Source organism: Oncorhynchus mykiss, chromosome 7, assembly GCF_013265735.2.
Source record: "Oncorhynchus mykiss isolate Arlee chromosome 7, USDA_OmykA_1.1, whole genome shotgun sequence".
In the NCBI taxonomy this organism is placed as follows: domain Eukaryota; kingdom Metazoa; phylum Chordata; class Actinopteri; order Salmoniformes; family Salmonidae; genus Oncorhynchus; species Oncorhynchus mykiss.
The window spans coordinates 48,127,259-48,184,783 of NC_048571.1; the positions used below are offsets into that span (position 1 = coordinate 48,127,259).

Consider the following 57,525-nt stretch of genomic DNA (forward strand, 5'->3'; position numbering starts at 1 on the left):
GACTCTCCTTCCCCACACCCACATTATCAAGCAAATTATGTTTACAGGGGTGGAATACCAAAATAAATGTGTAAAGTGATTATATCAAATGTAACTAGTTGTGTAAGACATGTTGTAACGGTTTTCTGTATGAGAAGGAGAGTCGGACCAAAATGCAGCGTGTCGATTGCGATCCATGTTTTAATAAACAAACGTAAAACACAAATCAATACAAACACTACAAAATAAAGAACGTAACAAAAACCTAAACAGCCCTATCTGGTGAAAACACATAGACAGGAACAATCACCCACAAACACACAGTGAAACCCAGGCTACCTAAATATGGTTCCCAATCAGAGACAATGACGAACACCTGCCTCTGATTGAGAACCATATCAGGCCGAACATAGAACTGGACAAACTAGACATGTAACATAGAATGCCCACTCAGATCACACCCTGACCAACCAAAACATAGAAATATACAAAGTAAACAATGGTCAGGGTGTGACACATGTTATAGATAAAACCAAAAATACCGTATTGAAATGTGTGCATATGCTTTTCTCCTTTGAGAAACCAACAGCTGATTCAAAGGGGGTGTGGCAGATTTTAAAACACTTCTGAGCTAGCTGCTGGTAGGAACCTCTTGTGTATCCTTTACATAAGTAGGTCAATTGTGGAGGGAAGTATACTCATCCATCCGCCTACTAATGAATTGATACTTTCCTCAACCACTCGGCCACTTATCGGTTTCCGGGACACGGAGGAGAGGAGGACGGAGGGGTCAAGGAGAGGACATAATTTTTCCCAACTGAGAATCTCCCAAGGTAGGGCTGCATCTTTGTAGTTTAAAGTGACGTCTTCGACTAGTCTCTTTTCCTCAAAGAGTAAGCAGTCCATCATAGATATGTGTGTCTGACAGTGTTTGAACCTGGTCTGGGTCACATACAGTTGAAGTTGGAAGTTTATATACACTTAGGTTGGAGTCATTAAAACTAGTTTTTCAACCACTCCACACATTTCTTGTTAACAAACTGTAGTTTGGGCAAGTCGGTTAGGACATCTACTTTGTGCATGACACAAGTACATTTTACAACAATTGTTTACAGACAGATTATTTCACTTATAATTCACTGTGTCACAATTCCAGTGGGTCAGAAGTTTACATACACTAAGTTGACTGTGCCTTTAAACAGCTTGGAAAATTCCAGAAAATGATGTCATGACTTTAGAAGCTTCTGATAGGCTAATTGACATAATTTGAGTCAATTGGAGGTGTACCTGTGGATGTATTTCAAGGCCTACCTTCAAACTCAGTGCCTCTTTGCTTGACATCATGGGACAATTTAAAAAAATCAGACAATCAAATAATTGTAGACCATAAGTCTGGTTCATCCTTGGGAGCAATTTCCAAATGCCTGAAGGTACCACATTCATATGTACAAACAATAGTACGCAAGTATAAACACCATGGGATCACGCAGCCGTCATACCACTCAGGAATGGGACGCGTTCTGTCTCCCAGAGATGAACGTACTTTTGTTTGACAAGTGCAAATCAATCCCAGAACAACAGCAAAGGACCTTGTGAAGATGCTGGAGGAAACAGGTACAAAAGTATCTATATCCACAGTAAAATGAGTCCTATATTGATATAACTCGCGGCTACAGAAAGCCCAAGGACAACCCCAAGTGTTTTTTTGGGGGGGGGGCACATGGAGCTGGCGGCTGAGCAGAGGGAAGAGCCAGAGACTGTCAGGGAGGCAATGGCGAAGTTGGGAGAGAGTGAGATGAGAGGGATGTTGTGCAAGTGTGTTCTGCTCAACATCCGACCAGAGGATCCGGTTAGCAGTCTGGTGCAACCAAGTGCACCTCTCCAGTCTGGTACGTCATGTGTCTCCTCCTCGCACTCTCCCTGAAGTGTGTGTTCCCAGTCAGGTATGTCCTGTGCCTGCACCCTGCACTCGCCCTGAAGTGCGTGTCACCAGTCAGGTACGTCCTGTGCCTGCTCTCCACACTCTCCCTGAAGTGCGTGTCCCCAGTCTGGTACGTCCTGTGCCTGCTCCTCGCACTCTCCCTGAAGTGTGTGTCTCCAGTCAGGTACGTCCTGTGCCTGCTCATCGCACTCTCCCTCAAGTGCGCCTTCCCAGTCCGGTACGTCCTGTGACTGCTCCTCGCACTCTCCCTCAAGTGCGCCTTCCCAGTCAGGTACGTCCTGTGCCTGCTCCTCACACTCTCCCTGAAGTGTGTGGTCCCAGTCAGGTACGTCCTGTGCCTGCTCCTCACACTCTCCCTGAAGTGTGTGGTCCCAGTCAGGTACGTCCTGTGCTGGCCCCAGCTCCAAGGCCAGAGTCTTCTTCTGCGTTGGTGCCCAGTCCAGGCACAGCGTCCAGTCCTGCTCCATGGCGGGAGCCTTCCCCTGCGTCAATGCCCAGTCCAGATCTGGTGTCCAGTTCCGCTCCATGGCAGGAGCCTTCCTTGATACCAAGGTCCAGTCCAGGCACAGTGTTCGGCCCGGGTCCATGGCTGGATCCACGGGATGAGCGGGTTCTTCGATCTGCACCAGAGCTGCCACCAACACTAATCACCACCCCTACCCTCCCCATTTGTTTCAGGTTTTGCGGCCGGAGTCCGCACCTTTGGGGGTGGGGGGGTACTGTCACGCCCTAACCATAGAGAGCCTTTGTTTTTCTATGGTATAGTAGGTCAGGGCGTGACTAGGGGGTTTTCTAGTTATTATATGTGGGGTTCTAGTTTAGTTTTCTATTTTTGTGTTTGGTATGATTCCCAATTAGAGGCAGCTGACTATTGTTGTCTCTAGTTGGGGATCATATTTAAGTAGAATTTTTCCACCTGTGTTTTATGGGATATTGTTTTGAGTTAGTGCACGTAGCACCTCTGTAGTCACGGTTTGTTGTTAGTTTATTGTTTTGCTAAGTTTCACATTCTAATAAATAATGTGGAACTCAACATCCGCTGCGCCTTGGTCCGATAATGCTTCCAACGAACGTGACAATAATGACCATCGTTATGTTTGGAGGAAAAAGGGGAAGGGTTGCAAGCTGAAGAAAACCATCCCAACCGTGAAGCATGGGGGTGGCAGCATCATATTGCATCAGGAGACGTGGAGGAGGCCATAGGAGGGCAACAACCCAGCAGCAGGACCGCTACCTCCGCCTTTGTGCAAGGAGGAGCAGGAGGAGCACTGCCAGAGCCATGCAAACTGACCTCCAGCAGGCCACAAATGTGCATGTGTCTGCTCAAACTGTCAGAAACAGACTCCATGAGGGTGGTATGAGGGCCCGACGTCCACAGGTGGGGGTTGTGCTTACAGCCCAACACCGTGCAGGACGTTTGGCATTTGCCAGAGAACACCAAGATTGGCAAATTCGCCACTGGTGCACTGTGCTCTTCACAGATGAAAGCAGGTTCACACTGAGCACGTGACAGACGTGACAGAGACTGGAGACGCCGTGGAGAACGTTCTGCTGCCTGCAACATCCTCCATCATGACCGGTTTGGCGGTGGGTCAGTTATGGTGTGGGGTGGCATTTCTTTGGGGGGCAGCACAGCATGCCCTCCATGTGCTCGCCAGAGGTAGCCTGACTGCCATTAGGTACCGAGATGAGATCCTCAGACCCCTTGTGAGACCATATGCTGATGCAGTTGGCCCTGGGTTCCTCCTAATGCAAGACAATGCTAGACCTCATGTGGCTGGAGTGTGTCAGCAGTTCCTGCAAGAGGAAGGCATTGATGCTATGGACTGGCCCGCCCGTTCCCCAGACCTGAATCCAATTGAGCACATCTGGGACATCATGTCTCGCTCCATCCACCACAGACTGTCCAGGAGTTGGCGGATGCTTTAGTCCAGGTCTGGGAGGAGATCCCTAAGGAGACCATCCGCCACCTCATCAGGAGCATGCCCAGGCGTTGTAGGGAGGTCATACAGGCACGTGGAGGCCACACACACTACTGAGCCTCATTTTGACTTGTTTTAAGGACATTACATCAAAGTTGGATCAGCCTGTAGTGTGGTTTTCCACTTTAATTTTGAGTGTGACTCCAAATCCAGACATCCATGGGTTGATAAATTTGATTTCCATTGATAATTTTTGTGTGATTTTGTTGTCAGCACATTCAACTATGTAAAGAAAAATGTATTTAATAAGAATATTTCATTCATTCAGATCTAGGATGTGTTATTTTAGTGTTCCCTTTATTTCTTTGAGCAGTGTATTTGGCTAAGGGATATGTAAACATCAGACTTCAACTGTACATGCCACAACGATTTAGTCACGTTCCCCTGCTCAGAGGCTGCATGCAATGGTTGTGTACCACATCACCGACTCTGCAGTCGGTAACCAGATTGCTATAACATATGTGGTAAACTGATACGCAAAATACTTATCCAGGCGTTGTGAGATCTGGCAGGCGTAAACAACGTCTGAACAGAGGAACGAGCCCTTTGTTAGTCCACTGTGCTAAAGCCTAGGGTCCTAGGCGTTTACCTCTGGGAGTAAAGAGAAGTCTTAAGTCTCATTGAAATACCTCAGGCTACACTTGCAGGCTGGATGACGGTTTAATACAGAATTTTGAATGACACATTTCTTTGAGACATTTCCTCATGTTCAACAGGATATTGTAGGCATAGTTACATGTAGGCATGTCCTTGAAGGTTTCAATTGGGGTAAATCCATGTGAATCCAATCACTTTTTGACAACACCCATTTTGATTGGAACAAAACATTCCATACATATTTACCCATTGTAGAAGTGCTCAGAAAGTGATCTTTTCAAGAGATAAAAAGGTGCTCAAAGGTACGGAAGTCCAGAGGACACATGAATAAAAAAAGTATTCCCTCGTTATGTCGAGATCATTAATTATTTATCTCATGATCACAACATACCAAAGTTGTTTTGTCGAGATTACAATATATTTTTTCTCATGATCACAACATACCAAAGTTGTTTTGTCGAGATCACGAGAAACTCACGTAAATGGACACCATATTTTATAGATAATGTTTTTACATTTACAAAGTGGGTGAGCTTCACTCCTGACAGGCTGATCAGATTCAATTTCAGCCTCAGAGCTTGATCAGGATGCTCCCTCCTCTACACTGATTAAAGTAGATTTAACATCAATAAGGGGTCATAGCTTTCACCTGGATTCACCTGGGCAGTCTATGTCATGGAAAGAGCAGGTGTACTTACTGTTTTGTACACTCAGTGTATATATACACTTACGTCAACATTTTGAGATACTATCGGGGGATTACGTACCGGCATAGTCTGAAAAACATTTTGGGATCTCAAATTGTCCTGACATTTCTCACATAGAAACTTCATTGGGAGGAGGGATGTTTTTGCTTTTTACATTTGCAACACAAACCATAAAAAAAAAAAATCATGATGAAAGTGGCCATTGGCCCTTTTTTAGACCTATACATGCCACCTGTAAGACCCAATTATCGTAAATGATACTGACAACACCTGTGAGTCATTATACTCCTAAGTGTGCTCTATTAATAGTCATATCTCAAAAGTACTCTTTTTGAATTAGTTCATTTTTAGACATGTATTGTTTTAAACAATATACTCTACAAGGACTTCACATTTCCAGAATGGGCTCTCTGCTATCTGTGATAGGGGATTCCATGCCAGCATATCTAAACATTTTGAGATACTATCTCGTATGTCTGTTTGAAAATGGGCTAAATTCGACTCGTAATCAATGTCCAGCACCCAAATTATTTTACCTGTTCAGGTGCCTAAACCGATCATGCTTCTTCACATGAAGGTGACATATCTGAGCATACAAGTGCACCACATTCAGTAATAAAATACAAGGCACGGAAAGGCAAACATCATTATATTTCAAAGTTGCTGTTTCCAAAGCACATCTCTGCTATTTCTATAAAAACAAATACAGCATAGCAAATCACAACACATGTTTTCTGTAATGATGCAAATATAGGCCAATGTTTTCTACAAAAAATATATATTTGACAGAAAATAAAAGTTGCACACCCTCAATACCCCTGTTTGTTATGGATGAAAAAAAACACGTACAGTATTTGTCATCAAATAGAAAAAGTAAAATGTCCACATAGGCCTATCTCAGGATATCTAATGAGTCAATAGCTGGCCATACCATGTATGATATCCAGAGGAAATCCCAAAATGATTTGTGCATGAAAGAAAAATATGGATTTCATATTTGTCCATTTATTAAGCATGTGCCGAAAACTCAGAAATGCATCAGAAATCGTCCTTATTTTCAACATATCAAAGAGCATATCAAGATTCGGATATGGCCAAGAGAAGCATATCTGGAATCAATTTAGCATATTACACTGAGCAAAAATATAAATGCAACATGTAAAGCGTTGGTCCCATGTTTCATGAGCTGAAATTAAATATCTCTAAAATGTTCCATCCATGTTCCAAAAGCCTATTTCTCTAAAATTTTGGCCACAAATTTGTTTACATCCCTGTTAGACTACTAGTCTGCCAACTCACTAACTACACAACTGAGTAGCTAGATGTTTGGTGAGAATTCTTCTCATATAGTCAGTGATACTTAATAGCTAGCTTTTCAGCAAATTAAAGAATTCTCATCGCCTAGTAAGATTTCAGCAATTTATTTCGCACCTGGATCCACCTGACAGTTAGCCTACTGTGACAAAATTGTGCATAGCCATTGTCTTTTTAAAGAAATATAAAACTACATGAAAACAGCAAAGAAAAAAGATTTACCCAACTTGCAAAGAGGTCAGCGAGGGGTGACATGCAGTGCTTTAGCATACGGCTCCACAAGAGGTCGCTATTCACCTTCAGGTAAGGCAAAACTGTACAAACTAGAAATAGTCATGGTGTATTTTTGTAGGTACCAACTCCGGCATGGCCTATGGGGAAATTAATGGAGTTATTTTTTGGGGGGGATAAACGCCAAAAATAAGGTATGTGGTAAATACAGGCATAGATCATGTGTTTTGTTTTATGAGAATCTTCATCAGCTAATGTCAATTTGTGAATTTTTAAGCATTTATGTAATAAACAAAAAACACAAAGCACCACAGGCTTCATAATTCAGAAAGGTGTGTTAACCTCAGACCGTATTTTCTGCGTTTATCCCAAACCCTACTCTTTCCCCATTCATTTTCTCTATTGGGATGGCTGAACGAGTCGGAGGTAACACATATCCCGGTTTTAGGACTACAACAAAGATGTTCTACTATCTGTGACTACAAGCTGGCGAGCTCTATATTGAAGGGTTGCTTGTTTAGCAACAAAACCGACACTTTCGTAACTACAGTATGGGGCAAAACAGATTGGCTTAGATTGTTGACAACATGTAAACTATATTTCTCTCCAATGTTTATTGAAAACAAATACACAATACATTTGCACAATGAGCACCTGTTGTCTCTCAAATACATTGTTACAGTTGTTGGTTAACTAGCTAATGAATTGTAGCTATATTAGCAATAATTAGAAATCAGTAAAAACACCTCACAACAAGATATGGTATCAAGAACAAGATGAAACTAGTTAAAACGAGGCACTTACGATTCGACACAAGGCAGTTTCTTGTCATTGTTGGTAGCTATCTGGTCACCCAGAATCACAACAACTCACAGACCTCTGCACCCTCAGCATGCTCATAGTTTTCGTGATGTTGTCAGCTAACCCATCTATGGCACAGTCTATTCAGGCAAAAGGGACTTATACACTTACCTCGTAAAAAATGTGTCCTCAAAAGATCTCACTTCACCTCAACTTCAGGACAGAAGATGACATATACAACACTAGCTATATTATTGGATACTAAACTCAGCAAAAAAGAAACGTCCTCTCACTGTCAACTGTGTTTATTATGTGTAAATATTTGTATGAACATAACAAGATTCAACAACTGAGACATAAACTGAAACAAGTTCCACAGATGTGACTAACAGAAACGGAATAATGTGTATCTGAACAAAGGGTGGGGGCACCAGCTGCATTAAGTACTGCAGTGCATCTCCTCCTCATGGCCTGCACCAGATTTGCCAGTTCTTGCTGTGAGATGTTACCCCACTCTTCCACCAAGGCACCTGCAAGTTCCCGGACATTTCTGGGGGGAATGGCCCTAGCCCTCACCCTCCGATCCAACAGGTCCCAGTCGTGCTCAATGGGATAGAGATGCTGCCTCTTCGCTGGCCATGGCAGAGCACTGACATTCCTGTCTTGCAGGAAATCACACACAGAACGAGCAATATGGCTGGTGGCATTGTCATGCTGGAGGGTCATGTCAGGATGAGCCTGCAGGAAGTGTACCACATGAGGGAGGAGGATGTCTTCCCTGTAACGCATAGCGTTGAGATTGCTTGCAATGACAACAAGTTCAGTCGATGACGGACACCGCCCCAGACCATGACGGACCCTCCACTTCCAAATCGATCCGCGAATCCGACCATCACCCCTGGTGAGACAAAACCGTGACTCATCAGTGAAGAGCACTTTTTGCCATTCCTGTCTGGTCCAGCGACGGTGGGTTTCTGCCCATAGGCAACGCTGTTGCCGGTGATGTCTGGTGAGGACCTGCCTTACAACAGGCTTACAAGCCCTCAGTCCAGCCTCTCTCAGCCTATTGCGGACAGTCTGAACACTGATGGAGGGATTGTGAGTTCCTGGTGTAACTCGGGCAGTTGTTGTTGCCATCCTGGACCTGTCCCGCAGGTGTGATGTTCGGATGTACCGATCCTGTGCAGGTGTTGTTACACGTGGTCTGTCACTGCGAGGACGATCAGCAGTCCATCCTGTCCCCCTGTAGCGCTGTCTTAGGCGTTTCACTGTATGGACATTGCAACATCTGGCCACATCTGCAGTCCTCATGCCTCCTTGCAGCATGCCTAAGGCACGTTCACGCAGATGAGCAGGGACCCTGGGCATCTTTCTTTTGGTGTTTTTCAGAGTCAGTAGAAAGACCTCTTTAGTGTCTTAAGTTTTCATAACTGTGACCTTAATTGCCTACCGTCTGTAAGCTGTTAGTGTCTTAACGACCTTTCCACAGGTGCATGTTCATTAATTGTTTATGGTTCATTGAACAAGCATGGGAAACAGTGTTTAAACCCATTACAATGAAGATCTGGGAAGATATTTGGATTTTTACGAATGATCTTCGAAAGACAGTTTCTTTTGTTGCTGAGTTTATAATTGGATAAAATTGCAGAGGTGTGACTAAATGACAGCAAACATATTCAAGAGCAGAAAAATGTCTCAGGGTTGACAAACTGGTGTCTGAGTAATGCCCTGTGTACTTATGGAGAAAAGGCAATGTGTCATTCAGTACACAGCTAAAGTTGCCTGACGACTCAAACAGAATTCTTCCGAATTGCAAATAGTCTGGGTAGCCATTTGATTAGATGTTCAGGAGTCTTATGGCTTGGGGGTAGAAGCTGTTAAGAAGCCTCTTGGACCTAGACTTGGCGCTCCGTTACCGCTTGCCATGCGGTAGCAGAGAGAACAGTCTATAACTAGGGTGGCTGGGGTCTTTGACAATTTTTAGGGCCTTCCTCTGACACCGCCTGGTATAGAGGTCCTGGATGGCAGGAAGCTTGGCCCCAGTGATGTACTGGGCCGTACGCACCACCCTCTGTAGTGCCTTGCGGTCAGAGGCCGAGCAGTTGCCATACGAGGCAGTGATGCAACCAGTGATGCTCTCAATGGTGCGACTGTAGAACATTTTGAGGATCTAAGGACCCATGCCAAATCTTTTCAGTCTCCTAGGGGGGGAAAGGTGTTATCATGCCCTCTTCACGACTGTCTTGGTGTGCTTGGGCCATGTTAGTCTGTTGGTGATGTGGACAGCAAGGAACTTGAAGCTCTCAACCTGCTCCACTATAGCCCCTTCGATGAGAATAGGGGCGTGCTCAGTCCTCCTTTTCCTGTAGTCCACAATCATCTCCTTAGTCTTGATCACGTGGAGGGAGATGTTATTCTCCTGGCACCACACGGCCAGGTCTCTGACCTCCTCCCTATCGGCTCTCTTGTCGTTGTCAGTTATCAGACATACCGCTGTTGTGTCATCGGCCAATTTAATGATGCTATTGGAGTCGTGCCTGGCCGTGCAGTCATGAGTGAACAGGGAGTACAGGAGGGGACTGAGCACACACCCCTGAGGGGCCCCTGTGTTGAGGATCAGCGTGGCGAATGTGTTGTCACCTAGCCTTACCACCTGTGGGCGGCCCGTCAAAGTCCAGGATCCAGTTGCAGAGCGAGGTGTTTAGTCCCAGGGTCCTTAGCTTATTGATGATCTTTGAGGGCACCATGGTATTGCACGCTGAGCTGTACTCAATGAATAGTGTTCTCACATAGGTGTTCCTTTTGTCCAGGTTTGAAAGGGCAGTATGGAGTGAAATAGAGATTGCATAATCTGGGAACTGTTAGGGCGGTATGAAAATTGGAGTGGGTCTATGGTTTCTGGGATAATGGTGTTGATGAGAGCCATGACCCACATTTCAAAGCACTTCATGGCTACAGATGTGAGTGCTACGGGTTGGTAGTCCTTTAGACAGCTAACCTTAGTGTTCTTGGGCACTGGGTCTATGGTGGTCTGCTTAAAACATGTTGCCATTACAGACTCGGACAGGGAGAGGTTGAAAATGTCAGTGAAGACACTTGCCAGTTGGTAAGTTCTTGCTCGCAGTACACGTTCTGGTAATCCGTCTGGCCGTGCGGCCTTGTGAATGTTGACCTGTTTAAAGGTCTTACTCACATCGGCTGCGGAGAGCGTGATCACACAGTCGTCCGGAACAGCTGGTGCTCTCATGCATGTTTCAGTGTTATTTGCCTCGAAGCGAGCATAGAAGTAGTTTAGCTCGTCTGGTAGGCTTGTGTCACTGGGCAGCTCTCAGCTGTGCTTCCCTTTGTAGTCCGTAATGGTGTGCAAGCCCTGCCACATCTGACGAGCGTCGGAACCAGTGTAGTACGATTCGATCTTAGTCCTGTACGCTTTGCCTGTTTGTTGGTTCATCGGAGGGCATAGCGGGATTTCTTATAAGCTTCAAGTTAGAGTCCTTGAAAGGGGCAGCTCTAGCCTTTAGCTCAGTGCGGATGTTGCCTGTAATCCATGGCTTCTGGTTAGGGTATGTACGTGCGGTCACTGTGGGGACGACGTCAGCGATGCACTTATTGATGAAGCCAATGAAGAATCCCGGAACATATTCCAGTCTTGTGCTAGCAAAACAGTCCTGTAGCTTAGCATCTGCTTCATCTGACCACTTTTTTATTGATCTCATACTTGAGTAAAAGTAAAGATACCTTAATAGAAAATTAGTAAACGTGAAAGTCACCCAGTAAAATACTACTTGAGTAAAAGTCTAAAAGTATTTGGTTTTAAATATACTTAAGTAACAAAAGTAAATCTAGTTGCTAAAATATGTAAGTATTAAAAGTAACAATAATTTAAAATTCCTTATATTAAGCAAACCAGACAGTGCAATTTTATTTATTTACGTATAGCCAGGGTCACACTCCAACACTCCTACATAATTTACAAACAAAGCATTTGTATTTAGTGAGCACCAGATCAGAGGCAGTAGAGATGACCAGGGATGTTCTCTTGAAAAGTGTGCAAATTGGACCATTTTCTGTCCTGCTAAGCATTCAAAATGTAACAAGTTATTTTGGCTGTCAGGGAAAATGTATGGAGTAAAAAGTACCACATTTTCTTTAGGAATGTAGTGAAGTAAAAAAAATTACAAAAATATATGTAGTAAAGTAAAGTACAGATACCCCCAAAAACTACTTAAGTATTTCTACACCACTGGCTACATACTTCAGTTTGAGACTGCCATTGTTGTGATGTCAAAATGAGGGGTATTGGACAAAATAAAGTAATTAACGATTGAATCATCTCTAACCAATCAGAGTATCAAAGACAATGACACATTTTCAAACTGTTGTTTTATCTGAGGTGCGTGCAGTTCACTTGAATGTTTGCTACCTACGGAACGGTTTGTACTAAGCGAAATGTTCTCAAAACGTTCTTGTAAATTGTTGAACAGCCTTTGAGGTACGTTTGCTCCCATTTGGTGGGTGTGGCTTGCAGCAATGAGTGACGTATTTAAAGGGCAGTAGCCATGCTGACAGCGTTCCCTAACCTCTAAGATTTTCAACTGATCGTTCAGTACAACACCATTTCCGTTCAATTGAATGTCCCAGAACGTACAAACATACTGAACGCAGCCCAAAGGGAAAGGGGATATATAGTCAGTTGCACAACGCATATAACACAACCCCTCTGAATCAGAGAGCTGTGGGGGGCTGCTTTAATCAACGTTCAATGGCGCAGTTGTTGAGGAGGTTAACTGCCTTGCAGCGACTCAGATCCAGACTTAATGTTTGAGTCCGGAATGGCATTACATAAAATGAGTTAACTCCGCTCACCCGGGGCACCAGGTCATGAAAAACAAACTTGACCATTGTGGAGAAGAAACGGATGTCCATGGGCGTGGTATAGCGATTGGCCGGAGAAATTAGTTTGGGTAGCCAGGCAACAGATAAGGGGCAAAAATATAGTCTGTCATAGGCAATAGAGGGACTCTATTGAGACATATATTTAGAGAGTTAGTCCAACTTTTTGAATTGTTTGTATTTTTCAAATTCTAGACATTCAGTTACATAGCATTGTATTCTCCATGTAATAATAATGGGGAGCTAACATGGCTGCCATAGAATGTTGAAGTGTCATGTAAATGCTTCATAATGCAGAACCCGCACTGGTCCAACTCTCACGGCTCTGCAGGGACTACTACATTGTCAATCTGCAGAATTCTGAGAGGAATACCAGACTTTTTTATATTTTTTATTAGCCACATATTTAATCTCTCCGTTCTGCTATAGGCCACAGGTTAGTCTGTTTTCTTAAGAAAAGGTCCCTTACGAAGGCAGAGAAATCCCAATTCTGGTATTAGTTAGTGAAGTAATAATAACATTGGTACATTGGCTTTTAAGTAGTCTACAGGTTTGAAACCCTGTTAAATCTGACTTGCCAAGGAAACATACTTTGTTAAATACCCATAGCATCACATTAAAAAAATATTCCTGCCATTCTCTTTATTTGATGAGATAAAAACCCATCACATCTGCTCATAAAAGTACATTTTTATGTGACCACATTAGAATTTGAGGCCGCATGAGAACTTGGTGTCAACTTCTGTCTTCAAATAGGGTAACATAGTAACTCATCTTTGTTCTGTTAAACTGTGTTTGCATTGTTATGTAATGTGTTGATGTCCAGTATGCATTTGTACGAGTTCATCTCATTTTCAAGAGGAGGAAACCTTGAGATTGAGCCCTCTGACGGTCTCTCGCTGTTTGCTTGTATTTGTGCAACACTTTTTTCACAGCGGATGGTTTTTCACTGCGGCGTAATCTCTGAGACAAAGGCTTTTCCTGAAACATGAGGGCCTTGGGCCTGTCCTGTATTCATGCTGCTGTTACTGTACTTTGTGAAATACAACCAAATGTCCATGTAATATAGACGGGTCAGACATGGATTACAGCTCCATGTGGTTTTCTTGCCTGATTTGCGCTGTGAAATGGTTTATCTTGTGATTTGGGCCTTGTTTCTTCCTCTGTCCACAGCGCTTCTTTCTCCAGCCTGCCTGTGTGGAACAAAAGATTAGCAGCCAGGAAATGCCCCAGCCAATCAGCTGCAGCCTTACATCATGCCAGTGAGAGCAGGCCACTCACAACCTGGCTTCTATCCTAGCAGCCCATCGGCCAGCCTGGAGAGCCGTGGCTATGCTCTGAGCAGGGTGAGGACTTAGAGGGCTGTTTGTCCTCCATGTTTTAACAAGCATTGACATATAACACACTGAGTTTGTTAGCCATGCATCCACAGAGGTAAGCTTGATTTTTTATTATTTCACTTCCTCTTTGATAAGCTACCAGCTACTGTATATGTTATGTGCCTCAGGAATACAGGTTTGTCTCATGGAGAGAGAAGGGGGGAGAGAGCCTGCTAGTCCCTAGAACACAGGAGTGGAGCCTGGCAGGAAAGCAGAGCACAGCAGGCTGCCTCTCCTCTGCTGACTGTATATGTCTCTGGTCACATAGGGGATCAGCCTGTCTTCATTCCTTTGTACAGAATATACCATGGCAAGAGGAATATATCCCTTTTGCAATAAGGCACAGGATTGATCAGTTTGGCTAGGTTGTTGTTGGGTTGTAAGTGTTTATGACTGTGTCACAGGCCTGTACATTCAAAATGGAAGGTGTGGGGAGGGGAGAGGGCCGTAGCAGGGCGAGAGAACATTCATTAGGGGATCCCAGTGGATTTAACAGATGGTAAAGAGACAGCTCAGCAATGACAGCACAGCAAGAATGATTTAGGCCTCAGAGTGGTATTAGTGCATGGCACTACTTTTAATCTTACACCCTCCAAGCAGGAAGTAGTCAATCAAGATGAACTATGATGGCTGTACAGTCAGGGTGTTTTTCCAGACTACGGTTTATAACAATGGACAGTATTCACATTCTTGTTTTAGCATGTTGAATCATTGAACACGTTTCGTCTGGGTTTAAACCAACATATATAGTACTGTTTTTCTTAACAACTAGCTGAAATAAAATGTCTCCGAATGTTAGATTATATGCCTCAACAGTTTAGTATCTGGTGAGAAAATCTGCCTAATGTTATTTTTCAGTTCACAGCTTTCTCTTTGCTTTGGAGTGGCATCCATTTCAGAGAGCTTCCCCTCTCTGTGCCTCGGGTCTAGACACTCTGGGTGTTTGTATGTGAAGCCTGATGAAGGGAAGGAAGGCTGCTTCAGACAGAGCCTTGGACAAAAGTAGATAATTATCCCAAAAAGGATATGAGAATCTCTAAGTCTCTAGTGGAACTCATAGAATTTGCACACATAGACGAATGCTGTATGTCGGCAGATGTTTTGACAACAACCATGCAAAATGCTTGTCTGGCATGTAACGTCAACGGCCTCAAATTGAATTGCCTGAAAAACAGCTTCTATTACCAGGCCATCAGACTGTTTAACAGCCATCACTAGCCATCTACCAGGTGATACACACTCACTCACACAAAACACACACCTCATACTCACAAACGCATGCAGCAAAGCCTACTCACACACACAGCCAATGCTGCTGTGCCATGTTATAGAGACTTTAAACCACTGGACACTTTCGGTTTCACACGAAACAAGAAAACCATGTCATGCTGGCACTCATTTTTAATTATTCCCCATACCTGAGTAGTCTGACCTTTCCTAACGACCTTCACCTTGTTCAGATTTATTCTCCATGTTAAACCATCATTGTTTTTGTCCATTATAATCTTAATGGAAGCATTAGTATTTATTTAACTACAAATAGAGATCTGGTACTGGTATAAAAAAATAAGTAATAGCAATACCACTGTTGGTTAAAAGTATAGACACATTGTTAAGGTCCAAGCCCTTAAGGATTTATTTGACCAGAGGTAATGCCAGTAGGAACGTATTGGACAGGGAAAAGGGTGTTGGCACTGGCTGCATGTTCTTCAGTCTAAACCACAGCCGTCCATTTTGATTCCTGAGGCCTGTGACATTTTCAGCCCTGTCTTTGTAAGGCCCTTCCTGCATTCCTGTGAGCCGTCTACTGGTAAGCTGTGTGTGCTTTCTACAGCAGCTCGCCTCAGCCGGAGCCGTGTGTGTGCAGTGTGCTCAGCAGGCAGGGAGGGAATGTCTTCAAAATGGACGCCATACACACTGCCTCAGAGCCGTGGAGGAAGAGGGAGGGAATCTGATACGCTCCCTCTAAGCCTGTGTAACTGCATCCCCCATGTTTTAGAAAATGCACACAGCCAGTGAGGGCTATATGGACTTTGAGGGACTTGGTTGCAGAGGTTTTGTGAGAGTGAGGAGAAATCCTCTCTGCATTGCAGCACTGTGTCTGAGGAAAGAGGGGAGAAGATAGCCTGTGTGGCACACTAAGCCGGGCGCCCAATCAGGCAACTCCTCCGTGTGGCGCACAAACCAATCAGAAGCCCACAGCTGAGGTTAAAGATTGACAATCGCAGAGAGAGCAGCAGGAAGAGCAAGGCCCTTCTGGAAAATTCTGCTTTGTCTCATCCCCCACCGGCCTCACTAATTGAAAAAAAAAAAAAAAAGCCTGAAGAATTCTGTGCGTAAAGAGGAAAAAGGTATGCTGTCAATTTCCTACATTGAAGCATGGGTTTTGTGTCAAGAGAGGGTATGGGAGGGGTGATATCACTATATTCATGAAAATAATGTATTTTCTGCAATGCTTTAACAACAGGAAGGGGTGTTGTTGGAAGATTGGGAGGCATTGATTTTTTGTGTTTATTGTGTGTATCACTGTTCTCTCCCTCTGCTCTCCTGGCCTGTGGAGGAGGGGATGTAGCTGAGGGAGAAAATCTCTGTCTTTGCTGACAGGTTGTCAGAGGTGGAGGCCAGTAAAGCCAATGCTCTGTCACTGCAGATGTAGCTGTCATTTTCTACCCGAAATGGAGAGGAGAACTAAGACAGAGAGGGGGATAGAGAGGTGGTGGAAAAGGGACTACATTTGCTGCTCTAACAGGGAGCTGCTATCTTTGTATCCTGCACTCTCGCATTTTAATTATGCTGCTCTCCCCAAGAGCTAAATAAAAAGCTTTTGAAATGGAACCCATCTGAGCTGTGAGACAGTAGCTTGTGACTTGGCGTCAAAGAAAATGGCTGAAATAAGGGGATCGACACATTTGGTGTCTGAATAACAAGGAGGTTGATCTTGAGCTGATACTGATTAAAACAGTGGCTTTCCCACAAGAAAGTACTGTTTAAATTCACGGAAGTGTGCATTTAAATGATGCACAAGCATAGGGCTGGGGCTATGTTTGTGCAAGACAAAGAAACAGGAATGTTTGAGTCGCTTCTTTCTTGAGGGATATGATGCGCATGAGTGTGATGTTGCATTTTAGGGGGTTTTGGGACTGTGGATAGTTCCATTATAGAGGGCATTGTAGTCACCATGCAGTTGTAGAGCGGATGGTTCTCCATTGCACCTGCCTCAGTTCAGCCTTGACCCATCTCTCTCAGAAGTCTCAGTCATGGGACCCAAGGGTGGGGGGCTCAGGATTCATGGGTGACAGGAAGGAGAAGATCTATTGAGTTTAATGCATGATTGTTTTTCAAGTCATGTTGAAACTAGGACACATTTAGCTGTTGGTTACAAACCAGTTAGTTACATACAGTCCCATCCATGCCCAGTCATTTACAGTAGATGAGATGTCTGTATAATTTGGTAATCTGAGAAATCCCCTTTTAGCCTCACAGCCTGGTCTCATAGACTAGACGTAGCATAATAAACATAAACCTCTTGACACTCAAATTAGTATGATATGGTATGGTTACATAAGACATAAGGTTACTTTAAGCTGCAATATGTAACTTTTTGTGCAACCTGACCAAATTCACATAGAAAGGTGAGTTATAGATATGTCATTCTCATTGAAAGCAAATCTAAGAAGTGGTAGATCTGTTCTATGTACCCCATATCTATGCATTCCGTGCTTAAGTTTCATTTTTGCGTCTTTTGTACACCAGATTCAAACATTGGTTATGGAAAATATATTTCACAGTGGTTTAGATGATACATTGATTCAATATACGATACTTGCTGTTTTTGTCACATAAACTGAAATTAGGCAAACTATTAGAATTTTAGCAACCAGGAAATGGTGCAGCGATTTCTGCATAGTGTGTCTTTAAGGCTGGTCAGGGTGGGTGGGTGTATAACGTGAATGTCTAGCAACCCAAAGGTTGCGTGTTTGAATCTTATCAGACAAAATTACAATTTTAACTACTTTGCAACTACTTAGTATGTTAGCTAACCCTAACCTTAACCCCTAACCCAAGCCACCTAGCTAATGTTAGCCACAACTAATTGGAATTCGTAACATATCATATGTTTTGCAAATTCATAACATACTGTACGAATTGCAATTCGTAACATATTGGAAGAATTATACTTCGTAACATATCATACAAAATGGATGAGTCTTGGGGCGGCAGGTAGCCTACTGGTTAGAGTGTTGGGCCATTAACCGAAAGGTTTCTAGATCAAATCCCCAAGCTGACACTGTAAACATCTGTCGTTCTTCCCCATAACAAGGCAGTTAACCCACTGTTCCTAGGCCGTCATTGTAATTAATAATTTGACCTTACCTGACTTGCCTGGTTAAATAAAAAAATAAAAAAATGGACATCCATAAATTAATACATACCATATGGAATGTAGCATATCATATATCAATTGGAGTGTCCAGGATTTACATTTACTATGTTATGTCTACCCCTGAGTCCAGGTTGGACATCAATGCATAAGTGTGAGTTCACATGTAAATAGGATTCAACACAATTTTATGAAATACATGGCTTCACAAAAGCATGTCTAATCCCTGAGACATTGTTCCAATGAGACAATGACAGATGATTGGTACCTTTTTTTGACCAGAAGTTGTTTTGAAGATGTACAGTGCATTCGGAAAGTATTCAGACCCCTTCCCTTTTTCCACATTTTGTTACATTACAGCCTTATTCTAAAATTGATTAAATACACACAATACCCCATAACGACAAAGCAAAACCAGTTCAAAACAAATAAAAAAACAAATACCTTATTTTTATAACTATTCAGATCCTTTCCTGTGAGACTCGAAATTGAGCTCAGGTGCATCCTGTTTCCATTGATCATCCTTGAGATGTTTCTACAACTTGGAGTTCACCTGCAGTAAATTGAATTGATTGGACATGATTATACAGTATAAGGTCCCACCGTTGACAGTGCATGTCAGAGCAAAAACCAAGCCATGAGGTCAAAGGGATTGTCCATAGAGCTCCAAGACAGGATTGTGTCAAGGCACAGATCTGGGGAAGGGTACCAAAACATTTCTGTAGCATTGAAGGTCCCGAAGAACAAAGTGGCCTCTATCATTCTTAAATGGAAGAAGTTTGGAACCACCAAGACTTCCTAGAGCTGGCCGCCTGGCCAAACTGACTATTCATAGGAGAAGGGTCTTGGTCAGGGAGGTGACCAAGAACGCAATGGTCACTCTGAAAGAGCTCCAGAGTTCCTCTGTGGAGATGGGAGAACCTTCCAGAAGGACAACCATCTCTGCAGCACTCCACCAAATCAGGCCTTTATGGTAGAGTGGCCAGACGGAAGCCACTCCTCAGTAAAAGGCACATGACAGCCCGCTTGGAGTTTGCCAAAAGGCACCTAAAGGACTCTAACCATGAAAACAAGATTCTCTGATCTAATGAAACCAAGATTGAACTCTTGGCCTGAATGCCAAGCTTCATGTCTGGAAACCTGGCACCATCCCAACGGTGAAGCATGGTGGTGGCAGCATCATGCTGTGGGGATGTTATTCAGTGGTAGGGACTGGATGACTAGTCAGGATCGAGGGAAAGATGAACAGAGCAAAATACAGAGAGATTATTGATGAAAACCTGCTTCGGAGCGCTCAGGACCTCAGACAGGTGAAGGTTCACCTTCCAACAGGACAATGACCCTAAGCACGCAGCCAAGACAATGCAGTGGTGGCTTTGGGACAAGTTTCTGAATGCCTTTGAGTGGCCCAGCCAAAGCCCGGACTTGAACCCGATCTAACATCTGTGGAGAGACCTAAAAATAGCTGTGCAGTGACACTTCCCATCCAACCTGACAGAGATTGAGAGGATCTGCTTTTAGCGTCATACCCAAGAAGATGCGAGGCTGTAATCGCTACCAAATGTGCTTTAACAAAGTACTGAGTAAAGGGTCTGAATACTTATGTCATGTTTCAATTTTTTCCCCCAATAAATTAGCAAAATTGTCTAAAAACCTGTTTTTAGTTTGTCATTATGGAGTAAAAAACTATTTAATTCATTTTAGAACAAGGCTGTAATGTAACAATATGTCAAGTCAAGGGGTCTGAATAGTTTTTGAATGCACTGTATGTCTTATAAAAAAGGCTCTGCGTTTTTTGACACACAGATCAACTGTACTAGTTGTTCAGGCTTTGATCTTGTCCCATATTGATTACTGTCTGGTAATATGGTCAGGTGCAGCAAATAAAGACCTACTGACCTAGCAAAGCTGCAGCTGGCTCAAAACAAAGCAGCACGCCTTGCCCTTAAGTGTACACACAGAACTAACATCAACAACATACAGTACATGATAGTCTTTCATGGTTGACGACAAATTTACTTCTTCTCTTTGTCTTTTTAAGAAACATTTGTGTATTGAAAATGCCTAACCACTTGTATAATCTATTTGCATACACTTCAAATTGACACACAGTGGGGCAAAAAAGTATTTAGTCAGCCACCAATTGTGCAAGTTCTCCCACTTAAAAAGATGAGAGGCCTGTAATTGTCATCATAGGTACACTTCAACTATGACGGACAAAATGATTTATTTGCAAATTATGGTGGAAAATAAGTATTTGGTCAATAACAAAAGTTTATCTCAATACTTTGTTATATACCCTTTGTTGGCAATGACAGAGGTCAAACTTTTTCTATAAGTCTTCACAAGGTTTTCACACACTGTTGCTGGTATTTTGGCCCATTCCTCCATGCAGATATCCTCTAGAGCAGTGATGTTTTGGGGCTGTTGCTAGACAACACGGACTTTCAATTCCCTCCAAAGATTTTCTATGGGGTTGAGATCTGGAGACTGGCCACTCCTTCGTTGCCCGGGCGGTGTGTTTGGGATCATTGTCATGCTGAAAGACCCAGCCACGTTTCATCTTCAATGCCCTTGCTGATGGAAAGAGGTTTTCACTCAAAATCTCATGATACATGGCTCCATTCATTCTTTCCTTTCCACGGATCAGTCGTCCTGGTCCCTTTGCAGAAAAACATGATGTTTCCACCCCCATGCTTCACAATAGGTATGGTGTTCTTTGGATGCAACTCAGCATTCTTTGTCCTCCAAACACGACGAGTTGAGTTTTTACCAAAAAGTTATATTTTGGTTTCATCTGACCATATGACATTCTCCCAATCTTCTTCTGGATCATCCAAATGCTCTCTAGCAAACTTCAGACAGGCCTGGACACGTCTGGCACTGCAGGATTTGAGTCCCTGGCGGCGTAGTGTGTTACTGATGGTAGGCTTTGTTACTTTGGTCCCAGCTCTCTGCAGGTCATTCACTAGGTCCCCCCGTGTGGTTCTGGGATTTTTGCTCACCGTTCTTGTGATCATTTTGACCCCACGGGGTGAGATCTGGCGTGGAGTCCCAGATCGAGGGAGATTATCAGTGGTATTGTATGTCTTCCATTTCCTAATAATTGCTCCCACAGTTGATTTATTCAAACCAAGCTGCTTACCTATTGCAGATTCAGTCTTCCCAGCCTGGTGCAGGCCTACAATTTTGTTTCTGGTGTCCTTTGACAGCTCTTCGGTCTTGGTCATAGTGGAGTTTGGAGTGTGACTGTTTGAGGTTGTGGTCTTTTATACTGATAACAAGTTCAAACAGGTGCCATTAATACAGGCAACGAGTGGAGGACAGAGGAGCCTCTTAAAGAAGAAGTTACAGGTCTGTGAGAGCCAGAAATCTTGCTTGTTTGTAGGTGACCAAATACTTCAATATACTATTTTCCACCATCATTTGCAAATAAATTCATAAAAAACCCTACAATGTGATTTTCTGGATTTCTTTCTTCTCATTTTGTCTGTCAGAGTTGAAGTGTATCTACAGTGCCTTGCGAAAGTATTCAGCCCCCTTGAACTTTGCGACCTTTTGCCACATTTCAGGCTTCAAACATAAAGATATAAAACTGTATTTTTTTGTGAAGAATCGACAACAAGTGGGACACAATCATGAAGTGGAACGACATGTATTGGATATTTAAAACACACCAGGCAGGTCCGAGATACTGTTGTGAAGAAGTTTAAAGCCGGATTTGGATACAAAAAGATTTCCCAAGCTTTAAACATCCCAAGGAGCACTGTGCAAGCGATAATATTGAAATGGAAGGAGTATCAGACCACTGCAAATCTACCAAGACCTGGCCGTCCCTCTAAACTTTCAGCTCATACAAGGAGAAGACTGATCAGAGATGCAGCCAAGAGGCCCATGATCACTCTGGATGAACTGCAGAGATCTACAGCTGAGGTGGGAGACTCTGTCCATAGGACAACAATCAGTCGTATATTGCACAAATCTGGCCTTTATGGAAGAGTGGCAAGAAGAAAGCCATTTCTTAAAGATATCCATAAAAAGTGTCGTTTAAAGTTTGCCACAAGCCACCTGTATTTGGTCACCTCCACTTGGGAGACACACCAAACATGTGGAAGAAGGTGCTCTGGTCAGATGAAACCAAAATTGAACGTTTTGGCAACAATGCAAAACGTTATGTTTGCCGTAAAAGCAACACAGCTCATCACCCTGAACACACCACGCCCACTGTCAAACATGGTGGTGGCAGCATCATGGTTTGGGCCTGCTTTTCTTCAGCAGGGACAGGGAAGATGGTTAAAATTGATGGGAAGATGGATGGAGCCAAATACAGGACCATTCTGGAAGAAAACCTGATGGAGTCTGCAAAAGACCTGAGACTGGGACGGAGATTTGTCTTCCAACAAGACAATGATCCAAAACATGAAGCAAAATCTACAATGGAATGGTTCAAAAATAAACATATCCAGGTGTTAGAATGGCCAAGTCAAAGTCCAGACCTGAATCCAATCGAGAATCTGTGGAAAGAACTGAAAACTGCTGTTCACAAATGCTCTCCATCCAACCTCACTGAGCTCGAGTTGTTTTGCAAGGAGGAATGGGAAAAAATGTCAGTCTCTCGATGTGCAAAACTGATAGAGACATACCCCAAGCGACTTACAGCTGTAATCGCAGCAAAAGGTGGCGCTACAAAGTATTAACTTAAGGGGGCTGAATAATTTTGCACGCCCAATTTTTCAGTTTTTGATTTGTTAAAAAAGTGTTTGAAATATCCAATAAATGTCGTTCCACTTCATGATTGTGTCCCACTTGTTGTTGATTCTTCACAAAAAAATACAGTTTTATATCTTTATGTTTGAAGCCTGAAATGTGGCAAAAGGTCGCAAAGTTCAAGGGGGCCGAATACTTTCGCAAGGCACTGTATGATGAAAATTACAGGCCTCTCTCATCTTGGGAGAACTTGCACAATTGGTGGCTGACTAAATACTTTTTTGCCCCACTGTACATAAAAGCAGACATGTCACTATGGGTTTCTTCACGAAACCCAAACCAAAAACTGATTTGAATGTGTCACTCAGTTATCTATAGAGCCCTATCATCGTGGAATGCTCTGCCACCAGAGGTTACTCTGGCAAAAAGCAAGTTTAGCTTTAAAAAACACATTTAAAAAACATATTGGGTCGCAGCGCCTCTCTTCGTTTAAAAAATAAAATCTAATTTAACTGTACTGTATTTAAGAATATAAAAAGGTTGAGTTGAAGTCGGAAGTTTGCATACACCTTAGCCAAATACATTTAAACTCAGTTTTTCACATTTCCTGACATTTAATCCTAGTACAAATTCCCCGTCTTAGGTCAGTTAGGATCACCACGTTATTTTAAGAATGTGAAATGATTTATTTCAGATTTTTATTTCTTTCATCACATGATTTTGCAACCTTTCATCACAGTGGGTTAGACGTTTACACACATAAATATTTGGTAGCATTGCCTTTAAACTGTTTAACTTGGGTCAAACGTTTCGGGTAGCCTTCCACAAGCTTCCCACAATAAGTTGGGTGAATTTTGGCCCATTCCTCCTTACAGAGCTGGAGTAAATGAGTCAGGTTTGAAGGACTTCTTGCTCGCTCATGCTTTTTCAGTTCTGCCCACAAATTTTCTATAGGATTGAGGTCCGGGCTTTGTGATGGCCACTCCAGTACCTTGACTTTGTTGTCCTTAAGCCATTTTGCCACAACTTTGGAAGCATGCTTGGGGTCATTGTCCATTTGGAAGACCCATTTGCGACCAAGCTTTAACTTCCTGACTGATGTCTTGAGATGTTGCTTGAATATATCCACATAATTTTCCTGCCTCTTGATGCCATCTATTTTGTGAAGTGCACCAGCCCTCCTGCAGCAAAGCACCCCCACAACACGATGCTGCCACCCCCATGCTTCACGGTTGGTATGGTGTTCTTCGGCTTGCAAGCCTCCCCCTTTTTCCTTCAAACATAACGATCCTAACGGTCATTATGGCCAAACAGTTTTATTATGTTTTTTATTATGTTGTTATGTTTCATCAGACCAGAGGACATTTCTCCAAAAGGACAATCTTTGTCCCCATGTGCAGTTGCAAACCGTAGTCTGGCTTTTTTATGGCGGTTTTGGAGCAGTGGTTTCTTCCTTGCTGAGCGGCCTTTCAGATTATGTCGATATAGGACTCGTTTTACTGAGGATATAGATACTTTTGTAACTTGTTTCCTCCAGCATCGTCACAAAGTCCTTTGCTGTTGTTCTGGGATTGATTTGCACTTTCGCATCAAAGTACGTTCATCTCTGGGAGACAGAACGAGTCTCCTTCCTGAGCGTTATGATGGCTGCGTGGTCCCATGGTGTTTATACTTGTGGACTATTGTTTGTATAGATGAAAATGGTACCTTCAGGCGTTTGGAAATTGCTCCCAAGGATGAACCAGACTTGTGGAGGTCACCAAATGACTCAAAGTATGTCAGTTGACCTATCAGAAGCTTCTAAAGCCATGACATGATTTTCTGGAATTTTCCAAGCTGTTTAAAGGCACAGTCAACTTAGTGTATGTAAACTTCTGACCCACTGGAATTGTGACACAGTGAATTATAAGTGAAATAATCTGTCTGTGAACAATTGCTGGAAAAAATACTTGTGTCATGCACAAAGTAGATGTCCTAACCGACTTGCCAAAACTAGTTTGTTAACAAGAAATTTGTGGAGTGGAAGAAAAAAAAGTTTTAATGACTCCAACCTAAGTGTATGTAAACTTCTGAATTCAACTGTATGTACATTTTATTGTTGTGTCTTTCCTATATATAACTCTTACTTTTATTTTGTGTAATATCTTACGTTGTTCTTGTCTAACTGTTCTGTACTCGGTCATGTATTTGTATGTTTTGTGTGGACCCCAGGAAGAGTAGCTGCTCAATGTGCAGTAGCTAATGGGGATCCTAATTAACTAAACAAATAATTTGACCTAGTCCAATCACATTCTGTCAGTTTGTCACTCGGGAACTCTTAACATTGGAACACTTCTTTACTAGACATTAAGGGCAGTGCTAATTCATACAGGGAACCCGAGTGTTGGCTTCTGCGATGCATTAGCTGATGCATCAACTGACGTTGCATCATATTCTACAAACACTTCCTACCTTTAATATGGTGGTCTATTTAGCTGATCGGTTTTACTCACTCATTCTCTGCTACCTGTACTTCTGTTGGTTGCTTGATAGTATGCGGTTGCATTTTCTAGCACCCACCCCATCCTCCACCTTTTTGGTTCTGTTTCCTTCTTGCAGTGGGATTGGTATAGCGTAACTTGTGCCATGCCTGTAATTATCATTATTATCTTAACATGACACACGTAGTGAGCTACCCCAAAGGATCAGAGCCTAACGCCAAGACTAATGTATTACATGTTGTCATCTTTTTCTAATAAATGGTTAAATGAATACGTGGCGTTTCCTGTTTTGAAATTGCTTTACTAAACATTTTCCTTCTCCCAATAAGAGAGGGACTTTTTCTGGCCAGAGCCGGCACCCAAATGAACAGCGTGTGTCTGTGTCCAGTCAGAATTGGTTGAGACAGAGTTTGCTTCTGGGCCAAATGGACTCTCGCTCTAAGAAACACCCCATTGTAGTGAGACTGAGAGAGTGAGTCTCACTGCCAAGTGAGTCTGTGTTAAAGCAGACCTTTACAGCCAGACGGGATTATGTCTTTCCCCTGAAAATGATACTAGATCCACACAAATAAGATTTGTAAGACTTCAGCAGATGCTCTTATACAGTGTGATTTTATGATTGGTACCAAGTGCACACTGAACATACTGTGGATGAAGCTATGTCTGGTTAAAGCATAGGGAGTCAAACTGTAGAACGCATTGGATGAAATGATCTATGTTGGGAGTCTTTCTGTAGGTGCTGTCATAACAGGGCATTAATAGTGCCTCTTTTCCCTGCGTCAGTGTGGCTGAGGAGGAGGTGAAGACTGAGTCAGATGCAGTAGAGGGGATGGAGATCTCTACACGATCCAAAGGTGAGAAAAAAACACAAAGCTGAGCTATACTATTACTTATTATTGCCTATGCCTGTGTGGAGTATGTGGTGAAAGGGTTTATTTTATTGCTCCCATGTTGAGTGTACTGTATGTGTGCATGCATGTGTGTGTGTGTCTGGTACAGAGCTGAACGATACAAGGTACAAGATGGAGGCTAATGTGCTGCTTCTGTTCATATCGCTGTCATGTCTTATCGCTATGGCAACTGGTTTTATCTTCTGTACTGTAGGAAAACAACTGTTCTATGGCTAGTACATGCACCTTCTTCTTAGAAATATTGCATCTGTCATGTCTGACCTTTGACCCCTCTCTGCAGTTTCAGTCCCTGGATTAGTGGAGCGAGCGGCGCAGAAACGAAAGGTGCCCAGCCCCCCTCACTCATCCAACGGTCACTCCCCTGCTGAGACCTCCTCCAGCCCGGTCAAAAAGAAGAAGAAACCAGGAGCAGTCAGCAGCAGTAAAGACCAGGTGCGACCTCCCCCTCCACTCTCCTCTGTGCTCACACTGTGAGGCTGCTGGGTTTACACTGCAGTTACACTGCAATATATCCTACTAAAAAAACTAACTTTCGGTTCCAATTGAGTCTTTTGGTATGCCATGGGACTATTTGATGTTTGTGAGACCAAGGGTTTATACTTTCTTATAGTGTTACAGTAAGCCTATATGTCCTAATACAATTGTTATCTAAATTATTATTGTTTCGTTAATGTGTGTTTGCATGCTTAATTTTGCCCACTGAAATCAAGAAATTGATTGAGTTTTCGGATATTGCTCAAAGAAAAACTGATGCAATTAATGTTTAACACTTTTAATCAGCTTTATAAATGGTCAATTATAATAGCAACATTGGTTTATAAGCCATGGACCAAAGCTTGTCTCAATGCAAAACAGTAGTGGGTGTGGACCAAAACACAGCTTCTCAGATCCAATCATTAAGTGATACTAAAGGCTAGTTTCTCAAACTGATCCTTTTCACTGTCTTGACCTTTGAAAGGGGATTTGCAATATAATCTACAGTGATTCTCTTCCAGTTTGATAACAGAAATTATCAATTAATACACTTTTGAATGCCTTATGTTGCAACACAGGGTTCTAAGCAGTCTGTGCTTTGGACCGTTACTATGTAACTTCTGTTGATTATAAAAAAATGTTTGCATGTTTGTGCTGCTCATGTAATCTCACGCCTAAATTAAATGTTGAACCCCTCCAACTTTCTCCTTCTCTTGCCTGCATTTCAGTCAGAACTAAGACATGGTCCCTTTTACTATGCGAAGCAGCCAGCACTCACCACAGACCCTGTTGATGTTGTACCGCAGGACGGCAGGAATGACTTTTACTGCTGGCTGTGCCACCGCGAGGGCCAGGTGCTCTGCTGTGAGCTCTGCCCGAGGGTGTACCACGCCAAGTGCCTCAAACTGCCCGCAGAGCCCGAGGGTGACTGGTTCTGCCCTGAGTGTGAGGTACTCACTTGTGGGTGGGACTGGAAACCAGTTGTCTACTAGGAAGACAACTTTAAAATGCGTGGGAGGTTTGAGGCTGGGGGTTGAGTCCTGACTATGATGAAAGACATCCCTATTTATTGGAAGTTACAGAGTTGAGCAAAATCTTGGAGCTAAAATAAATTCTGATCGTGTTGGTTTATGATGTTGTCAAGGTAGTAAAATGAGGCTTGATACTGAGAATATCCTTTGAGATGGCAAAATACATTTGAAGCTAACATCTTTCGCTCTACCTCTTTTCTTTCAGAAAATAACAGTTGCTGAGTGCATAGAGACTCAGAGTAAAGCAATGACGATGCTAACACTAGACCAGCTGTCTTACCTGCTAAAGTTTGCACTCCAGAAGATGAAACAGCCAGGTGTAAGTGCACTGACCTCCCTCCTCTACCTGGCTGATTAGTCCCAGTAACACTATAAACAAATATCAGGTCTGTTCAACTGGATATAGTACGTATTGCAATGGCTTGTGCTTCTGCTTTCACCCTCCCCACATTGTCATGGAACAACTCTATTTAATTTCTACCTTTTCTAACTATTGTCATTGACTAATTGTTTTGACAGGAGATATATTGGACTATTGAAGAACAGAGATAGATGTATTAGTAATGCCAATGCGAGTGAACAGAGCTCTCGCACAAACACAATGGAATGGTCTTGCGCTTGTTGATATGGTCTGATTCTAAGACTGCTTAATGCTTACTCATGATTTTATTTTCCATCAGTGATGATGTCCATTGCCCCTGCCCTAATACATGGAGAACTGCACCCAGCCAAATGATTTCCTATACTCAGTCTGAAGTATCTTTTGGTGTTCTGGTTACAAAGTGGTTAGGAAGCTCTCTAACAACACTAAACCACCCCAAGCCTGTTTTCGCCAGTCTTCTCCTCTACAATGGCATAAAGAGAAAAGGGACCATTGAACCAAGGGTGCAGTTTGTAAAGCGTGGTGTGGTGAGGATACAGTTGCCCCTCTTACTCTTTTTCAGGACCAACCACGCTCGTCATCTCACTCCCCCCATGCAGCCGCCACGCAGAGAAAGGCTTTTAATTGGGTAATCAATCAAACACACTAAAAAAAGACCCCCATCATATTTTCCGTTCGTTTTTTCCCCCTCCTGTTTGGAGTGTTCTTTTTGTTTTGTGTGTCTGTTTTTAGTTGCTGTCGTCTGTCCTGGGGTGGTAGAGTATGGGTGATAAGGTGTGTGTGTGTGTGTGTGTGTTGAGGTCATGCAGTTTAATCCTAAATTGAGATGCGTGCAAGGCAGGCAATTTTAAATCTTGACCTAAATTTGGAATTGATGCCAATTTGATATAATTACATGAAAGTTGTAGCTGTGCTTGTGTCTCAAGTTAGGATTTGGCCTAAGTGAGGCCTGTATTTGGAATATGAAGGTTAATTCACTGTGCACGTCTCTTGTATATCTTCTCCAGACGGAACCCTTCCAGAAGCCAGTATCTCTGGAACAGCATCCGGACTACGCAGAGTATATTTTTCACGCCATGGACCTCTGTACATTAGAGAAGGTTAATGTTCTCTGCTTATTTCTTTGGGGTTAGAACTACAATCCCAAACCTCACCAGTTGTTGATCACTGACCTTTTCTATTTTATTTTTCCAGAATACAAAGAAGAAAATGTATGGCTGTACCGAAGCTTTCTTGGCAGATGTGAAATGGATTTTGCACAACTGCATAATTTATAATGGAGGTCAGTGTCCGTGTTTAGATTGCAATGGATTTTCACTGGTTTCAATAACTGGTTTGTGGTTATTTCTAATGGTGACCTTCTTATTCCAGGAAATCATAAGCTCACTGCCACAGCTAAGGTCATAGTGAAAATCTGTGAACATGAGGCGAGTATGGGAAGGCGTTCAATAATTATTTCAGGCCTTCAGAAGCCACCTACAATTGTTACACCTACAATGATTCTTCTCTTTCAGATGAATGAGATTGAAGTCTGTCCGGAATGCTATCTGTCAGCTTGCCAAAAGAGAGACAACTGGTTCTGTGAGCCATGTGTGAGTTCAGTTACTTAAACTCTCTTATTTACTTGTATCAAAGCTTGTGCTAAACGAGTCATACATTGGAATTGTAGTGCCTTGTGTATACTGAATGCTGCCTATATAATGGTCTCAGTGTGATAACTAGTCTTCCTGCTTACTTTGCTCAGAGTGATCCTCACCCTCTAGTGTGGGCCAAGCTGAAGGGGTTTCCATTCTGGCCTGCCAAAGCACTGCGGGACAAAGACGGGCAGGTGGATGCTCGCTTCTTTGGGCAACACGACAGGTAATTCCCCTTTGGTACCTACCTATGTCAATTATACTCATCAGTGCATTTGCATTTCTCAACTCTCTGTCTCTAGACTCTGTCTCTAGCCAGCTGTTTAGTTGTGTTATGTTTCTTCACCTTCCAGGGCGTGGGTCCCCTTAAACAACTGCTACCTCATGTCCAAGGAGATTCCCTTCTCTGTGAAGAAGACTAAGAGCATCTTCAACAGCGCCATGCAGGAAATGGAGGTCTACGTGGAGAACATGAGGAAGAAGTTTGGAGTGTTCACCTATGCCTCCTTCAGGACGCCCTATACCCCTGACAACCAGTACCAGATGCTGCTGGACCCCGCCAACCCCTCATCCGGCTCGGTCCGGCCGGAGAAGCATGAAAAGATCAAGTTCAACTTCGACATGACTGCATCTCCCAATATGCCCTTGTCCAGGAGCATGCTGTCAGGAGGGGGCGGGGGCATGGGCGGGGTTGGCGGGAGTACAGGCCGGAGGATCTCCCTGACAGATATGCCCCGCTCGCCCATGAGCACTAACTCCTCTGGTCACACAGGCTCTGATGGAGAGCAGGAGACACCAGACAAGGGCCAGGCTAGAGCCCCTGCTAGCCACTACAGTGCTGGGGAGGAGTCCATGGACTGCACAGGTAGGTACTGCACACTGCCTCTCTAACGGTCTGGAGAGTCCTGGGACTATGGAGTATACTGTAACAGCAACCTAGACTCTGGTTTTTGTTTTAAAACAAGTACTGTAAACGAAGGGCATGTTGAGTTCAATTACCATAAGTTATTTTAATAAAACCTACCTCTTAAATGCAGATCCAAAGAAGAGCATGACATTGATAGATACTGTATATCTTAACTCTCCCCACAGCATCACCGGCTTCCACTCGACCTGATCCTGTCTCTGGTGCCAAGGACAGCCCTAAACCATTCCACACCCAGGGCCCTGCCCTGACTCTTGTTCCCAAGCAGGAGAAAGCAACACCCACAGGGAGCATCCTTAATCTCAACCTGGGTGAGCTGCCACACACCTGTCATCAAAACCTCAATCATCATCAAAGTTCAGCTATTTAGCACACCTGACCTGGGTAAGACTTCATGACAGCAAAACACCATCCATAAACCCTAGAAACCTTAACCACATGTAGAGGCAGTCCTACTTGATGATCTAGTGATTGTGGCTGATTTCAACCAGCTCATAACATTGTTTGTGGTTTCTTGTGCTGGCCTTTCAGACCGAAGCAAAGCCGAGATGGACCTAAAGGAGTTGAGTGAGACTGTGCAGCAGCAGCAGCAGCAACAGCAGGGGGTGCCACCAGTCCTCACCTCACCCAAAAGACAGATCAGGAGCCGCTTCCAGCTCAACCTGGACAGAACCATCAAGAGCTGCAAGGCCCAGCTGGGTGAGTGACCTAATCGCACCGCTAGAAAATAACCGCTTATTAAGATACCAGGACAATTCAACTTTTTTTTTACTTTATCAAAACAACCATGAAAACCACTGCTGAAACCTTTGATGTTATACATTTACCCCAATTTCCCCTCTCTGCTTACAGGTATAGATGAGATCTCTGAGGACGTGTATAAGGGAGTGGAACACAGCGACTCCGAGGACTCTGATAAATCAGATTCGAGTGACAGTGAGTACGCCAGCGATGAGGAACAGAAACCTAAAGGGGGCCAGCACACTGAGGCCAATGACAAGGGCGAGAAGGACACTTCCAAGAGGGGGTCCAAAGACCCCCTGCCCCCCATCCAAAACAAGGAGGGCAAAACAGAGGGGCCAGGGCCAGCAACTGCAACGGCAACCATGGGAGATGCAGGGGTACCATCTACCCTCTCTGAATCCTTGTCAAAAGAGAAGCAGGGTGTAGTGTCAGACAAAGAGCCCCCAGAGAAAGCCAAAGCAGTCCCTGCATCCCTAGCCCCCAGAGAGAAGCCCCAGGTGAAGCAGGAGGCCAGGCAGACCTCTCTGGTGGATGACTCCGACTCTGAGAGGGAGCTGGTGATTGACCTGGGGGAGGACCAGGGGGGCAGAGACCGGAAGAGGACTAGGAAAGATGCACACGCATCCAAAGATCCACCAACCAATAAGACAGAGGGTGAGAGTCCTCCTATTCTCTACCACTATTTGACAAAAATAATAGATGCTATTATTAATTAATTTCTTTCCATTCTAGGTAAAGCCCCCACCCTGTCAAGTGCCCTTACTCCATCTCAAAACAACACAGCCCCTTCCTTAACCCCCAGTGTGAAAGATTCATCACAGTCTCCACTAGCCATCCCTCTAAACATGGTGCCCTTCACTACTGCTGCTCCCACCACCATTGGCCCGACCACCCTGGCCAGTGCCACATCAACAGCCCCCATCACAGCCTCCTCCGCCACCACAGCAGTAAAGAAACAGCGCCCTCTGCTGCCCAGGGAGACTGTCCCGGTGGTGCAGCGGGCAGTGGTGTGGAACCCCACCAACAAGTTCCAGACGTCCTCCCAGAAGTGGCACATGCAGAAGGTGCAGCGGCAGCAGCAGAATCCGCAGCCAGATACGCCTCAGCTGCAGACAGCATCACCTGACCAGCCACAGACACAAAAATTGCCCCAAACGCCGGCCTCTGCAACATCTTCATCATCATTATCGCCAGAGCAACCTTCCCAAAGCACGCGGTACCAGACCAGGCAATCTGTCAAAGGTACACCACCGTATTAGTTGATCATTAAATTAGCACACTACAGAAAAAGGGGAGACAGCTAAAAAAACTATTTGAGTGCAACCGTAGGCCTAAATACCATGACTGTGAAGTCAATGATTAGTTTTGATTGTTGTTGTTTACTGTAGCTGTCCAGCAGAAAGACCCCCCACTCAGTACGTCCACGTCGGCTGTTACCCTGGTGACCAGTATCCCAGCCTCTGTGGCCATGATGGCAGCTCCCGGAGTAGGCAATGGCCCCTCCACCTCCATGGCAGGGGACTTCCAGATCCCTACCGCATCAGCAGACGTAGCAGCTGACATCGCCAAGTACACTAATAAAGTGAGTATGCAAGACTTGGACTGATGGCCACAGAGTAAACAAACTGAAGGATGTACACTACACTAACTAACAGTATGTTACGATAGTTTGGGGCTTGGAGCAGAGCTTATTGAAGCATACAGACTTTTGGGTGACAATTTTACATGCACTACATGACCAAAAGTATGTGGACACCGTCAAACATTTAATTCCATTAATATGAAGTTGGTCCCCCCTTTGCTGCTATAAACAGCCTCCACTCTTCTGGGAAGGTTTTCCACTAGATGTTGGAACATTGCTGCGGGGACTTGCTTCATTTCAGCCACAAGAGTATTCATGAGATCGGGCACTGATGTTGGGAGATTAGGCCTGGCTCGCAGTTGGCGTTCCAATTAATCCCAAAGGTGAATGGAGGTCAGGGCTCTGTGCAGGCCAGTCAAGTTCTTCCACATCGATATCAACAAACCATTTCTGTATGGACCTTGATTTGTGCACGGGGTCATTGTTATAATGAAACAGGAAAGGGCTTTCCCCAAACTATTGCCACGAAGTTGGAAGCACATAATCATCGAGAATGTCATTGTATGCTGTAGCGTTAAAATTTCCATTTACTGGAACTAAGGGGCCTAGCCCGAACCGTGAAAAACAGCCCCAGACCATTATTCCTCCTACACTAAACTTTACAGTAGGGACTATGCATTGGGCCAGGTAGTGTTTTCCTGGCATCCGCCAAACTCAGATTCGTCCGTTGGACTGTCAGATGGTGAAGCGTGATTTATCACTCCAGAGAATGCATTTCCACTGCTCCAGAGTCCAATGGTGGGGAGCTTAACACCACTCCAGCCGAAGCTTGGCATTGAGCATGGTGATCTTAGGCTTGTGTGCGGCTGCTCGGCCATAGAAACACATTTCATGAAGCTCTCAACGAGCAGTTCTTGTGCTGACATTGCTTCCAAAGGCAGTTTGGAACTTGGTAGTGAGTGTTGCAACCGAGGACAGACAAGCTTCGTGCTTCAGCACTCGGCAGCCCCATTCTGTGAGCTTGTGCTGCCTACCACCTCGAGGCGGAGTCGTTGGTGCTCCTAGACGTTTCCACTTCAAAATAACAACACTTACAGTTGACCGAGGCAGCTCTAACAGGGCATAAATGTGACAAACTGACTTGTTGGAAAGGTGGCATCCTATGACAGTGCCACATTGAAAGTCACTGAGTTCAGTAGGGCCATTCTACTGCCAATGTTGGTCTATGGAGATTGCATGGATGTGTGATAAAGATTCTCAACCAATCAAATATGAGTTATTATTTAATGAAGTTATTACTAGTCAGCGGTCTCTTGGGTACATTGGACATTTTTGCTTCATTTCTCCTTTTTCCTCAGATAGTGGATGCAATCAAAGGGACGATGACTGAGCTGTACACCGAGCTTTCCAAAAGCACTTCAGGGAACACAATAGCAGAGGTATGTATCTATCTGCTGGTCGATCTATCTGCTGGCACCGAATAACACCCTGCATATAATAGTTAGCTGTATGACTCTGGGGAGTGAATGTATGTCCTTGTCTCTCCCACATAGATTAGACGATTGAGAATTGAAATAGAAAAACTGCAGTGGCTTCATCAACAGGAGCTGTCAGAAATGAAGCACAATCTAGGTAAGGACCTTTGCATTACTCAAGCTTCCACTGCAGATGACCCAGACAATTCTGGGTCAAAGGACTCTCAGTATAGACGGGTTGGTTATTTAGCAACAAAACCGACGTGTGCGCAACTATGTGCCAAAACAGACAGGGTTGGCTTAGATTGTTGACAACACGTAAACAATATTCACCTCCAATGTTTATTGAAATCATAAATACAATTGCACAATAAGCACTTGTCTCTCAAATACATTGCTATTGTTGTAGCTAGATAGCATTTTTTTTCCCATATTAGCATTGACAACACGTAAACAATGTTTATTGAAATCATAAATGCATTTGCACAATAAGCACTTGTTGTTTCTCAAATGCATTGTTAGAGTTGTTGGTTAGCTGGCTAGCAAATTTTGCCATATTAGCATTTACATGAAATCAGCCAAAACACCTCAAAACAAGACATGGAATCAATAACAAGATACAATGAGCTGAAACGAGCTACCTACAATTCCCCACATGGCAGTTGCTTGTTGCTAGCTATCTGACCATTCAGAATCATGATGCACATACATCATTTTCACAGTGGTGTAAAGTACTTACAGTGCCTTGCGAAAGTATCCGGCCCCCTTGAACTTTGCGACCTTTTGCCACATTTCAGGCTTCAAACATAAAGATATAAAACTGTATTTTTTTGTGAAGAATCAACAACAAGTGGGACACAATCATGAAGTGGAACGACATTTATTGGATATTTAAAACTTTAACAAATCAAAAATAGAAAAATTGGGCGTGCAAAATTATTCAGCCCCCTTAAGTTAATACTTTGTAGCGCCACCTTTTGCTGCGATTACAGCTGTAAGTCGCTTGGGGTATGTCTCTATCAGTTTTGCACATCGAGAGACTGACATTTTTTCCCATTCCTCCTTGCAAAACAGCTCGAGCTCAGTGAGGTTGGATGGAGAGCATTTGTGAACAGCAGTTTTCAGTTCTTTCCACAGATTCTCAATTGGATTCAGGTCTGGACTTTGACTTGGCCATTCTAACACCTGGATATGTTTATTTTTGAACCATTCCATTGTAGATTTTGCTTTATGTTTTGGATCATTGTCTTGTTGGAAGACAAATCTCCGTCCCAGTCTCAGGTCTTTTGCAGACTCCATCAGGTTTTCTTCCAGAATGGTCCTGTATTTGGCTCCATCCATCTTCCCATCAATTTTAACCATCTTCCCTGTCCCTGCTGAAGAAAAGCAGGCCCAAACCATGATGCTGCCACCACCATGTTTGACAGTGGGGATGGTGTGTTGCTTTTACGCCAAACATAACGTTTTGCATTGTTGCCAAAAAGTTCAATTTTGGTTTCATCTGACCAGAGCACCTTCTTCCACGTTTGGTGTGTCTCCCAGGTGGCTTGTGGCAAACTTTAAACAACACTTTTTATGGATATCTTTAAGAAATGGCTTTCTTCTTGCCACTCTTCCATAAAGGCCAGATTTGTGCAATATACTGATTGTTGTCCTATGGACAGAGTCTCCCACCTCAGCTGTAGATCTCTGCAGTTCATCCAGAGTGATCATGGGCCTCTTGGCTGCATCTCTGATCAGTCTTCTCCTTGTATGAGCTGAAAGTTTAGAGGGATGGCCAGGTCTTGGTAGATTTGCAGTGGTCTGATACTCCTTCCATTTCAATATTATCGCTTGCACAGTGCTCCTTGGGATGTTTAAAGCTTGGGAAATCTTTTTGTATCCAAATCCGGCTTTAAACTTATTCACAACAGTATCTCGGACCTGCCTGGTGTGTTCCTTGTTCTTCATGATGCTCTCTGCGCTTTTAACGGACCTCTGAGACTATCACAGTGCAGGTTTATTTATACAGAGACTTGATTACACACAGGTGGATTGTATTTATCATCATTAGTCATTTAGGTCAACATTGGATCATTCAGAGATCCTCACTGAACTTCTGGAGAGAGTTTGCTGCACTGAAAGTAAAGGGGCTGAATAATTTTGCACGCCCAATTTTTCAGTTTTTGATTTGTTAAAAAAGTTTGAAATATCCAATAAATGTCGTTCCACTTCATGATTGTGTCCCACTTGTTGTTGATTCTTCACAAAAAAATACAGTTTTATATCTTTATGTTTGAAGCCTGAAATGTGGCAAAAGGTCGCAAAGTTCAAGGGGGCCGAATACTTTCACAAGGCACTGTAAGTAGTCCTTTAAAGTATTTTTACTTAAATAGTTTTTTGTGGTATCTATACTTTACTATTTATATCTTACTAAGTCATTTTTTGGGGTATCTATACTTTACTATTTATATTTTTTACAACTTTTACTTCACTACATTCCTAAAGAAAATAATGTACTTTCTACTCCATACATTTTCCCTGACACCCAAAAGTACTCGTTACATTTTGAATGCTTAGCTGAACAGTCTAGTTCACACACTTATCAAGAGAACATCCCTGGTCATTCCTACTGCCTCTGATGTGGTGGACTCACTAAACACAAATGCTTCGTTTGTAAATAATGTCTGAGTGTTGGAGTGTGCCCCTAGCTAGCAGTACATTTTTTAAAAACAAGAAAATTGTGCCTACTGGTTTGCTTAATATAAGGAATTTGAAATGATTCATACTTTTACTTTTGATACTTACAGTTGAAGTCAGAAGTTTACATACACTTAGGTTGGAGTCATTAAAACCTGTTTTTCAACCACTCCACAAATTTATTGTTAACAAACTATAGTTTTGGCAAGTCGGTTAGGACATCTACTTTGTGCATGACAAACATTTTCCCCAAAAAATTTACAGACAGATTATTTCACTTATAATTCACTGTATCACAATTCCAGTGGGTCAGAAGTTTACATACACTAAGTTGACTGTGCCTTTAAACAGCTTGGAAAATTCCAGAAAATGATGTCATGGAAGCTTCTGATAGGCTTATTGACATAATTTGAGTCAACTGGAGGTGTACCTGTGGATGTATTTTATGGCCTACCTTCAAACTCAGTGTCTCTTTGCTTGACATCATGGGAAAAATCCAAATAAATCAGCCAAGACCTCAGAATAAAAATTGTAGACCTCCACAAGTCTGGTTGAATTTCCAAACGCCTGAAGGTACCATGTTAATCTGTACAAACAATAGTCCACAAGTATAAATACCATGGTACCACGCAGCCGTCATACTGCCGAGGAAGGAGACGCGTTCTGTCTCCTAGAGACGAACGTACTTTGGTGCGAAAAGTGCAAATCAATCCCAGAACAATAGCAAAGGAACTTGTGAAGATGCTGGAGGAAACAGGTACAAACGTATCTATATCCACAGTAAAACGAGTCCTATATCGACATAACCTGAAAGGCCGCTCAACAAGGAAGAAGCCACTGCTACAAAACCGCCATAAAAAAAGCCAGACTACGGTTTGCAACTGCACATGGGGACAAAGATCGTACTTTTTGGAGAAATGTCCTCTGGTCTGATGAAACAAAAATAGAACTGTTTGGCCATAATGACCATCGTTGTGTTTGGAGGAAAAAGTGGGAGGCTTGCAAGCTGAAGAACACCATCCCAACCGTCAAGCACGGGGGTGGCAGCATCATATTGTGGGAGTGCTTTGCTGCACTTCACAAAATAGATGGCATCACGAGGAAGGAAAATTATGTGGATATATTGAAGCAACATCACAAGACATCAATCAGGAAGTTAAAGCTTGGTCACAAATGGGTCTTCCAAATGGACAGTGACCCCAAGCATACTTCCAAAGTTGAGGCAAAATGGCTTAAGGACAACAAACTCAAGGTATTGGAATGGTCATCACAAAGCCCTGACCTCAATCATATAGAAAATGTGTGGGCAGAACTCAAAAAAAGCCTGTGCGAGGAAGGAGGCCTTACAAACCTGACTCAGATACACTAGCTCTTTCAGGAGGAATGGGCCAACATTCACCCAACTTATTGTGGGAAGCTTGTGGAAGGCTACACAAAAACATTTGATTCAAGTTAAACAATTTAAAGACAATGATACCAAATATTTATTGAGTGTATGTAAACTTCTGACCCACTGGTAATGTGATGAAAGAAATAAAAGCTGAAATAAATCACACTCTACTATTATTCTGACATTTTACATTCTTAAAATAAACGGGTGATCCTAACTGACCTAAGACAGGGAATTTTTACTAAGATTACATATCAAGAATTGTGAAAAACTGAGTTTAAATGTATTTGGCTAAGGTGTATGTAAACTTCTGACTTCAACTGTAAGTATATTTTAGCAATTACATTGACTTTTGATACTTAAGTACATTTAAAACCAAATACTTTTACTCAAGTCGTATTTTTACTGGGTGACTCACTTTTACTTGAGTAATTTTCTATTAAGGTATCTTTACTTTTACTCAAGTATGACAGTTGGGTACTTTTTCCACAACTGCGATTTTCACGAGGTTGTCAGCCAACCCGTCTATAACAATGGATGTCATTGACTGAGGAGAATTAATCACATTATTCTATAGAAAAGGTTATGTTATTGTCTGCTGTGTGTACATGTGCAGAGTTAACCATGGCTGAGATGAGGCAGAGTCTGGAGCAGGAGAGGGAGCGTCTGATGGCGGAGGTAAAGAAGCAGACAGAAGTGGAGAAACAGCAGGTGGTGGATGAGACCAAAAAGAAACAGTGGTGTGCCAACTGCAGGAAGGAAGCCATCTTCTACTGTTGCTGGAACACCAGCTACTGTGACTACCCCTGCCAGCAAGCCCACTGGCCAGAACACATGAAGTCCTGCACACAATCAGGTAACACACACCAGCCATATTCAAAGCTGGATTTATACTAGTTAAAGAACATTGATTCCATCTGAATATAGGTACTAATGGTCTTACAACTGCATAGTTATATATTTCTGTTCTCCTTTTGTAGCGACAGCCTCACAGCAAGAGCCTGAGTCAGGGTCCACGGCAGATGGCCCAAACAAAGCCTCCGGACAGTCCAACAGTGGTCAAACTTCTCCCAGAGGAACGACAGCATCTGCCCCCACAGACAAAGACTCTAACATGGAGAAAAGCAAGGACAATGTCACTGTCAGTCTGTCCTAACACTGAGCCCTTGCCATGGCATTGAGTTATCACACTTGAACCTGTAACATAAAATACCGACACCTTCTTAGCTACTGTACATGGACATGTTTCGTTAGCATTAGTCTTTTCAAGCTGCTGCTCTGAAGGTATCAAAATACTTTTTTATTTTAAGTGATCATGACCAGAATTTCATCTTTCCCAAACGCTATAATCATCCTTCTCCATCTCAAGTTCAGATGTACTTTATGCCCAAAGTACTATGGGACAAGTAACCACTAGAGAGCGCCACCTGTTCTCTTAATCACTGTCACCTTGCATTATACACACTTTGCAAGCTCATAGAGAAGCAGCTTTTCATGGCCAAATTTGTGTGAGGCAGATGTACAGAAAGTGTATCTATTGTTATACGTAATATTCATAAAACTGTATTGGGAGTACATAATACGTTTTGGTACTGTGTGAAATAATTGGACAGTTTGGTCAATGATCACCCAGATGACCAAATTGAATGTGAATGGACCAGAATGGAACATGGCTTCAGATTGTTGATACAAATTATTTTCAACCGCCTTCTTGTATGTTAATTTATTCATTATTTATGCTGAAATGGTTGCCTACATTTTTATTGAGGAGATAATGTTTGATGGACTGCCTGTTGAATTAAGATTTGGTACAGAGATAGTTATATGAAGCTTTTCCATTTCAGAATGTTTTTCCCTTTCCTCCCTTAGGACTAACGCTCATCATAATGCAACCGACATTTGTCCTGTATTCATATTTCTGTGTTCATACTCTTTCATCTTGTATTGTTGTCACTGAGAAATAAACCATATTTATGGCAAACACAGGCCCTGAGAGCGAACAGAATACAACACTAGTTTTTGAAAGCTCTTGCATTTTCTACGTGTCTCCCACATGATGATACAAAAACATAAATGTATTTGGTTGAAAATGATCGGCTACGGTGAACTGACCACGTCTTTGTATGTCAGGTTTGAACACTCTACTACAATTTATTCACTCATCTGCAGGAAACCCCATTTGATTTTCAAACTATTCTCCTACAGCACACTGTAATGGAGTCATTCCTCCCTGCCACGGTATAGAGAAGAGACTAAAGGAACTCTGTTGTATTTCATGTTTGTTTACATTCTCTAAATAAATAAAGTGTGTTGTTCTAAAACTGTCTGACCTTGACAAAATACCATTGTTCCCATCCTATCAGAATAAAGTGGTAGCAGCATGGCTCTAATGTACCACCATTTCGGTCGCATATGCCCTCAAATATGTTGCTGTGTGACCTGGAATTTTGATTTGGAATCATCAGTGTGCCTACAAAGATATTTACCAACATGGCATATGGCAATGCCCTGGCTTCCCTGTGGTTTGTTTTGGAATCCGACAGAATCTTTCCACTCCTGGCCTTCATTAGCGCTGTGGTAACAACTGAGCAATATAGCCACATACCTTCCAGCTCTCCTTTATCTGACAAATAGTCTGCAACATTCTGGAGGTGTAACGCGGTCCCCGTTCCAGGGATATCACTGGATAAGAAATCCAGGCTGCCAACGCTTTGCCATATATGGACATGTGTATGTGAAGTCCGAACTAAGTAGCTCTAGCACAGATAGAACAATGAGACAGATATTTCATCGGATGTATAAATGTGAAGCATCCGGTTGGCGTTTCAATTCACTATCAAATATGGTGGTGAGAGGAAGCCCGGTGCCGGCAGTGGGAGAAGATGCAGCGAGATGGATTTTGGCCGACATTCTGCTAATTTTCTCATCGATAAAACACTTGATCAAAATCTAGTTTTAGAAACGAAACTGTAATCTGTTACGAACAGAGTGGATACATTTTTATAGACTTTACCATTTGCCAAAGTTTTTTTTTAAATGCAAGGGCGAATTTACTTCAGAGTAGGCGATCCCTATAGGAAAAATGCAAATATATGCTATAACGCACCAATAGGCGTGACGGTCTCTGCCCACCTCCTTGCTTGTTCTGTCCACTATGATTCACTTGCTTCCATTTGAAACGAAGGGCAGTGGTCTGTCTTGGGTTAGTTATACAAATCTTCGGTTATATTTAATTGGTCCGGATTTGTTTAGGTTTCTGGAATCTAGTTTGCGATTTAGCCGTGAAGACATCATGGATTCATAACCCTGTACAGTAGATTAAAAGTACGGTCGAAACACTTAAAATACACACCCTAGATTTGTACCATTGAGAGAATCCCCGTAGCAATCCCCTCCGCCCTCGTTGTCATTCGGCTTTGCGAGTGTACAATTATGTTCACTTCCGGGCCTGAAACTCCCCGTAATACAATTCGCGACGACCGCACATCCGCTAAGAAAAGTCCGCGAAAACTTAAAAACAACATCAATGGAGAAGTTATGTGAATTGTGGGGAGTTTCAGGCCCTGAAGTGAACATAATTTATACAAGTGTAATTAAAACGAATGCAAATAAGTTCGAATTTGTGCTACTAATGCACAAACATGTCTCGTAAATATGTTTTTGTTTGGTTATCTTTTGGAATAAATATAATGTAAAAAAAAATAGAAATAAAAAAAAGGTCCTTCAGATGTTCCAGCTAGGCAGGCTAACGTTAGTTAGCGAATTAATTTGCTAGCTATCATACAATTGGCGTATATTAATAATTATATATTTAATATAAGTAGACGTGCACTCATAATTGACTGTCGCGAATATAAAGCACCCACAAGCTACCCGTGGCTGAAAACATAATTATCGTGTGACGAATTTCCAGTCAAGGGTGGCCCATTTAAAAATGATTCCTTCCTCCCTTGCCAATTTTTTTTTTAAACAACAAATCAATACAGAAAGTACATGAGGGAACACAAGTATATATAGATTATATACAATGTACAATCGAGCTAGGGGGTACAATATCCTCCCTCCCTTGCCTCTTGCCCTGCAAGTGTATTCTCGTCAAACGTCATGAAACGTCATCAGAAGTGTCCACTTAATTTGAAGGGATAGGGTGTGTCTTTTACGTGTTTGGACTTTAACAGAAGACACAAGGATGAGGTTAATGGATCATCAACAATGTGTACAGACAGATATATAGCTAGATAATGTAGCTACTTAGCAACACAAATATTTCACGTTTTTTTTTTTTTTTATATAACAAAGTAAACCTGAATGTGATGCACACGAGTTATATTCACAAAACGATCAGCTGTGATTGTTTAGCTGCAAATAGCTAGCTGCTGTAGCTGCATATTTACGGTGTTAATAAACTGGGCAAAGAGTGTTAGAAGTGGTTTTATATTACATTCACCTGCACGTATACCTAGGTACCTACCTGTAACTATATTGCAGATATAAGCAGTGTCAAGATTAGAGCTCCAGCAAGCACGTTTTGAAAACTTACTAACTAGCTTCTGTAAAATATATATATATGTATATAAAATACAAAGACAACACACAACAGGACATTTCCTTAATCTAACCTGGCCTATTAGAGGTCATGATGGAGCTACCAGCAAATTGCTTACACATATCCAATACTTCCAGATGTACACAACAAGTTTCTAGGGGCTATGGGTTTATTTGTGTTTCAGGGATTAATACCAATGGACCAAGACCCTGGGCTCTGAGTCCAGACCCAGATCATCACTGCATTCATGTGGTCTAATGGCCAACACCACAATAACAAGAGACTATCAGTGCTATTAGGTATAGTAGGGCTGCCTATACAAGGGTTAGTTGGGATCAGGCTTTCCGGGCATGGCATGTAGGGCATTGGTCACCAACCCTGTTCCTGGAACTCCACAGGGTGTGCAGGCTTCTGTCCCAGCTAACAGTATGAGGACTAATACAAAGGAGGGTTTGTAAGTGTTGCGCTTGACTCCACATGGTTGAATAGTGTCTAATGTCCTGTTGCAGGTAGGCAAGCTATATAATTACTCTACAACATAGCTACAGGTATAAGAGTAGTCATGGTAAGTTGACTAGGCCTACTTATTATAGGCAGGGTTGGATGATGATCAGTTAGCACCCACAGGGCAGGTCATACGTTACCTTGGCTTTAAAGTAAAGTAGCCTTGCACAAGCCTTGGCTTGTGCGAGCTGGAACGACTCACAGGAGCAGGAGCCTATTTCCGGTTCTGTAGTGTGAGGCATCTTGATGTACAAGTACACCCCCTGCACAGGATGCTAGTCTATCACAAGGCCTTGGCTTTAAGGAGATGGCAGTATCTGCATCATCGTAAGTTAAGACTATTTCCTCAGTGTGTGTTAGAGTTAATAATTATTAAAACCTCAAATGTTTTTGTAAATATGTTTCATAATGTATCTGATCAATTACGCATGTATCTATTCATATTTCTCTCTCTAATTCAGGAGCCAAGGAGAGAGGATGCGCAAGGAGAGGAGGGCTGTGGAGAGGAGGGCCGTGGAGAGAAAGATGCATGTTAAGTACAATTTCACCAATCTGAAATGGTGGCAAAATCTCACACAATACAATTAGATCTCCACTTCAAATTCAAAGCACAACATTGCCTTATAGTAAGTAGCCTTCACACTGGGCAATTTCACAAGCCGATTGTATATTCTTGAGCCTCTTCCTTCTATCCCTTCCTTCTGTGTATACGATAGCTGTAAATACATTGGGAGAAGATAAAGGACATTCTGCTAATGTTGTTTACCCTGTCATATTGTGATAGCAAAGGAGCCTTGTCAGCCAAATACGGAGTGCAGATGACAAGCAATCTACAAAACTTATCAGGATGCTGTGGCTTGTGGCAAATTCATGGCTAAAATTACACAGTGACATATCTATTACACATGACGAGTGCTTTGTCCTTATTTTTCGGTACAAATTTATTTAATTCATTCACATGGCAGAAGACAATTGAACTCTGATATGCATGATACAAATATAATAAAAAGGAACATACACTATATATTCATAACTATTCGGATTCCGCTATTTCAGCCACACCCGTTGCTGACAGGTGTATAACATCTAGCACACCGCCATGCAATCTCCATAGACAAACATTGACAGAAGAATGGCCTTACTGAAGAGCTCAGTGACTTTCAATGTAGCACCAAGTCAGTTTGTCAAATTTATGCCCTGTTAGAGCTGCCCCGGTCACTGTAAGTGCAGTTATTGTGCAGTGGGAAAGTCTAGGAGCACCAACAGCTCAGCCGCGAAGTGGTAGGCCACACAAGCTCACAGAACGAGACAGCTGAAGTGCGTAGCGTGTAAAAATCATCTGTCCTCGGTTGCAACACTACCAAGTTCCAAACTCTGGGGCATTGGAAACGCTTTCTCTGGTGTGATGAATTACGCTTCACCATCTGGCAGTCCAACGGACAAATCTGGGTTTGGCGGATGCCAGGAATACGCTACTGGCCGAATGCATAGTGCCAACTGTAAAGTTTGGTGGATGAGGAATAGTGATCTGGGGCTGTTTTTCATGGTTTGGGCTAGGTCCCCTAGTTCCAGTGAAGGGAAATCTTAACGCTACAGCATACAAACATTCTAGATGATTCTGAGCTTCCAACTTTGTGGCAATAGTTTGGGGAAGGCCCTTTCCTGTTCCAGTATGACAATGCCTGCGTGCACAAATCGAGGTCCATACAGAAATAGTTTGTCGAGATCGGTGTGGAAGGACTTGACTGGCCTTCACAGAGCCCTGACCTCAATCCCATCTAACATCTTTGGAATTAATTGGAATGCTGACTGCGAGCCAGGCCTAATCGCCCAACATCAGTGCCAGACCTCACTAATGCTCTTGTGGCTGAATGGAAGCAAGTCCCTGCAGCAATGTTCCAACATCTAGTGGAAAGCCTTCCCAGAAGAGTGGCTGCTGTTATAGCAGCAAAAGGGAGACTAATTCCTTATCAAAGCCCATGATTTTGGAATGAGATGTTCGACAAGCATGTGTCCACATACTTTTGGCAATGTAGTGTGTTCAAATAGAATATAGCCTATATTTGTGACTTTATATTTATTTATTTTTATTTAACCCTTATTTTACCAGGTAAGTTGACTGAGAACACATTCTCATCTACAGCAACAACCTGGGGAATAGTTACAGGGGAGAGGAGGGGGGATGAATGAGCCAATTGTAAGCTGGGGATGATTAGATCAGTGTATTTAGATCATATCAATTAAAGGACAGGATATCATGTGGTTCACTGAGCGGTGCCATGTACTGTGTGTTACCTAGATAACTGCATGGTGTAGGGAGAGTGAGGAGAGGTATGGCCATTCACCTCTTGTGAATGTCACTTAGCTTCGCAGATATTTTAGTAATCAAGTCTACATAACGTGTTAATAATTTGCCCAAATTGTTACGGTTTTCTTGAGGTGAAGGAGAGTCGGACCAAAATGCAGCGTGGTATTCTTGATACATATTTAATGATGACGGAAAAACGAACAATACAAAAACAAACGTAATGTGAAAACCTATACAGCCTATCTGGTGCAAACAAACACAGAGACAGGAACAATCACCCACAAAACACTCAAAGAATATGGCTGCCTAAATATGGTTCCCAATCAGAGACAACGATAAACACCTGCCTCTGATTGAGAACCACTCCAGACAACCATAGACTTACCTAGAAAACCCCACTAAGCCACAATCCCAATACGTACGAAAAAACCCCAAGACAAAACACACCACATACAAAACCCATGTCACACCCTGGCCTGACCAAATAAATAAAGAAAACACAAAATACTAAGACCAGGGCGTGACAGAACCCCCCCCCACAAGGTGCAGACTCCCGGCCGCACAACTAAACCCATAGGGGAGGGTCCGGGTGGGCGTCTGTCCACGGTGGCGGCTCCGGCTCGGGACGTGGACCCCACTCCAACCAAGTCTTAGTCCCCTTGTAACGCGTCCTTTGATTGGCGACCCTCGCCGCCGACCTTGGCCTAGTAAACCTCACCCAGGACCCCACTGGAATGAGGGGCAGCTCGGGACTGAGGGGCAGCTCAGGACTGAGGGGTAGCTCGGGACTGAGGGGTAGCTCGGGACTGAGGGGTAGCTCGGGACTGAGGGGTAGCTCGGGACTGAGGGGTAGCTCGGGACTGAGATGAAGCTCAGCACCAAGAGGAAGCTCAGCACAGAGAGGAAGCTTAGGCAGGTAGTTGGCTCTGGCAGATCCTGGCTGGCTGCTAGATCCTGGCTAAATAGCGGATCTGGAAGATCCTGGCTGACTGGCGGCTCTGGCTGCTCCATGCTGACTGGCGGCTCTGGCTGCTCCATGCTGACTGGCGGCTCTGGCTGCTCCATGCTGACTGGCGGCTCTGGCTGCTCCATGCTGACTGGCGGCTCTGGCTGATCCATGCTGACTGGCGGCTCTGGCTGCTCCATGCTGACTGGCGGCTCTGGCTTCTCCATGCTGACTGGCGGCTCTGGCTGCTCCATGCTGACTGGCGGCTCTGGCTGCTCCATGCTGACTGGCAGCTCTGGCTGCTCCATGCTGACTGGCGGCTCTGGCTGCTCCATGCGGCTCTGGCTGCTCCATGCAGACTGGCGGCTCTGGCGGCTCCATGCAGGCTGGCGGCTCTGGCGGCTCCATGCAGGCTGGCGGCTCTGGCGGCTCCATGCAGACTGGCGGCTCTGGCGGCTCCCAGCAGACTGGCGGCTCTGGCGGCTCCATGCAGACTGGCGGCTCTGGCTGCTCCATGCTGACTGGCGGCTCTGGCTGCTCCATGCTGACTGGCGGCTCCTTGCAGACTGGCGGCTCTGGCGGCTCCTTGCAGACTGGCAGCTCTGGCGGCTCCTTGCAGACTGGCAGCTCTGGCGGCATCCTGCAGACTGGCAGCTCTGGCAGCTCCTTGCAGACTGGCAGCTCCCTGCAGACTGGCAGCTCCTTGCAGACTGGCAGCTCCTTGCAGACTGGCAGCTCCTTGCAGACTGGCAGCTCTGGACAGGCAGGAGACTCCGGCAGCGCTGTAGAGGCGGAAGGCTCTGGCAGCGCTAAACAGGCGGGAGACTCCGGCAGCGCTGGAGAGGAGGAAGGCTCCGACTGCGCTGAACAGGCAGGAGACTCCGACAGCGCTGTAGGGGAGAAAGGCTCTGGCAGCGCTAGATAGGCGGGAGACTCCGGCAGCGCTGGAGAGGAGGAAGGCTCTGACAGCGCTAAACAGGCGGGAGACTCCAGCAGCGCTGTAGAGGAGGAAGGCTTTGGCAGCGTTGGACAGGCGAGGCGCACTGTAGGCCTGATGTGTGGTGCTGGCACTGGTGGTACTGGGCCGAGGACACGCACAGGAAGCCTGGTGCGGGGAGCTGCCACCTGAGGACTGGTGTGTGGAGGTGGCACAGGATGGACCGGACCGTGAAGGCGTACTGGAGAGCTTGAGAGTAGGGCTGGCACAGGACGTGCAAGGCTAGGTAGGTGCACAGGAGGCCTGGTGCGTGAATCTGGCACAATCTTCACCAGCCGACTAACACGCACCTCAGGACGAGTATGGAGCGCTGACCCAGGTGCCATCAAATCCCGACACGCTCCGTCGGGCGAATTCCGTACCTAAAGCACCAACACAGCAACTCCCTCATAACTCTCTCCTCCAATTTCCCCATTAACTCCTTCACAGTCTCTGCTTCGCTCACCTCCAACACCGGCTCTGGTTCTGGTCTCCTCCTTGGCTCCTCACGATAAACAGGGGGAGTTGGCTCAGGTCTGACTCCTGACTCTGCCACACTCTCCCTGAGCCCCCCCCCCCCCCCCCCCCCCCCCCCAATACATTTTTGGGGCTGACTCTCGGGCTTCCGTCCGCGCCGCCGTGCTTGTCTCTCCAACGCCATTCTCCTATAACCCTCTTCGCACTGCTCCAGCGAATCCCAGGCGGGCTCAAGCACTCTCCCTGGGTCGACCGCCCACCTGTCTATTTCCTCCCAAGTCGTATACTCCAGACTTCGTAGCTCCTGCTGTCGCTGCCTGTCACCACGCCGCTTGGTCCTGTTTTGGTGGGTGATTCTGTTACGGTTTTCTTGAGGTGAAGGAGAGTCGGACCAAAATGCAGCGTGGTATTCTTGATACATATTTAATGATGACGGGAAAACGAACAATACAAAAACAAACGTAATGTGAAAACCTATACAGCCTATTTGGTGCAAACAGAGACAGGAACAATCACCCACGAAACACTCAAAGAATATGGCTGCCTAAATATGGTTCCCAATCAGAGACAACGATAAACACCTGCCTCTGATTGAGAACCACTCCAGACAGCCATAGATTTACCTAGAAAACCCCACTAAGCCACAATCCCAATACGTACGAAAAAACCCCAAGACAAAACACACCACATACAAAACCCATGTCACACCCTGGCCTGACCAAATAAATAAAGAAAACACAAAATACTAAGACCAGGGCGTGACACAAATGGCATACTTTTAAACCAAATATTTCCTATAATAAATGTGATTTTCTTTCTATGTGAACTTACTTTGTTTTGCAGTTTTTCTTACTACAATGTTCTATCTGTTCATGTTATTTTGTTAATCCAGACATTGTTCATGATAAACAGGGTCTTTGAAGTAAAAATGTGACCCTTTTTGGTCATATAGAAAGGAATAGCATTCACAAATTTCATTTTTTTCTCCAAATTAAGGCATGATCATTGTTGGGGGTTTATGGTGTAATAATGGACAAAATACTACATTTCTTTTTGATGCCCCTGGGCTTGTTGAGCTGTTCTCATTCCACAACCTTTTTTAGAAAATGTTATGATTTTGCTTTCTACCCCAAACCATCTCACCAGGTACAGAATGCTTGCAATATTTTTGGACTTGCAAGAGGAAGAGCGACCTGATAAGGGTTTTCTGCAACCAGAAAAGACAGTGCTTATCTGCTATGATTGCCTCATCCAAGCTCAACAATCTCTATAGAGTTTATCCACACCCCAGGCACATAACAAATGTAACCCTACTGGAGCTGGAGTTGCAGTCAGGTTCAAAATGAATGATGAGCAAAAAATACTGTATAAAATAAATAATACAAGTAGTATACTTATGCTCCAAAGTATGGGAAAATTATATTATTTTATATTAATACAATTGCTTAGAGAAAAATATTTTGTTTAACCAGGCACCCTTTTTCAATACCTCACTTTGTGACGCTAACGGAACTGAGCCTTTGGAGAACAAATTGGGAGGGATCTTAGACCATTCCTCCACACAGAATCTTTACAGATCCCTGATGCCCTTCGTTTGTGCTTAAGGACTGCCCTCTTCACTTCAAACCACAGGTTTTCAATGGGGTTCAAGTCCGGAGACTGGGATGGCCTTTGCAACATATTGATTTTGTGGTCAATTAACAATTTCTTTGTGGATATTGATGTGTGCTTGGGGTTATTTTACAGTCCACCTGACTGTGCTGCTGCTCCAGTTTCAACTATTCTGCCTTATTATTATTCGACCATGCTGGTCATTTATGAACATTTGAACATCTTGACCATGTTTTGTTATAATCTCCACCCGGCACAGCCAGAAGAGGACTGGCCACCCCACATAGCCTGGTTCCTCTCTAGGTTTCTTCCTAGGTTTTGGCCTTTCTAGGGAGTTTTTCCTAGCCACCGTGCTTCTTCACCTGCATTGCTTGCTGTTTGGGGTTTTAGGCTGGGTTTCTGTACAGCACTTTGAGATATCAGCTGATGTACGAAGGGCTATATAAATAAATTTGATTTGAATTTGATTTGATTTTCTTGCTGGAAAATCCACTTGCGGCCAGGTGTCAGCCTCCTGGCAGAGGCAACCAGGTTTTTGGCTAAAATGTCCTGGTGCTAGGTAAAGTTCATGATGCTGTTGAGCACATCTTTATCAAGGGTGCCAATAATTGGACCTGACTGTCCGCAGTGGTGGTAGGGCAGCAGCATCACGTCTCCATGACCCTGTTGGCTGAACCCTAAATGCTAGTGAGGCCCTATGCTCCACTAGGAGCTAAAAGTGAAGTAAGTCATATCTCACCACCAACCAATACATGACTTTACAAATCTCCAGCTTCTTGAAATTACAGCTTGAATACTTAATGTCTTTTTTTCCCTTAATGTCCCAATACATGCTCAGGTTGTACAACTGATATACAAAGCATTTGACACAACGATTGTGTAAATATTTTATTCCAGACAAATGTGTTAAATGCATTGTACAACCTGAGAAGGTATGTGGACAATATGTGTTTTTCAGGTTGAAGTTGGCCTCCATCCAGCCCTCCTCAAGAGTAGGAGTGAGGAGAATGATATCAAATCAAGTGTTGGTGGCACCTTCATTGGGGAGGACGGGCTCGTGGTAATGACAAGCGGAATCAGTGGAATGGGATCAAGTACATCTAACACCTGGTTTCCATTTGTTTGATGCCTTTCCAGTCGCTCTGTTCCAGCCATTATTATGAGCTGTCCTCCCCTCAGCAGTCTCCACTGGTGTGTGTATGTGTTTACAGGCATGTTATTTCAATATGATCCTATCAACAAATCTGAAGTCAGAGATGTCTTCTACATATAAAATCACATTACATTGATAGGACCATGGGAAAGGTGGGTCCCCAAAAACCATGTTATTAACCGATTGACCCCATAAACCATATAAACAAGTATGTGTGTGTGCGTGCGTAATGTGTATGTGAGAACAGTTAATATACTGTATGAAAAAGTACCTGATTAAATAAAACCAATTTTATTAAACCCTTGACTAAGACTGTTGAATCCTTGATAACAAAATAGCATGAGAAAAATATATTGTTCCTTCATAGACTGATCGCTTTGTGAGGTTCAACCTCACTTTTCGTTGGTGTCTCAATATTCTCAGAATGGGGGACATTGGCGAATCTGAATAGATAAGGCCTGACAACATATTAACACTATATCCTTACCAAGGACCTCCTCCAGTATTACTGCCATTACCACAGCAGCCAGACTGCCATTGCAAGACTCCAAGCCAAGAATACTGTAAGTCAAACATGTTGAATAGCAGGTTTATTCATAGGTTATCATGTCATCATGGGACTCCCTAATCAAATTTATTTATAATCAATTCAATGTATTTATAAAGCCCTTTTCACATCAGCCGATGTCACAAAGTGCTATACAGAAACCCAGACTAAAACCCCAAACAGCAAGCAATGCCGATGTAGGAGCACGGTGGCTAGGAAAAACTCCCTAGAAAGGCTGAAACCTAGGAAGAAACCAAGAGATGACAATGATCAAAACATATTTTGGGGTGTAAACCAGAAATATGAATCACTGATGATCCATACTGTTCTGATATAATAAGATGGATGTAGGATATTCTATGCCTTCCCCAGTCATGATGAACAGAAACATGCACAGTTGAAGTTGGAAGTTTACATACACTTAGGTTGGAGTCTTTAAAACTCATTTTTCAACCACTCCACACATTTCTTGTTAACAAAATATAGTTTTGGCAAATCGGTTAAGACATTTACTTTGTGCATGACACAAGTAATTTTTCCAACAATTGTTTACAGAATTTTTTAATAATCACAATTCCAGTGGGTCGGAGGTTTACATGCATTAAGTTGACTGCCTTTAAACAGCTTGGAAAATTCTCCAAAATTATGTCATGGCTTTAGAAGCTTCTGATAGGCTAATTGGCATAATTTGAGTCAATTGGAGGTATACCTGTGGATGTATTTCAAAGTCCATCTTCAAACATCATGGGAAAATCAAAAGAAATCAGCCAAGACCTCAGAAAAACAATTGTAAACGTCCACATGTCTGCTTCATCCTTGGGAGCAATTTCTGAACGCCTGAAGGTACCACGTTGTAACGGATCTTGTCCTCCTCTTCTGAGGAGGAGTAGCGAGAAGGATCGGAAGACCAATGTGCAGCGTGGTAAGTGTCCATAATGTTTAATCAAACACAACAGAACACTGGAACAAAACAATAAACGTGAATAAACGAAACAGTCCCGTGTGGCAACAAACACTGACACCGAAGACAAACACCCACAACTCAAAAGTAAAACCAGGCTACCTAAGTATGCTTCTCAATCAGGGACAACGATTGACAGCTGCCTCTGATTGAGAACCATACTAGGCCGAACATAGAAATCCAAAATTATAGAAAAACGAACGTAGAAAACCCACTCAACTCATGCCCTGACCATACTAAAACAAAGACATAACAAAGGAACTAAGGTCAGAAAATGACACACGTTCATCTGTACAAACAATAGTATGCAAGTATAAGCACCATGGGACCACGCAACCGTCATACCGCTCAGGAAGGAGACTCGTTCTGTCTCCTAGAGATGAACGTACTTTGGTGCGAAAGTGCAAATCAATCCCAGAACAACAGCAAAGGACCTTGTGAAGATGCTGGAGGAAACGGGTACAAAAGTATCTATAGCCACAGTAAAACAAGTCCTATATCGACATAACCTGAAAGGCCGCTCAGCAAGGAAAAAGCCACTGCTCCAAAACCGACATAAAAAGCCAGACTACGGTTTGCAACTGCACATGGGGACATAGATCGTACTTTTTTGGAGAAATGTCCTCTGGTCTGATGAAACAAAAATAGAACTGTTTGGCAAAAATGACCAACGTTATGTTTGGAGGGAAAAGGGGGAGGCTTGCAAGTCGAAGAACACCATCCCAACCGCGAAGTACAGGGGTGGCAGCATCATGTTGTGGGGCTGCTTTGCTGCAGGAGGGACTGGTGCACTTCACAAAATTCATGGCATCATGAGGGAGTAAAATTATTTTGATATATTGAAGCAACATCTCAAGACATCAGTCAGGAAGTTAAAGCTTGGTCGCAAATGGGTCTTCCAAATGGACAATGACCCCAAGCATACTTCCAAAGTTGTGGCAAAATGGCTTACGGACAACAAAGTCAAGGTATTGGAGCGGCCATCACAAAGCCCTGACCTCATTATTGTGGGAAGGTTGTGGAAGGCTACCCGAAACGTTTGACACAAGTTAAACAATTTAAAGACAATGCTACTGTAAGAGTATAGCTACAGTCCCTCTCCTCGCCCCTACCTGGGCTCGAACCAGGGACTCTCTGCACACATTAACAACTGCCTCCCGGAAAACATTGTTACCCATCGCTCCACAAAAGCTGCGGCCCTTGCAGAGCAAGGGGAACAACTACTTCAACGTCTGAGAGTGAGTGACGTCACCGATTGAAACTCTATTAGAGCGCACCACGCTAACTAGCTAGCCATTTCACATCGGTTACACTACCAAATACTAATTGAGCGTAAGTAAACTTCTGACCCACTGGGAATGTGATGAAATAAATAAAAGCTGAAATAAATCATTCTCTCTACTATTATTCTGACATTTCACATTCTTAAAATAAAGTGGTGCTCCTAACTGACCTAAGACATGGACTTTTTACTAGGATTAAATGTCAGGAATTGTGGAAAAACTGAGTTTAAATGTATTTGGCTAAGGTGTATGTAAACTTCAGACTCCAGCTATAGCTGTGCACCTTAATGAAGACCACTACTGAATTGGGTAGGATATTTTTCACAGGTTAGGTTTAGGCATGTTATTTCATGTCAGACTCTGCAGTGGCGCTTTTCTCAACATCTTTGACCCCAAAAGTTGTTATTTTTTGCTCATATGACTTGTAATATTTTGATGGAGGGCTGAAAACCTCAGCCGAATGGGTTACAGCTGACAATTTCTCACTAAATATCGCCTCTTCCACAGATCACAGGTTAGGGTATAGATCCATGCTAGACTTTTCATCGGCCACTTATCTCAACATATTAGACCCCAAAGTTTGCCAGGTCAAGCTATTTCTCATACATTAAAATGTCAGACATTTAAATGGAATAATAATAAAAATAGGGTGGTGCAAAAACCTTAAGAAAAAAAAGAGTAGTTGAGTGAAAAACATAACATCCCACTTTTCTATGTGCCATAGGTTATGAAAAGTATAAACAAGTATAAACAATTTAACGTGACCTAATGATGAGAGCGAGAGATGTAATGATGAAGTGAGACGAGACATTTGGACTAAGTTCTCGCTGAACTATCGTGGAAAATTGCAAGATTATGTTATAATACTTTTATTGCCTCAAGTGGTTGTTTTATGCAAAAGAATAGAATAGGTATCTTTCATACAAATCTTAACCTTGTGACCCATTCTATATATCTGTTGTTCGTCATGTAGGTCGAAAAGGGCGTATTTTGTCTATAAAAGACCTAATAAGGATAAGTTTGTCTCTCCTCATTTGATAGTAAGGAAATTAACCACCACATGCAATGGCTTGAAAAGTCAACCCCAATAAGAATGAAGAAAAGATACATGGAAGGCTGATCCAAAGGGGAATGTTAGTTGGTTATATTTACCCGGTGAATACATATGTACATTTAGCTTTGTATTCGCACACATCTATTTCCTGCTCTTAAGCAAGAGGTCTGAGCTCATTACATTCGCCATAGTCTTAATAACTTAAATGCAAAGTTTTAATCAGGGCAAGGTGTCTGGTAACATGACCGAATACAAACAGTGCAGCTATTACCAGAAAGATGTTTGTTTCTGTCTGCGCGATGCGTGGAGAAACCCGTTGGCTGCACCGCCTCGGATAGCGTCTCTCCAGTGAGCCACGTTTCCGTGAAGCAAAGAACGTTACAGTCTCTGATGTCCCTCTGGAATGCTACCCTTGCTCGGATTTCATCAACCTTGTTGTCAAGAGACTGGACATTGGCAAGAAGAATGCTAGGGAGTGGTGCACGGTGTGCCCGTCTCCGGAGTCTGACCAGAAGACCGCCTCGTTTCCCTCTTTTTCTGAGTCATTTTTTTGGGTCGCTGCATGGGATCCGCCCCGTTGTCCTGTTTGTAAGGCAGAACACAGGATCCGCGTCGCGAAAAACATATTCTTGGTCGTACTGATGGTTAGTTGACGCTGATCTTATATTCAGTAGTTCTTCTCGACTGTATGTAATGAAACCTAAGATGACCTGGGGTACTAATGTAAGAAATAACACGTAAAAAAACAAAAAACTGCATAGTTTCCTAGGAACGCGAAGCGAGGCGGCCATCTCTGTCGGCGCCGGAAGTAAAAAATAAATAAAAAATAAAAAATAAATAAAAAAAATCTACCTGCCCTCCAGGACACCTACACCACCCGATGTCACAGGAAGGCCATAAAGATCATCAAGGACATCAACCACCCGAGCCACTGTCTGTTCACCCCGCTATCATCCAGAAGGCGAGGTCAGTACAGGTGCATCAAAGCTGGGACCGAGAGACTGAAAAACAGCTTCTATCTCAAGGCCATCAGACTAACATTGAGTGGCTGCTGCCAATACACTGACACTGACTCAACTCCAGCCACTTTAATAATGGGAATTGATGGGAAATGATGTAAATATATCACTAGCCACTTTAAACAATGCTACCTTATATAATGTTACTTACCCTACATTATTCATCTCATATGCATACGTATATACTGTACTCTATATCATCGACTGTATCCTTATGTAATACATGTATCACTAGCCACTTTAACTATGCCACTTTGTTTACATACTCATCTCATATGTATATACTGTACTCGATACCATCTACTGTATCTTGCCTATGCTGCTCTGTACCATCACTCATTCATATATCCTTATGTACATATTCTTTATCCCCTTACACTGTGTACAAGACAGTAGTTTTGGAATTGTTAGTTAGATTACTTGTTATTACTGCATTGTCGGAACTAGAAGCACAAGCATTTCGCTACACTTGCATTAGCATCTGCTAACCATGTGTATGTGACAAATACAATTTGATTTGATTTGATTTAAATGGATTAAGTTTTGACCAGTTCAAAGCCAGGCTGAAACTCTCCCTGAAAATAGAATTTATCAACAGAATCATATTGCCCTTTCAGGTTAGAATGTGGTTTAAACATCAAGGAGTAAAACTGAGTTAACTGAGACCTGTGTGGGTTAACTGAGACTATTCGTTTTTCTTAGTTTTTCAAGGAACGGCTCTCGCTAGGTATTAGCTACAATATCTGCTGTACAGAAACTTTTCCACAATGGGTGGTACCACACACACATAGTTCTGCAGTAGACTCCTCATGTTATAAAACCACCTGTGCCAGTCAACATGCATGAGGACCTATCTAATCTAATCTAGTCTGCCTGTCCTCTGCAGGTAACATCAGGGGATCAATCCTCTATATGTTGTCAAGGGGGAAGGATAATGACTATAAAAAAACATGTACAGAAATACAGAGATTTAAAAAAACAGTAAATACACTGTCCAAGCTCTGTCCTACTTCCAAAATAATATCACCCAGACATACGCTGGGTATGTATGACACCGCTCATTCAGCTCTCCTTTCCTCTCTTCTCCTCTCCTCTCATCCTCTACTCTCAACCCAATCTAGGGCAGGTGACCTTATCCATTGGCAATGTTATCATTGAGTCCCTCTTCCCTCCTCGCCATCCTGAGTTCTTAACATGCCTGCCCCATCTGGTGGCAGGGCGCTGGAACAACAACTCTGTGTTCCGGGCCAGACTGGGGAGTTTCTCTGGACTGGTTGGCTACACTCCAGGTGCCGGGGGATCATATGCAGCAAGTTGGATAGCAACGGTAGGTACAGTCATGCCCTACCGGTCCAAACTCTGGGAGCAGCTCCCCTCAACTATAGACTCAAACAGAGAGACGGGGAGAGTTCAGGACTAGACACACTGTGATCTTGCATATCAAGGATCTTTACAGTCGTGTCTTTGGCATCATTAAATTGAAGACTTATTTTTATCAAAAATTCTATGTAATTATTATT

The 57,525-nt window shown here is 43.4% G+C and overlaps 1 protein-coding gene across 6 annotated transcripts; it reads left to right on the top strand.

Annotated features, from left to right (window-relative positions):
* Nucleotides 1-701: 701 nt before the first annotated feature.
* On the top strand, nucleotides 702-40,946 carry LOC110527921 (protein kinase C-binding protein 1). Of its 6 annotated transcripts, none has more exons than XM_036983394.1 (22): nucleotides 702-812; nucleotides 13,620-13,880; nucleotides 26,177-26,247; nucleotides 26,585-26,736; nucleotides 27,507-27,728; nucleotides 28,015-28,128; nucleotides 28,754-28,819; nucleotides 29,199-29,291; nucleotides 29,386-29,473; nucleotides 29,563-29,618; nucleotides 29,706-29,783; nucleotides 29,936-30,051; nucleotides 30,179-30,690; nucleotides 30,918-31,061; nucleotides 31,282-31,449; nucleotides 31,603-32,148; nucleotides 32,227-32,736; nucleotides 32,883-33,076; nucleotides 34,435-34,515; nucleotides 34,630-34,708; nucleotides 39,237-39,476; nucleotides 39,601-40,946. In XM_036983394.1, the coding sequence occupies exons 2-22, from the start codon at nucleotides 13,867-13,869 to the stop codon at nucleotides 39,774-39,776; spliced, it is 3,720 nt and encodes a 1,239-aa protein (XP_036839289.1). In that variant the 5' UTR covers nucleotides 702-812; nucleotides 13,620-13,866; the 3' UTR covers nucleotides 39,777-40,946. The 6 variants fall into 6 exon arrangements, with proteins under 6 accessions (XP_036839289.1, XP_036839290.1, XP_021465220.1 ...); XM_036983395.1 differs by having other exon boundaries at nucleotides 13,620-13,792; XM_021609545.2 differs by lacking the exon at nucleotides 28,754-28,819 and having other exon boundaries at nucleotides 703-812.
* The last annotated feature ends 16,579 nt before the right edge of the window (nucleotides 40,947-57,525 follow it).

Excerpts from the sequence above, each read along its gene's own strand:
- LOC110527921 (XM_036983394.1), top strand. Across the intron at positions 26,737-27,506 it reads TCAGCAGCAGTAAAGACCAG|TCAGAACTAAGACATGGTCC; the intron begins GTGCGACCTCCC and ends CCTGCATTTCAG. Across the intron at positions 29,292-29,385 it reads ACCTCTGTACATTAGAGAAG|AATACAAAGAAGAAAATGTA; the intron begins GTTAATGTTCTC and ends TTATTTTTCCAG.